General features: G+C 48.0%; 2 protein-coding genes across 3 annotated transcripts in view; one reads left to right on the top strand and one right to left on the bottom strand.

The window, feature by feature from the left end:
* RPL3L (ribosomal protein L3 like) overlaps positions 1–31,773 on the bottom strand; it is a 46,852-nt gene extending 15,079 nt beyond the window's left edge. Inside the window, exons 1-8 of one of the 2 annotated variants that reach the window (XM_063934931.1) lie at positions 31,714–31,773; positions 23,181–23,373; positions 10,736–10,904; positions 10,264–10,399; positions 9,974–10,160; positions 7,522–7,682; positions 5,641–5,742; positions 5,093–5,188 (exon numbers count right to left, since the gene is read on the bottom strand). In XM_063934931.1, the coding sequence (XP_063791001.1) occupies positions 5,093–5,188; positions 5,641–5,742; positions 7,522–7,682; positions 9,974–10,160; positions 10,264–10,399; positions 10,736–10,904; positions 23,181–23,373; positions 31,714–31,716 (1,047 nt within the window). In that variant the 5' untranslated portion in view covers positions 31,717–31,773. Of the gene's footprint in view, positions 1–5,092; positions 5,189–5,640; positions 5,743–7,521; positions 7,683–9,973; positions 10,161–10,263; positions 10,400–10,735; positions 10,905–23,180; positions 23,374–29,994; positions 30,082–31,713 lie in introns of those variants that run through there. The other variant, XM_063934932.1, reaches the window with a different exon arrangement.
* Positions 31,774–40,735: 8,962 nt separating this feature from the next.
* On the top strand, positions 40,736–57,953 carry NDUFB10 (NADH:ubiquinone oxidoreductase subunit B10). The gene is made up of 4 exons (XM_063934927.1): positions 40,736–41,023; positions 42,581–42,719; positions 43,010–43,149; positions 57,746–57,953. Exons 1-4 carry the CDS (start codon positions 40,885–40,887, stop codon positions 57,844–57,846), a joined length of 519 nt encoding a protein of 172 aa, XP_063790997.1. The 5' UTR covers positions 40,736–40,884; the 3' UTR covers positions 57,847–57,953.
* Positions 57,954–72,089: the final 14,136 nt, after the last annotated feature.

Raw genomic sequence — 72,089 nt, 5'->3', positions numbered from 1 at the left:
CTTCAACAAGGACGGGGTTACTATTCCACAATGTTTGTGGTACCGAAACCGAACGGTTCGGTGAGACACATTTTAAATTTAAAATCCTTGAACACATATTTAAGAAAATTCAAGTTCAAGATGGAATCGCTCAGGGCGGTTATTGCAAGCCTGGAAGAGGGAGATTACATGGTATCTCTGGACATCAAGGATGCTTACCTGCATGTCCCCATTTACCATCCTCACCAGGAGTACCTCAGATTTGTGGTACAGGATTGTCATTACCAATTCCAGACGTTGCCGTTCGGCCTGTCCACGGCACCGAGGGTATTTACCAAGGTAATGGCCGAAATGATGATACTCCTTCGGAAAAAGGGAGTTTAATTATCCCATACTTGGACGATCTCCTGATAAGGGCGAGGTCCAGAGAGCAGTTGTTGGTCGGCGTAGCATTATCTCAGGAGGTGCTACACCAGCACGGTTGGATTCTGAATATTCCAAAGTCTCAGCTGGTTCCGGCGACACGTCTACTGTTCCTGGGGATGATTCTGGACACAGTCCAGAAAAAAGTGTTTCTCCCAGAGGAGAAAGCCAAGGAGCTGTCATCTCTAGTGAGAGGCCTCCTGAAACCAAAACAGGTGTCGGTGCATCATTGCACGCGAGTCCTGGGAAAGATGGTAGCTTCCTACGAAGCGATTCCATTCGGCAGGTTCCATGCAAGAACCTTTCAGTGGGACCTGTTGGACCAATGGTCCGGATCGCATCTTCAAATGCATCGGTTGATAACCCTGTCTCCAAGGACCAGGGTGTCTCTGCTGTGGTGGCTGCAGAGTGCTCATCTCAGAGAGGGCCGCAGATTCGGCATACAGGACTGGGTCCTGGTGACCACGGTTGCCAGCCTTCGGGGCTGGGGTGCAGTCACACGGGGAAGAAACTTCCAAGGACTTTGGTCAAGTCAGGAGACTTCCCTACACATAAATGTTCTGGAACTGAGGGCCATTTACAATGCCCTAAGTCAAGCAAAGCCCCTGCTTCAAAACCAGCCGGTTCTGATCCAGTCAGACAACATCACGGCAGTCGCCCATGTAAATCGACAGGGCGGCACAAGAAGCAGGACGGCGATGGCAGAAGCCACAAGGATTCTCCGATGGGCGGAAAATCACGTGTTAGCACTGTCAGCAGTGTTCATTCCGGGAGTGGACAACTGGGAAGCAGACTTCCTCAGCAGGCACGACCTCCACCCGGGAGAGTGGGGACTTCATCCAGAAGTCTTCCAACTGATTGTAAACCGTTGGGAAAAGCCACAGGTGGACATGATGGCGTCCCGCTTAAACAAAAAGCTAGAAAAATATTGCGCCAGGTCAAGAGACCCTCAGGCGATAGCTGTGGACGCTCTAGTGACACCGTGGGTGTACCGGTCGGTTTATGTGTTCCCTCCTCTTCCTCTCATACCCAAGGTACTGAGGATAATAAAGAAAAGAGGAGTAAGAACTATTCTCATTGTTCCAGATTGGCCAAGAAGGTCTTGGTACCCGGAACTTCAAGAATTAATCTCAGAGGTCCCATGGCCTCTGCCGCTCAGACAGGACCTGCTGCTGCAGGGGCCCTGTCTGTTCCAAGACTTACCGCGGCTGCGTTTAACGGCATGGCGGTTGAACACCGGATCCTAAAAGAAAAGGGTATTCCGGAGGAAGTCATTCCTACGCATATTAAAGCTAGAAAAGATGTAACCGTACAACATTATCACCGCATATGGCGAAAATATGTTGCGTGGTGTGAGGCCAGGAAGGCCCCAACGGAGGAATTCCAGCTAGGTCGATTTCTGCACTTCCTACAGTCAGGGGTGACTATGGGCCTAAAACTGGGTTCCATTAAGGTCCAGATTTCGGCTTTGTCGATTTTCTTCCAAAAAGAACTGGCTTCACTGCCTGAAGTTCAGACATTTGTCAAGGGAGTGCTGCATATTCAGCCTCCTTTTGTGCCTCCAGTGGCACCGTGGGACCTCAACGTGGTGTTGGGTTTCCTAAAGTCACATTGGTTTGAGCCACTCAAAACCGTGGATTTAAAATATCTCACGTGGAAAGTGGTCATGCTTTTGGCCTTGGCTTCGGCAAGGCGTGTGTCAGAATTGGCGGCTTTGTCATGTAAAAGCCCCTATTTGATTTTCCATATGGATAGGGCAGAATTGAGGACTCGTCCCCAGTTTCTTCCTAAGGTGGTATCAGCTTTTCACTTGAACCAACCTATCGTGGTGCCTGCGGCTACTAGGGACTTGGAGGACTCCAAGTTACTGGACGTAGTCAGGGCCTTGAAAATTTATGTTTCCAGGACGGCTGGAGTCAGGAAACTGACTCGCTATTTATCCTGTATGCACCAAACAAGATGGGTGCTCCTGCTTCAAAGCAGACTATTGCTCGCTGGATTTGTAGCACAATTCAGCTTGCGCATTCTGTGGCTGGCCTGCCGCAGCCTAAATCTGTAAAAGCCCATTCCACGAGGAAAGTGGGCTCTTCTTGGGCGGCTGCCCGAGGGGTCTCGGCTTTACAACTTTGCCGAGCTGCTACTTGGTCAGGGGCAAACACGTTTGCAAAATTCTACAAATTTGATACCCTGGCTGAGGAGGACCTTGAGTTCTCTCATTCGGTGCTGCAGAGTCATCCGCACTCTCCCGCCCGTTTGGGAGCTTTGGTATAATCCCCATGGTCCTTACGGAGTCCCCAGCATCCACTAGGACGTCAGAGAAAATAAGATTTTACTCACCGGTAAATCTATTTCTCGTAGTCCGTAGTGGATGCTGGGCGCCCGTCCCAAGTGCGGACTGTCTGCAATACTTGTATATAGTTATTGTTAACTACAAGGGTTATTGTTGAGCCATCTTTTGAGAGGCTCTGTTGTGTTCATACTGTTAACTGGGTATATTATCACGAGTTATACGGTGTGATTGGTGTGGCTGGTATGAGTCTTACCCGGGATTCAAAATCCTTCCTTATTGTGTCAGCTCTTCCGGGCACAGTATCCTTACTGAGGTCTGGAGGAGGGTCATAGTGGGAGGAGCCAGTGCACACCAGGTAGTCCTAAATCTTTCTTAGCTGTGCCCAGTCTCCTGCGGAGCCGCTATTCCCCATGGTCCTTACGGAGTCCCCAGCATCCACTACGGACTACGAGAAATAGATTTACCGGTGAGTAAAATCTTATTTTTCCCCATTACCCATCATCACATTTAGGGGGGTATTCTATTAACCACGATAACCTGTTTTCACGCAAAAAAACAGATTTTTACCTCGAATAGCAAAAAACCCCTATCCAATTAGCTGTGAAAAGTTTTCACCCAATAATTTTACTGCGAATCTCACTTTACCTTCTCTGAGCAGGTGAAAAGTTGGCGAAATCCATATTTTAAGGTAAAAATGTTTGATAAAAAAAGGGGTTTGGTTCAGAACCCTGGGACACCCTCCCTAATGAATAATTAGGCACCTAGAAGTTTTTTATTAATTTTAATTGACCAGTTTTTGGAGTGAGACAGTGCAAAGTGATGGAATTTGGGGTTCAAGGTATAGGATAGGTATATTGGGGTGCTTTATGAGTGGGACAAGTGTTTTTAGTCTAGCAGGTGGGAGTAGTCAGTCTGTTTACACTTTTTTTTAAAGTCCCATAAAATGACCCAAATATATATTTATGCCTATTTTTATGTACCCCGAATTCAATTTCAGCACTCATTTTACTGGAAAAAAAAATAGCTTTATAATATTTTTCCATTTAAAAGAAAAATACATGTAACAGCCATTTGACCCAATTTAAGTACCCCAAATGTATTTAATATGACCTATAATACACTTCTATACTGTTGTCCTATGTTAGTTTAGCATTTTTTGAGGTACAGGCTGATTTCCCCATTTTCACCCTGATTTTTCACTTATTTCCCCCCCCCCCCCCCCCCCGTTTTCGCACATTTGGAATATGACAGGGCGTAAAACTGGAGCGCACATACCCATGAAAAGCCATTTTCATGGCAATTTTCGCATGATATACGCAAAAAAGTTGCGCAAAAAAATTATGTGATTTTGCGGCTAATTGGATACCGCCCTTAGCGTTTGGATCAGCAGATCAGCAGTCCTCTGCCTGTAGCAAAACATATGTAACGAAGAGCTCTACATTTTCTATTATTACATAGTATATAGTTCTTCTTACTAACAGCCAGCAGAGTGCGTGGGAAAATCCCTTTTGTTTTTCTCTGCCTGTAGCTGGCAGATATTGGGAGCCAATTCTTTCCTTGCAGAGTACTTGCTTTATTTTTCTTAGCTCATTTAATAAAACAGGGAAATTGTAAAATGTAAGATGAAGCATATTTCTCTCAGACACACTGGCCAGTTGAGCGAAAGCCTCTCAGCCAATCGATCGTGCCATTTACATCCAGCCGTGCTTCCTACCACCGATTTAGAATGGATTGGGCTGGGCTGTTGCGGCCTGATACAATACAACCTCCTGACTTTTTTGGAGCTTACTGGATTCCACCATCTAAATAAAACATGGTCCGTTACTAAGTCAAACCCCCAACAAGATTACTGGTGTAGACTAGGGCTACCATATCTCCTCTGTCACAGGTCTAGCACAGCTACAATATGTTACAGGTGGGAGTAGCGGATAGGGCGGCCTCAGGGAGCTAAAGGTCCTGTGCCGACCAGCTCTAATGATGTATATCTGATTCTGATCTAGGTAATATCAGATTTATCAAGCCTTGGAGAGTGATAAACAGCACGGTGCTAAAGTACCAACCAACCAACTCCCATGTTACAGGCTGTGTTTGGAAAATGACAGGAGCTGATTGGTTGGTACTTTATCACCGTGCAATCTATCACTCTCCATACTTTATTGTAAACCTGTACACTGTTGTAATCATACAAAATAGAATAAAAAGGTAAAACATTGCACATCAGCAGGCCTGAGACATGAAACAGTAATAGGAAATACTGTCAAGCGCTAACAGAATGCAGGAGAAGGGGATTCACACACATACACACCAAACAGAGGGGGGAGCACAGCACTGGCAGTTTTATACGCAGCTTTGTAAACCCGCGACTGATTGGATGACTGGGATCGTCTCCATAACACTCACCTTCCTGAGAGTAAGAACCCGCTTCTTACTCCCCACAACGCAGCCTTTAAGCATGACAAAATCATTGTTCACTTGCCCGTAGTGTGGGAAACCTCCCTGGGGATAAAATGAGAAGGAGATGGAATATGATAAAAGTGTGACGTGACCTACACACAGTGGTACATTTACTAAAGCTTCTAAAACAGAGAATTGGTGATGTTGCCTATAGCAACCAATCAGATGCTGTCTATCATTTTCTAAAAAGCAATAGAGAAATGATAGACAGCATTTGATTGGTTGCTTTAGGCAACATCGCCAATTCTCTGTATTGAAAGCTATAGTTAATTTACCCCACAGTGCCTCGTGCCCTAGTTTGTAATGTCCCATCACATATTTGCACTGTATATTTATTTGCACATTAACCTTTGCGCCAGTCCTAACCCCCACTTGTTATGAATTTATTTTGTATGGAGTATTGGGGTAACTACATACGCGGTTCAGGCTGCAAAATACATCCAACAATTTGGAAAACGCTCTAAGAGGGTAGGCACGCCTCACTGTATACGCACCAAAGGTGTAATGGACTTGTCTGTGATATCGTACTGTGTTGCCGCATTGTTCTTCACAATTTTACCATCCTGCATATGTATACCTCGGCCAATACGATAAATCTGTGGGGAAAACATAAAGGTTGCATGCAGTGAGATGCGAGGTAAGTATCCTGCTGATGTGTAATAACGAGCCTGACGTGACTTAGGGAAAGTAGTCCCGGCTAATGATGCAGAGCACTTCGTGCAAATCGAGTAGTCACTCTGGTACATTTATTTTCAGGCAGCTGTGTATTGTCATGTAACTAACCACAGATGCAATGCTATGTCTTATTTTCTCCAGTATGCAATATTAATGTAGACAGTGAAGCTAACACTGATAGAGGGGCGGGTGTGGATGATCAAATCGACACTGTCTAGGTCGACAATGTTTAGGTTGACCACTATAGGTCGACAGTCACTAGGTCGACAGGGATGGACGGTCGACAGGGTTTATAGGTCGACATGTGCTAGGTCGACAGGTCATAAGGTCGACATGAGGTTTGTTTGTTTTTGTCGTTTTCTTCGTAGAGTGATCTTCGTAGAACCCCAATTAGTGCACCATGTCCCCTCACAGGGCTCGCTTCGCTCGCCATGCTTCGGGCAAGGTGCCTCGCTTCGCTCGGCACAGATTACCGTTCCAATCGTAGTCCACGTGGATCGTTAAATATGAAAAAGTTCAAAAAAAGAAAAAAAGTGAAAAACTCATGTTGACCTTTTGACCTGTATACCTAGCACATGTCGACATAGAAACCATGTCGACCTCCCATCCCTGTCGACTTAGTGACTGTCGACCTATAGTGGTCGACCTAAACATTGTCGACCTTCAGACCGGATCCCAGAGGGGCAAAGCCAAAAAAACACAGGTAACTTTTCCCTTAGACAAGCCATGTTGAAGGAAGGGGCCTCTATATATATATACTTACACTGTAATTTCAGCTTGAGTTTGGTCACACACCTCCCAAATTATAACTTTCCCCCACCTGTGACGCAACATGGTTTTACCAAGGTGCAAAGGCACTTCCTCCCCCCAATTTAGAATCAGCCCCATAGTTTGTGCCACCACCACTGCGCTCCGATATAAAAATGCGTAGGGTGTCGTCTGGTTAATTAATGTCAGGTGCTCAGACGGGGTGTTACATTTACCTCGTTGCCTGCTTTCTGGACCCTGATTTATCTCCAAGGATGTCCTATAATCACTCCCCACTCTCCAGCCACTACGTCATGCACCATATCTATTGTATTGTGCGAGCACAAGGCTCTGGCAAGAGATAAAGGGATTATGGGAAAGAGACACATAAAAGCAGTCTATTGAATGGTGAGGTGTGAAATCTGATTTCGTAGTGTTATAAGAGGAGTGCTCTACCACACAGACTCCAGTCTTCCTGTTCTACAGGGAGGCTTCAAGCCCTATCCCAAGATGGATGCCAAGATCACTACTGAGCAGGTGCGGGAGGCAGACTGTGTAGGACTGTGTTAGAGCATCACAGTGAAAGATACATCCTGGGATTACCTGCAATCCACAAGGATTCCGGTGCCCCTGCAGCACTTCCCAGTGCCTACATACACTGACTGGCTAGTGAGCTGTATGACACACTGCTCCACTGAAGCACCACCCCATGAGAACCAGTGTGTAACAGTGAGTACGGCTGCACCTGCTATCTTTCAAAAAAACAACAACACCACTGGTCTAGTAACTGGTGTTTGCCTATAAAAGGCTTTAGTATCAACATCTGCACACATAGCACTTCCAACAGATGGAAAGTCTCATAATAAGTGTATTATACATTGCTCAGGTTGTCTATAGATCACTAAGGGGCGTTGTTTTTACATCCGTCTGTTACAGGTATATCTATGAGTTACCTTCTTGTTGATCTCGGTTCGATGGTGGTAGCCCTTTTGGCCAGCCCGGGCTATGGTATAGGCAACACGAGCTGGATGCCATGCTCCGATACAAGCCACCTTGCGCAGCCCCTTGTGTGTTTTACGGGGTAACTTCTTAGTGTGCCAGCGTGAGGTTACACCTGAGTGGTAAAGAATGAGTATACTGACGGTACCATAAACCAGAACATTTCAGTAAATGGCTTTATAGAAGATGGTAAAGTATGAAAAAGTTGATAGAAATGCAAGAAAACAAACAAACTTGTATCAACCATTACATACCCTCCACCTGTACCTTTTTGGCAGGTACAGGACCTTTTTTATGGTCTGTACCGACTTTTGACTCTCCAAACTTCCATTAAAAGTATAGGAAAAGGGACGTGGCCACCCCCCCTTTACCCGTGGCCACGCCCCCTTTTCTAATTTGTACAGCTTTTTATGCGTAAAATGTTGGAGGGTATGCCATTATCATGTCGACCATTTGAACCTGTCAACCATTTGACAGTGTCGACCATATGGTGTTGACCGATTGACTCCCCTATGTGTACAACTGATAGCAATGCACTAAGGGGGTCATTCTGACCTGAACGCTCGCTGCAGTTCTTCGCAGCGTTCAGGTCAGAACTGCGCATGCGCCAGCGCCGCAGTGCACCGGCGTATGGCTGACAGCCGACGGCTGTCGTTGCCTAGCGATCGCCTCTGCCTGATTGACAGGCAGAGGTGGCCGCTGGGCGGGAGGGGACGGCACGATGGCGTTTGGCCGCCGTTTTGTGAGCGCGATCCGGCCAACGTACGCATGGCTGGACCGTGCGGGAGGCAGGCCGCAGCGGCTGCGTGACGTCACACACAGCCGCAGTGAGCCGGGCAGTGACGAGTAGCTCCCAGCCAGCCGCAGGAGCTGCGCTGGCTGGGGTATCCAGACTCCAGGTCGACAACAAAAAGCTCGACACACCTTAGGTCGACACCAATTGGTCGACACACCTTAGGTCGACGTGTGCACAATGTCGTCATGGACAAAAGGTCGACAGGAACAAGGTCGACATGGAAAAAGGTCGACATGAGTTTTTCACAATTTTTTTCTTTTTTGGAACCTTTTCATACTTAACGATCCACGTGGACTACGATTGGAACGGTAATCTGTGCCGAGCGAAGGCACCATGCCCGAAGCATGGCGAGCGAAGCGAGCCATGTGGGGGACGCGGTGCACTAACTGGGGTTCCCGGTCACTCTATGAAGAAAACGACACCAAAAAAACATAAAAAACTCATGTCGACCGTTTTCTACGTCGACCTTGTTCCTGTCGACCTTTTGTCCACGTCGACCTTTTGTCCACGTCGACCTAAGGTGTGTCGACCAATTGGTGTCGACCTAAGGTGTGTCGACCTTTTTGTTGTCGACCTGGAGTCCCAGACCCGCTGGCTGGGAGTTACTCTACAAGTACAAAAGCATCGCCGCTGTGCGATACTTTTGTACTTGTGCCTCGGGGGGCGGCCGAACATGCGGGGCGGACTGGCGCTGTGCTGGGAAGATGATCGTAGCTACGATCAGGTCAGAATGACCCCCTAAGGGCCTAATTCAGATCTGATCGCAGCAGCAAATTTGTTACCAAATGGGCAAAACCACGTGCACTGTGGTGGGGCAGATGTAACATGTGCAGAGAGAGTTAAATTTGGGAGGGTTATATTGTTTCTGTGCAGGGTAAATACTGGCTGCTTTATTTTTACACTGCAGTTTAGACATCAGTTTGAACACACCCCACCCAAATCTAACTCTCTGCAGTGCACATGGGCCCTCATTCCGAGTTGTTCGCTTGCTAGCTGCTTTTAGCAGCCGTGCAAATGCTAAGCCGCCGCCCTCTGGGAGTGTATCTTAGCTTAGCAGAAGTGCGAACGAAAGGATCGCAGTGCGGCACCAAAATATTTTTGAGCAGTTTCATAGTAGCTTCAGACCTACTCCTAGCTTGCAATCACTTCAGACTGTTCAGTTCCTGTTTTGACGTCACAAACACGCCCTGCGTTTGCCCAGCCACGCCTGCGTTTTCCCAGGCACGCCTGCGATTGTATCTGACACGTCTGCGTTTTTCAGCACACTCCCTGAAAACGGTCAGTTGACACCCAGAAACGCCCCTTTCCTGTCAATCATTCTGCGGCCAGCAGTATGACTGAAAAGCTTCGCTAGAACTTGTGTGAAAAAGCATCAGCTGTTGTAAAAGTACGTTGCGCATGCGCATTGCGCCGCATACGCATGCGCAGAAGTGCCGCTTTTTTGCCTAAACGCTGCACGGCGAACGAAAACAGCTAGCAAACAACTCGGAATGACCACCATGGTTGGCCCATTTGCTAACAAATTTGCTGCTGCGATCAGATCTGAATTAGGCCCTAGGTTTCAACGACAGATCTAGTAAGCGCTGTCGACAATCTCTATATGTAGTCACCTTTCATCCCTTTCCCCTTGGTGACTCCAATGACATCGATCATCTCATCCTTGCAGAAGACAGTGGTGACTGGGATCTGCTTCTCCAGCTTCTCGTGGGCCCAGTCTACCTTCTCGGCCATGGTTCCACCATTCAGCTGGATCTCCATCACGTGGGCCTTCTTCTGCCGCAAGGACAGCAGTTTCATCTGCATGGGGCAGATAGTCAGAACACTGACTCAAAGAGAAAACGATTCAAACTACTGAGCTCATGAGCCAGTCTCCTGCCCTTCGTCCACCAACGCTCCTCACCTGGGTGTGCACGATGACCCGGATGACCTTGCAGTACTTCTTCATGGTTGCAAAGTCCTTTTCCAGGTGCTTCTTGCCTTCCGCATCCTGCCATTTTTTACAATATTTGGTAAAGGCCTTTTTCTTGCTCTTGTACCTGCAGAATAAAGGAGATTGTAAAATAAGGCCAGATGTAAGATTGCTCTGATTGTTCTCACCCATAGGCAAATACAGGGGGGTTTCCAGTTGCCCAGAAACCCCCCTTCTCCACAGCCTGGCCAGCGGCTACTACATACAGCATAAAGGGTGGAATGGAGCTGCTGTACATCCCAAGTTGCTTACCGTGATCAGTAGGTATACATACTGTAGCTTGTTACATGCCAATTATGCATCCTTCATGAGCTGGCGACAATCACTCTAAAATCAAACATTTGGAACCCCCCCCCCCCTCCCCTCACCCCTCCAGAAATCGTGCATTTCCCCCTGCTCTCACCAGTTCCTGTAGAAGCGTCTCCTGCACTCATCGCTGATGTGCTCTGCAAATATGGTCTTCAGACTCCGCAAGCCCCGAGGGGTCTCTACGTACCCCACTATGCCCACCACAATCATTGGGGGTGTCTCTATGATCGTCACGGCTTCCACCTCCTCCCGCTTGGAAATCTCTGAGGTGATGGAAAAAAATAATAATTTCTAACAGTTGAATTTATCTGGATAATAATTTACATCAATATACACAGGGGGAGATGTCTCAAACATTGGAGAGTCATATAGTGGAGAAGTTGGCCAAAGCATCCAATCATCTTCTGTTATTTATATAGCACAGTCTTTGAAATGACAGTTATAAGATGATTGGTTGGGCAACTACTCTATTGTATTACTCTCCAATAGTACCCCCAATAGGTAATATTCTCAGGATTTCTGTCTGTGAAAACAGGTGAGATAACATTCTTGACTCGTAAAAATAGATTAACCTATCTGTGTATGAATAAATGGGTTGTGTGGGTTCCAGTGCTTAGAATACCGGCATCCCGACGGCCAGGATCCCAACACTTTTATGTTTAGTATTCTAACCTACCCCCTTCCCTCCCACTAGCCCTCCCTCCCCGCAGCTTAACCCTAACACCTACTGCAGCCTAACCCTAACCCTCCCTTCCCGCAGCCTAACCCTAGCCCTCCCTTCCTGCAGCCTAACCCTAACCCTCCCTCCCCGCAGCCTAACCCTAGCCCTCCCTTCCCGCAGCCTAACCCTAGCCCTCCCTTCCTGCAGCCTAACCCTAACCCTCCCTCCCCGCAGCCTAACCCTAGCCCTCCCTACCTGCAGCCTAACCCTCCCTTCCCACAGTATAACTCTAGCCCTAGCCCTCCCCCCCTGCAGCCTAACCCTAACCCACCATCCCGCAGCCTAACCCTAACCCTCCCTTCCCGCAGCTTAACCCTAATCCCCACTGCAGCCTAACCCTAACCCTCCCTTCCCGCAGTATAACCCTAACACCCCCTTCAACCTAACCCTCCCTTCCCGCAGCCTAACCCTAACCATCCTTTCCTGTAGCTTAACCCTAACCCCCAGTGCAGCCTAACCCTAACCCTCCCTTCCCGCAGCCTAACCCTAACTCCCCAACTGCAGCCTAACCCTAACCCTCCCTTTCCGCAGCATAACCCTAACCATTCCTTCCTACAGCCTAACCCTAGCCCTCCCTTCCCATAGCCTAACCCTAACCCTCCCTTCCCACAGTATAACCCCCCCCCCTGCAGCCTAACCCTAACCCACCATCCCGCAGCCTAACCCTAACCCTCCCTTCCCGCAGCCTAACCCTAATCCCCACTGCAGCCTAACCCTCCCTTCCAGCAGTATAACCCTAACACCCCCTGCAACCTAACCCTCCCTTCCCGCAGCCTAACCCTAACCATCCTTTCCTGTAGCTTAACCTTAACCCCCAGTGCAGCCTAACCCTAACCCTCCCTTCCCGCAGCCTAACCCTAACTCCCCAACTGCAGCCTAACCCTAACCCTCCCTTTCCACATCATAACCCTCCCTTCCCGCAGCATAACCCTAACCATCTCCCCTGCAGCCTAACCCTAACCCTCCCTTCCCGCAGCATAACCCTAACCCTCCCTTCCCACCGCCTAACCCTAGCCCTCCCTTCCCGTAGCCTTACTCTTACCCTAACCCTCCCTTCCCGCAGCTTAACCCTAATCCCCACTGCAGCCTAACCCTCCCTTCCAGCAGTATAACCCTAACACCCCCTGCAACCTAACCCTCCCTTCCCGCAGCCTAACCCTAACCATCCTTTCCTGTAGCTTAACCTTAACCCCCAGTGCAGCCTAACCCTAACCCTCCCTTCCCGCAGCCTAACCCTAACTCCCCAACTGCAGCCTAACCCTAACCCTCCCTTTCCACATCATAACCCTCCCTTCCAGCAGCATAACCCTAACCATCTCCCCTGCAGCCTAACCCTAACCCTCCCTTCCCGCAGCATAACCCTAACCCTCCCTTCCCACCGCCTAACCCTAGCCCTCCCTTCCCGTAGCCTTACTCTTACCCTAACCCTCCCTTCCCACAGTATAAACCCTACCCCCCCCCCTCCTGCAGCCTAACCCTAACCCACCATCCCGCAGCCTAACCCTAACCCTCTCTTCCCGCATCTTAACCCTAATCCCCACTGCAGCCTAACCCTAACCCTCCCTTCCAGCAGTATAACCCTAACACCCCCTGCAACCTAACCCTCCCTTCCCGCAGCCTAATCCTAACCATCCTTTCCTGTAGCTTAACCCTAATCCCCAGTGCAGGCTAACCCTAACCCTCCCTTCCCGCAGCCTAACCCTAACTCCCCAACTGCAGCCTAACCCTAACCCTCCCTTTCCACTAGAGATGAGCGGGTTCGGTTTCTCTGAATCCGAACCCGCACGAACTTCATGTTTTTTTTCACGGGTCCGAGCGACTCGGATCTTCCCGCCTTGCTCGGTTAACCCGAGCGCGCCCGAACGTCATCATGACGCTGTCGGATTCTCGCGAGACTCGGATTCTATATAAGGAGCCGCGCGTCGCCGCCATTTTCACACGTGCATTGAGATTGATAGGGAGAGGACGTGGCTGGCGTCCTCTCCATTTAGATTAGGAGAGAGAGAGAGAGATTGACCTGAGGCTGATACTGTAGAAGAGAGTGCAGAGTTTAGTGACTGACCACAGTGACCACCAGCAGTGCAGTTGTTTTATTTAATATATCCGTTCTCTGCCTGAAAAAAACGGTACACACAGTGACTCAGTCACATACCATATCTGTGTGCACTGCTCAGCCCAGTGTGCTGCATGCCTGCATCATCTATGTATATATTATATATCTGACTGTGCTCAGCTCACACAGCTTATAATTGTGGGGGAGACTGGGGAGCACTGCAGTGCCAGTTATAGGTTATAGCAGGAGCCAGGAGTACAAGACAGTCACATACCATATCTGTGTGCACTGCTCAGCCCAGTGTGCTGCATCATCTATGTATATATTATATATCTGACTGTGCTCAGCTCACACAGCTTATAATTGTGGGGGAGACTGGGGAGCACTGCAGTGCCAGTTATAGGTTATAGCAGGAGCCAGGAGTACATATTATATTAAAATTAAACAGTGCACACTTTTGCTGCAGGAGTGCCACTGCCAGTGTGACTGACCAGTGACCTGACCACACTGACCACCAGTATAGTTAGTAGTATACTATATTGTGATTGCCTGAAAAAGTTAAACACTCGTCGTGTGACTTCACTTGTGTGGTGTTTTTTTTTTTATTCTATAAAAAACTCATTCTGCTGACAGACAGTGTCCAGCAGGTCCGTCATTATATAATATATATACCTGTCCGGCTGCAGTAGTGATATATATATATTTTTTATATCATTATTTATCATCCAGTCGCAGCAGACACAGTACGGTAGTTCACGGCTGTAGCTACCTCTGTGTCGGCACTCGGCAGTCCATCCATAATTGTATACCACCTACCCGTGGTTTTTTTTTCTTTCTTCTTTATACATACATACTACTACATCTCTTTATCAACCAGTCTATATTAGCAGCAGACACAGTACAGTACGGTAGTTCACGGCTGTGGCTACCTCTGTGTCGGCACTCGGCAGTCCGTCCATAATTGTATACCACCTAACCGTGGTTTTTTTTTTCTTTCTTCTTTATACATACATACTACGACATCTCTTTATCAACCAGTCTATATTAGCAGCAGACACAGTACAGTACGGTAGTTCACGGCTGTGGCTACCTCTGTGTCGGCACTCGGCAGTCCGTCCATAATTGTATACCACCTAACCGTGGTTTTTTTTTCTTTCTTCTTCATACATACATACTACGACATCTCTTTATCAACCAGTCTATATTAGCAGCAGACACAGTACAGTACGGTAGTTCACGGCTGTGGCTACCTCTGTGTCGGCACTCGGCAGTCCGTCCATAATTGTATACCACCTAACCGTGTTTTTTTTTTCTTTCTTCTTTATACATACATACTACGACATCTCTTTATCAACCAGTCTATATTAGCAGCAGACACAGTACAGTACGGTAGTTCACGGCTGTGGCTACCTCTGTGTCGGCACTCGGCAGTCCGTCCATAATTGTATACCACCTAACCGTGGTTTTTTTTTCTTTCTTCTTCATACATACATACTACGACATCTCTTTATCAACCAGTCTATATTAGCAGCAGACACAGTACAGTACGGTAGTTCACGGCTGTGGCTACCTCTGTGTCGGCACTCGGCAGTCCGTCCATAATTGTATACCACCTACCCGTGGTTTTTTTTTCTTTCTTCTTTATACATACATACTACTACATCTCTTTATCAACCAGTCTATATTAGCAGCAGACACAGTACAGTACGGTAGTTCACGGCTGTGGCTACCTCTGTGTCGGCACTCGGCAGTCCGTCCATAATTGTATACCACCTAACCGTGGGTTTTTTTTCTTTCTTCTTCATACATACATACTACGACATCTCTTTATCAACCAGTCTATATTAGCAGCAGACACAGTACGGTAGTTCACGGCTGTAGCTACCTCTGTGTCGGCACTCGGCAGTCCGTCCATAATTGTATACTAGTATCCATCCATCTCCATTGTTTACCTGAGGTGCCTTTTAGTTGTGCCTATTAAAATATGGAGAACAAAAATGTTGAGGTTCCAAAATTAGGGAAAGATCAAGATCCACTTCCACCTCGTGCTGAAGCTGCTGCCACTAGTCATGGCCGAGACGATGAAATGCCAGCAACGTCGTCTGCCAAGGCCGATGCCCAATGTCATAGTACAGAGCATGTCAAATCCAAAACACCAAATATCAGTAAAAAAAGGACTCCAAAACCTAAAATAAAATTGTCGGAGGAGAAGCGTAAACTTGCCAATATGCCATTTACCACACGGAGTGGCAAGGAACGGCTGAGGCCCTGGCCTATGTTCATGGCTAGTGGTTCAGCTTCACATGAGGATGGAGGCACTCAGCCTCTTGCTAGAAAAATGAAAAGACTCAAGCTGGCAAAAGCAGTAGCACCGCAAAGAACTGTGCGTTCTTCGAAATCCTAAATCCACAAGGAGAGTCCAATTGTGTCGGTTGCGATGCCTGACCTTCCCAACACTGGACGTGAAGAGCATGCGCCTTCCACCATTTGCACGCCCCCTGCAAGTGCTGGAAGGAGCACCCGCAGTCCAGTTCCTGATAGTCAGATTGAAGATGTCAGTGTTGAAGTACACCAGGATGAGGAGGATATGGGTGTTGCTGGCGCTGGGGAGGAAATTGACCAGGAGGATTCTGATGGTGAGGTGGTTTGTTTAAGTCAGGCACCCGGGGAGACACCTGTTGTCCGTGGGAGGAATATGGCCGTTGACATGCCTGGTGAAAATACCAAAAAAATCAGCTCTTCGGTGTGGAACTATTTCAACAGAAATGCGGACAACAGGTGTCAAGCCGTGTGTTCCCTTTGTCAAGCTGTAATAAGTAGGGGTAAGGACGTTAACCACCTCGGAACATCCTCCCTTATACGTCACCTGCAGCGCATTCATAATAAGTCAGTGACAAGTTCAAAAACTTTGGGTGACAGCGGAAGCAGTCCACTGACCAGTAAATCCCTTCCTCTTGTAACCAAGCTCACGCAAACCACCCCACCAACTCCCTCAGTGTCAATTTCCTCCTTCCCCAGGAATGCCAATAGTCCTGCAGGCAATGTCACTGGCAATTCTGACGAGTCCTCTCCTGCCTGGGATTCCTCCGATGCATCCTTGCGTGTAACGCCTACTGCTGCTGGCGCTGCTGTTGTTGCTGCTGGGAGTCGATGGTCATCCCAGAGGGGAAGTCGTAAGCCCACTTGTACTACTTCCAGTAAGCAATTGACTGTTCAACAGTCCTTTGCGAGGAAGATGAAATATCACAGCAGTCATCCTGCTGCAAAGCGGATAACTGAGGCCTTGACAACTATGTTGGTGTTAGACGTGCGTCCGGTATCCGCCGTTAGTTCACAGTGAACTAGACAATTTATTGAGGCAGTGTGCCCCCGTTACCAAATACCATCTAGGTTCCACTTCTCTAGGCAGGCGATACCGAGAATGTACACGGACGTCAGAAAAAGACTCACCAGTGTCCTAAAAAATGCAGTTGTACCCAATGTCCACTTAACCACGGACATGTGGACAAGTGGAGCAGGGCAGGGTCAGGACTATATGACTGTGACAGCCCACTGGGTAGATGTATGGACTCCCGCCGCAAGAACAGCAGCGGCGGCACCAGTAGCAGCATCTCGCAAACGCCAACTCTTTCCTAGGCAGGCTACGCTTTGTATCACCGCTTTCCAGAATACGTACACAGCTGAAAACCTCTTACGGCAACTGAGGAAGATCATCGCGGAATGGCTTACCCCAATTGGACTCTCCTGTGGATTTGTGGCATCGGACAACGCCAGCAATATTGTGTGTGCATTAAATATGGGCAAATTCCAGCACGTCCCATGTTTTGCACATACCTTGAATTTGGTGGTGCAGAATTATTTAAAAAACGACAGGGGCGTGCAAGAGATGCTGTCGGTGGCCAGAAAAATTGCGGGACACTTTCGGCGTACAGGCACCACGTACAGAAGACTGGAGCACCACCAAAAACTACTGAACCTGCCCTGCCATCATCTGAAGCAAGAAGTGGTAACGAGGTGGAATTCAACCCTCTATATGCTTCAGAGGTTGGAGGAGCAGCAAAAGGCCATTCAAGCCTATACAATTGAGCACGATATAGGAGGTGGAATGCACCTGTCTAAAGCGCAGTGGAGAATGATTTCAACGTTGTGCAAGGTTCTGATGCCCTTTGAACTTGCCACACGTGAAGTCAGTTCAGACACTGCCAGCCTGAGTCAGGTCATTCCCCTCATCAGGCTTTTGCAGAAGAAGCTGGAGACATTGAAGGAGGAGCTAACACGGAGCGATTCCGCTAGGCATGTGGGACTTGTGGATGGAGCCCTTAATTCGCTTAACAAGGATTCACGGGTGGTCAATCTGTTGAAATCAGAGCACTACATTTTGGCCACCGTGCTCGATCCTAGATTTAAAGCCTACCTTGGATCTCTCTTTCCGGCAGACACAAGTCTGCTGGGGTTGAAAGACCTGCTGGTGAGAAAATTGTCAAGTCAAGCGGAACGCGACCTGTCAACATCTCCTCCTTCACATTCTCCCGCAACTGGGGGTGCGAGGAAAAGGCTCAGAATTCCGAGCCCACCCGCTGGCGGTGATGCAGGGCAGTCTGGAGCGACTGCTGATGCTGACATCTGGTCCGGACTGAAGGACCTGACAACGATTACGGACATGTCGTCTACTGTCACTGCATATGATTCTCTCACCATTGAAAGAATGGTGGAGGATTATATGAGTGACCGCATCCAAGTAGGCACGTCACACAGTCCATACTTATACTGGCAGGAAAAAGAGGCAATTTGGAGGCCATTGCACAAACTGGCTTTATTCTACCTAAGTTGCCCTCCCACAAGTGTGTACTCCGAAAGAGTGTTTAGTGCCGCCGCTCACCTTGTCAGCAATCGGCGTACGAGGTTACATCCAGAAAATGTGTAGAAGATGATGTTCATTAAAATGAATTATAATCAATTCCTCCGCGGAGACATTGACCAGCAGCAATTGCCTCCACAAAGTACACAGGGAGCTGAGATGGTGGATTCCAGTGGGGACGAATTGATAATCTGTGAGGAGGGGGATGTACACGGTGATATATCGGAGGGTGATGATGAGGTGGACATCTTGCCTCTGTAGAGCCAGTTTGTGCAAGGAGAGATTAATTGCTTCTTTTTTGGGGGGGGTCCAAACCAACCCGTCATATCAGTCACAGTCGTGTGGCAGACCCTGTCACTGAAATGATGGGTTGGTTAAAGTGTGCATGTCCTGTTTTGTTTATACAACATAAGGGTGGGTGGGAGGGCCCAAGGACAATTCCATCTTGCACCTCTTTTTTCTTTTCTTTTTCTTTGCGTCATGTGCTGTTTGGGGAGGGTTTTTTGGAAGGGACATCCTGCGTGACACTGCAGTGCCACTCCTAAATGGGCCCGGTGTTTGTGTCGGCCACTAGGGTCGCTAATCTTACTCACACAGTCAGCTACCTCATTGCGCCTCTTTTTTTCTTTGCGTCATGTGCTGATTGGGGAGGGTTTTTTGGAAGGGACATCCTGCGTGACACTGCAGTGCCACTCCTAAATGGGCCCGGTGTTTGTGTCGGCCACTAGGGTCGCTAATCTTACTCACACAGTCAGCTACCTCATTGCGCCTCTTTTTTTCTTTGCGTCATGTGCTGATTGGGGAGGGTTTTTTGGAAGGGACATCCTGCGTGACACTGCAGTGCCACTCCTAAATGGGCCCGGTGTTTGTGTCGGCCACTAGGGTCGCTAATCTTACTCACACAGTCAGCTACCTCATTGCGCCTCTTTTTTTCTTTGCGTCATGTGCTGATTGGGGAGGGTTTTTTGGAAGGGACATCCTGCGTGACACTGCAGTGCCACTCCTAAATGGGCCCGGTGTTTGTGTCGGCCACTAGGGTCGCTAATCTTACTCACACAGTCAGCTACCTCATTGCGCCTCTTTTTTTCTTTGCGTCATGTGCTGATTGGGGAGGGTTTTTTGGAAGGGACATCCTGCGTGACACTGCAGTGCCACTCCTAAATGGGCCCGGTGTTTGTGTCGGCCACTAGGGTCGCTAATCTTACTCACACAGTCAGCTACCTCATTGCGCCTCTTTTTTTCTTTGCGTCATGTGCTGATTGGGGAGGGTTTTTTGGAAGGGACATCCTGCGTGACACTGCAGTGCCACTCCTAAATGGGCCCGGTGTTTGTGTCGGCCACTAGGGTCGCTAATCTTACTCACACAGTCAGCTACCTCATTGCGCCTCTTTTTTTCTTTGCGTCATGTGCTGATTGGGGAGGTTTTTTTGGAAGGGACATCCTGCGTGACACTGCAGTGCCACTCCTAAATGGGCCCGGTGTTTGTGTCGGCCACTAGGGTCGCTTATCTTACTCACACAGTCAGCTACCTCATTGCGCCTCTTTTTTTCTTTGCGTCATGTGCTGATTGGGGAGGGTTTTTTGGAAGGGACATCCTGCGTGACACTGCAGTGCCACTCCTAGATGGGCCAGGTGTTTGTGTCGGCCACTAGTGTCGCTTAGCTTAGTCATCCAGCGACCTTGGTGCAAATTTTAGGACTAAAAATAATATTGTGAGGTGTGAGGTATTCAGAATAGACTGAAAATGAGTGGAAATTATGGTTTTTGAGGTTAATAATAATATGGGATCAAAATGACCCCCAAATTCTATGATTTAAGCTGTTTTTTAGTGTTTTTTTAAAAAAACACCCGAATCCAAAACACACCCGAATCCGACAAAAAAAATTCGGTGAGGTTTTGCCAAAACGCGGTCGAACCCAAAACCCAAAACCCGAAAAATTTCAGGCGCTCATCTCTACTTTCCACATCATAACCCTAACTCTCCCCTCCCGCAGCATAACCCTAACCCTCTCTTCCCGCAGCATAACCCTAACCACCCCTGCAGCCTAATCCTCCCTTCTCGCAGCCTAACCCTAACCCTCCCTTCCCGCAGCCTAACCCTCCTATCCCACAGCATAACCCTAACCCTACCTCCCCCCGCAGCGTAACCCTAACCCTCCCTTTCTGCAGCCTAAGCCTAACCCTTCTCCCACCCCCCACTGCAGCCTATCCTTACATTCTGGATGTCGGCTGTCATGATTCCGGCGTCAGCATTGTGACAGCTGTCGGGATTTCGGCGCCGGTTCTCTGACCATCAGGATCCGGATGTCGGGATGCCAACTACATCCCATATAAAGAAATCCAGAAAACATGACATGTTGTGGGTACTTGAGGATTGGAGTTGAGAACCAATGTAATAAGCAATACTAGGATGGCTAGTAAACAGCTTCATTGCATTAACGTTCAGTCATGTCCAAGGCATCCACTTTAGGGGGCATTTCCACCTTCATACAACTTTAATTTCTGTACTTTCCTTCTTGTAACTTAACAACAAATAACAACTCAATATAAATAAAAACCCTATGAAGGCTTTGCAGAGTATGAATCTCTTTGTTCCAGGAATCTTAGTGATGTGCACCGGACATTTTTCGGGTTTTGTGTTTTGGTTTTGGATTCGGTTCCGCGGCCGTGTTTTGGATTCGGATGCGTTTTGGCAAAACCTCCCTGAAATTTTTTTGTCGGATTCTGGTGTGTTTTGGATTTGGGTGTTTTTTACAAAAACCCCTCAAAAACAGCTTAAATCATAGAATTTGGGGGTCATTTTGATCCCATAGTATTATTAACCTCAATAACCATAATTTCCACTCATTTTCAGTCTATTCTGAACACCTCACACCTCACAATATTATTTTTAGTCCTAAAATTTGCACCGAGGTCGCTGGATGACTAAGCTAAGCGACCCAAGTGGCCGACACAAACACCTGGCCCATCTAGGAGTGGCACTGCAGTGTCAGGCAGGATGGCACTTCAAAAAAATAGTCCCCAAACAGCACATGATGCAAAGAAAAAAAGAGGCGCAATGAGGTGGCTGTGTGACTAAGCTAAGCAACCCAAGTGGCCGACACAAACACCTGGCCCATCTAGGAGTGGCACTGCAGTGTCAGACAGGATGGCACTTCAAAAAATAGTCCCCAAACAGCACATGATGCAACGAAAAAAAAGAGGTGCTCCAAGGTCGCTGGATGGCTAAGCTAAGCGACCCAAGTGGCCGACACAAACACCTGGCCCATCTAGGAGTGGCACTGCAGTGTCAGACAGGATGGCAGATTTAAAAAATAGTCCCCAAACAGCACATGATGCAAAGAAAAAAAGAGGTGCCTGACTTAAACAAACCACCTCACCATCAGAACCCTCCTTGTCAATTTCCTCCCCAGCGCCAGCAACACCCATATCCTCTTCCTGGTGTACTTCAACAGTGACATCTTCAATTTGACTATCAGGAACTGGACTGCAGGTGCTCCTTCCAGCACTTGCAGGGGGCGTGCAAATGGTGGAAGGCGCAACCTCTTCCCGTCCAGTGTTGGGAAGGTCAGGCATCGCAACCGACACAATTGGACTCTCCTTGGGGATTTGTGATTTAGAAGAACGCACAGTTCTTTGCTGTGCTTTTGCCATCTTAACTCTTTTAAGTTTTCTAGCAAGAGGATGAGTGCTTCCATCCTCATGTGAAGCTGAACCACTAGCCGTGAACATAGGCCAGGCCCTCAGCCGTTCCTTGCCACTCCGTGTCGTAAATGGCATATTGGCAAGTTTACGCTTCTCCTCAGACGATTCTGATTTAGATTTTTGGGTCATTTTACTGAGCTTTATTTTTTTTTATTTTACATGCTCTCTACTATGACATTGGGCATCGGCCTTGGCAGACGACGTTGATGGCATTTCATCGTCTCGGCCATGACTAGTGGCAGCAGCTTCAGCACGAGGTGGAAGTGGATCTTGATCTTTCCCTATTTTACCCTCCACATTTTTGTTCTCCATTTTTTAATGTGTGGAATTATATGCCAGTAATATATCAATAGCAATGGCCTACTACTATATATACTGCGCACAACTGAAATGCACCACAGGTATGGATGGATAGTATACTTGACGACACAGAGGTAGGTAGAGCAGTGGCCTTCTGTACCGTACTGCTATATAGTATATACTGGTGGTCAGCAAACTGTGCAAAACTGAAATACATCACAGGTATGGATGGATAGTATACTTGACGACAAAGAGGTAGGTAGAACAGTGGCCTTCTGTACCGTACTGCTATATATTATATACTGGTGGTCAGCAAAATTATGCACTGTACTCCTACTATATACTACAATGCAGCACAGATATGGAGCGTTTTTCAGGCAGAGAACGTATAATACTGGTGGTCACTGGTCAGCAAAACTCTGCACTGTACTCCTCCTATATAATACTGCTGGTCCCCAGAATAAAGATATTTGCACTGCAGCCCCCTGAAACAAAGTGAGAGGACGCCAGCCACGTCCTCTCACTATCATTTCCAATGCACGAGTGAAAAATGGCGGCGACGCGCGGCTCCTTATATAGAATCCGAATCTCACGAGAATCCGACAGCGGGATGATGACGTTCGGGCGCGCTCGGGTTAACCAAGCAAGGCGGGAGGATCCAAGTCTGCCTCGGACCCGTGTAAAAAGGGTGAAGTTCCGGGGGGTTCGGATTCCGAGGAACCGAACCCACTCATCACTATCCAGGATATGAGATTTCGCTGGGATAGCCGGTCAGGTCCGGCATTCCGGGATCCAGACCGTTCCAGTTTTTACCCAATCCCGATTTTGCTATGACAGACAGCGGTGTAGATATGGGGCTGTTATCCTGTATATCCTTTCTATGTAATCATTGCTCTACTTACTGAGGCCTGGTCTGTGGATCTCTCGCAGAGTGTGCGTCATCCCGGCCTTGTACCCCAGGAAAGCTGTGAGGTGGACCGGTTTACTAGGATCATCCTTGGGCCACGTCTTCACTTTACCGCGGTGGCGCTTGCTGCGCTTGTGGGGCAGAAACCCCAGGTGGCCATGACGAGGGGCTGAAAACTTCCGATGAGACTATAAAGGATATTGGGGAGAAGATAAAGCATTTTAGTACATGTCGGTCTCATGTGGATAACAGTTGCTTTTCAGTCTGTGCCGTACTTCTACTCTATCTGTTGCCTACATAGTGGGGCTGATGCGAGTACCTAACGAGCCTATTCCAGACAAAAGCACATACGGAAATACTTACATCCCATTTGCACTGTGTACCATGTATTTTAAATACAACAGATGCTCTTTAAATCTAAAGACGTAGTTGCACTGATCCAGGCGGCCATGTTGGTTTGTCTTAATACATGCTGTGTCGGAATAGCGCCGCTGAGTATGGACGTCTCAGTAGGCTAAAAATAGGTCACGGCATTTGTGGTGGTGTATCTACCTCTGAATCAGCCCCGAGATCTCTCACTTTGATTCAAGTGGTTTCCGCGCTCAAGCATGTTCCTGAAGAAAGTGCACCTTGATCATTAAGGGGTCTATTTACTAAGTCTTGGAGTGTGATAAAGTGCACTGAGATAAAGTACCAGCCAATCAGCTCCTAACTGTCATTTTTCAAACTCAGCCTGTGACATGACAGTTAGGAGCTGGTTGGCTGGGACTTTATCTCTGTCCACTTGATCTCCGTCCATAAATAGACCCCTAAGTCAGAGCCAATCAGGAAGCTCCTCAGTGTTCCCATGATGGCAGAGGAGGGGAGGAGGGTGGGGATTGTGCTGTGAACACGCAGGCTGTGGAGAAGGGCATCTTAAAGCCTCTCAGCCTGAAGAATAAAACTAAGGGAAAATGGACAGCGTTATAGGGCTGATTCTGGGTCACACATAAAGTGGCTGTACCTTCCACTAATGCGAGAATAGGTAGGTCTTATTCAAGGTTTTTGCATGTGCAGAAACCCAAGCCACTCGCTGATTTTCTGCTGGACACCCCAATGGTCATCATTAGAAGCAGCACTTGCTCCAGTTAGATGCAAGACATCCGTGAAAAACAGTCTTCCCTTCCCCGTACGCAGGACTTGCATGGAACTATATGGGCCCTACACACTGGCAGATTTCACTGAACGATATGAACGTTCTCGTTCATTAATGAGCGAGAACTCGTTCATATCATTCAGTGTGTAGGCACCAACGATTAACAATGTGCGGCCCCGCGCTCGTTCATCGTTGGTGCCCCGTCGCTTATGCATGCAGGCCAATATGGACGATCTCGTCCTTATTAGCATGCACTGCTATGGAGCCTCAGCCGGGTGACGGGGGAGTGAAGAAACTTCACTCCCCCCGTCACTACCCTTCCCCGCCGTCGGGTCGCCCGCCAGCCGTATCGGCCGTCGGGCACCTCGGCGGCACATCGCCATATGTGTAGGGCCCATTAGAGACACCCAAACGGCACTCCCACAAGTCAGCACAGTTCCGTGCACCTGCATTGTAGCCACATTGTTGCCGCCCTGAAACACTCAATTTCACAGAAAAACAGATTCGGACAAGTTCCGTCCAATTTGATATTTGCGTTCGTGCACAGAGATTCATCCAACTCTGAATCAGAACCTGCGTGTCTCCTGTCTGCTAACCATAGTAAACAATATTAAAAAAAACACTGATCATTGTTTCATGGATTTGCAAGTTCAGATAGTTATCATGGAGGTTTCAACTGCAATGGTGCCTTTCTCATCCCTTACCATCGGGGTCATTCGCTAGCAGTTTTTAGCAGCCGTGCAAACGCTATGCCGCCGCCCACTGGGAGTGTATTTTAGCTTAGCAGAAGTGTGTACGGTTGTATCGCAGAGCGCCTGCAAAAATGTTTTGTGCAGTTTCAGAGTAGCTCAAAACCTACTTGCGATCACTTCAGCCTATTCAGTTCCGGATTTGTTGTCACACACCCGGCCAGCATTCACCCAGCCACGCCTGCGTTTTCCCAAACACTCCCTTAAAACGGTCAGTTGCCACCCAGAAACGCCCACTTCATGTCAATCACTCTGCGGCAACCAGTGCGACTGAAATGCATCGCTACACCCTGTGCAAAACTACATCATTTGTTGTGCCCATACGTCGCGCGTGCGCATTGCTGCGCATAGCTGCGCATACGCATGTGCAGAACTGCCGATTTTTAGCCTGATCGCTGCGCTACGAACAAATGCAGCTAGCGATCAACTCGGAATGACCCCCTATATACAGTATATAATGACATTATTAAAATACATTATTGTAGGCATCATTAGATATTGGGGGTGATTCAGACCTGATTGCTGGGCTGCAAACTTTGCTGTCCTGCGTTCAGATAGTCGCTGCCCCCAGAGGGAGTGTAAATTCGCCGTGCAAGTGTACGCCGAGCTGCAAAAATCCACTGTGTGCAGTGTGTGCGCAGCCCAGGACTTACTCCTACAGTGCGATGAGAACAGGCTGATCGGGGCCGGAGCTGACCTCAGACACCCTCCCTGAAAACACTTGGGTACGCCTGCGTTTTTCCGGACACTCCCAATAAACGGTCAGTTACCACCCACAAACGGCCTCCTCCTGTCAATCACCTTGAGAACGCCTGTGCGATCGGATTTTTCGCACCATCCTGTCGCGGACCGGCGATGCCCTTTGTTGTTGTCCGACGCCTGTGCGCATTGTGGTTTATACGCATGTGCAGTGACTACCTGATCGCCCACTGTGCGAAAAACTGAATCAACCCATTATACAATATTGTAGGCATTATTACATATTAACTTCAAGAATGTTTTATTAAATATAACTTTTCTTTATTATAATAATACTAATAATAATATGCCACAAAAATTGCTGTCTGAGGCCCTTATTTAGTAAGGATCGCAATTTCTGCTAAAAAGCAGGTGCTGCGATCAAATAGTTTCCGCCCAGAAACAGAGAAAAAACGTCCATTGCAGAAATTACGAATGCATCGCAGTAAGCGGTCTGATTGCAAAACAATACGCAATTACTGGAAGCAAGGTCGCCCACAATTCTTGCGACACAAGAGGCTGGAGGGTGTCATGGCTGATGTCAGAGGCCCTCCTTAAAAACGCCTGGGCACGCCTGCATTTTTTTTTAGACACACACACACAGAAAACGGCAGGTTTCCGCCCAGAAACGCCGTCTTCCTGTCACTCAAACAGCGGCTGCATTGCGATCACAATGTGTATGCATTTTCTGTCGCAATTTTTACTCACGCGTGCGCAATGCGAACGCTGCACACGTGTAGTCGTTTGATAATCGGCCAGATTGCCAGTCACAAATTTTGCAATCCTTACTGAATGAGGTCCTAAGACAGTGACAGCCTCCTGAGAAATCACTTGCACCAAGCAGGTTCACCAATGGTCTGGATTTTGGTAACAATGTGGCTAATTCGGGTTGGATTGCAAAATTTGCGATACACAATCTTGCCGATTATTGAATGTTCAAACTGCGCACGCTCTATCAAAAATAGCGACTAAAAATGCATACACATTGTGATCGCAATGCAGCCGCTGTTTGAGTGACAGGAAGCTGGCGTTTCTGGGTGGAAACCCACCATTTTCTGGGTGTGTCTGAAAAAACGCAGGTGTGCCCAGGCGTTTTTAAGGAGGGCCTCTGACGTCAGCGATGACCACCTCCTGCCTCTTGTTTAGCAATAATTGTGGACGACCTTGCCTGGCGCAGATCGGAAAAATCTTCGATATTCCGGTAATTGCGTATGGTTTTGCGATCAGCCACATACTGCGATGCATTCACAGTTTTTACGATGGGCGGTTTTTTTTTCTATTTCTTCCAACTATTTGCTTGCAGAAACTGCTCTTTAGCAGAAACTGCAATCCTTACTGAATCGGGCCTAATATGCTGTTAAAGCAATTTGGTGCTTACGGTGTTCTCCATGTAACTAAACGGCTGATGCAGTGACTGAGAGCTTGTTAAATACAAATAAAAATAAAAGGTCAATTAAAACAACCTCTATGTACCTGTCAACTGCATCTAGGATTCTATGCAGAATTTAGAGTAAATTCACTGAGCAAGCCGCCTTTTCTTGGCGCATTTAGGCAAGAAATTTAAAGCGGCAATGAAATTTAAAGCAAACCACACCATGGGGGTAATTCCAAGTTGATCGCAGCAGGATTTTTTTTAGCAGTTGGGCAAAACCATGTGCACTGCAGGGGGGACAGATATAACATGTGCAGAGAGAGATAGATTTGAGTGGGGTGCATTCAAACTGAAATCTAAATTGCAGTGTAAAAATAAAGCAGCCAGTATTTACCCTGCACAGAAATAAAATAACCCACCCAAATCTAACTCTCTCTGCAAATGTTATATCTGCCACACCTGCAGTTCAAATGGTTTTGCCCAATTGCTATCAAAATTGCTGCTGCGATCAACTCAGAATTAGGCCCCATGTTTTGTTTGTGGATAGTATTGCCGTTAAAAACATTCTGCTTAGTAAATAAACTCTTTTGTCTCTTCTCTTTTGGCTGGAGCTCTATTTATCATATGCAACAAGTTTTATCATTCATAACAAGTTTTTGCACTTGTTGATCAATGAGCCCCTGAGTTTGAAGAATGACAGTTAGGAGCTGATTGGTTGGCACTTTATTTCTCTCCACTTTATCACTCTCCAAGTTTTGATAAATCTCCACCAGTGTTTCAAACAATTCTCAACTGGACCAGGTCCTCATAATGAAGGTCGTGTGTAAAGTGGACGGGTGTTGTCCTGCAGTAATGCTGTAAAACGATCCATCTGCTCCCCTGAGGTCACTGTCCTGTAAATATACCGGCTTATTTATATTCTCATTGCACATGAAGTCATCAGGACCACGTAAACAGCAGCCCGGGACCGTCTCATCCAAACAAGGGTGAAGCCAATCTTACTCCTTTCACATCACTCAAATAACCCGGTATCGACCCGGCAATGGTGGTCATTCCGACCTGATGGCACGCCGCACTTCTTCGCAGCGGTGCGATCGGGTCGGAACTGCGCATGCGCGGCGTTGCTTGCCGGGCAACGACGCCGGGAACCAGGAAAGCGGTCGCAGCGGCGACCGCAAGAAGATTGACAGGAGGAAGGCGTGTCGGGGCGTCAACTGACCGTTTTCCGGGAGTGGTCCAGCGAACGCAGACGTGTACAGGCGTTTTGAGGGCGGATGTCTGACGTCAAATCCGGGACCTGCATCGCTGGATCCGTCACAAATGGTAAGTGGGTCTAGGGCTGGTCTTGTTTTGCTAGAAACATTTTTAGCATAGCAGGGCTGCACTAGCGTTCGTAGCCCTGCTATGCTAAAATACACTCCCCAATAGGCGGCGTCAGGTTGATCGCACCAGCAGCAAAAAGTTGCTACGTGCGATCAACTCGGAATGACCCCCAATTTGCGGTGTCAAAGCGCCAAGTCCGAATTCCCGAGTCGCCTGACCCGGTAATCCAACCCGGGTTATAAATAGTGTTATTCCCGGGTTGAATACCGGGTCAGTGGCTTGAGTAAACGGATTCCCGGGTCGATGCGACCCAGGACCTGTTTACTAGATAGCGAGAGGCAGCGCGGAGATGAGATTATCTTCCAGCTGCTATGGCAACCCGACCCGGCATATTGCAGGGTCGGACTGCCAGCGAAAGTGGTAGGAGAGTCTCCAATGCTGGATCCCACCTGGGAAGGACTCGTTTCCAATTCCCGGGTGGGATCCGGCATTGGAGATCTGAAAGGGGTACCTGTTATGTCTATAAAAAATATTAGTCCAAATAATATCTTACATCCTAATATGGTAATTATAATATGTATACTGTATGCTGGCATAGCTGCTGATACTGAGATTCAATGACTGCATTTATTGTATGAAATGGCCATTGAAGCATGCTCTGACTATGATGGGATGGGAGTAGGGAACATCTCTGGTTCCTGCTAGGCACAGGGACACTCTCTCCTCTGTGGAAGCACCTGTGGTGAAATCTCCAAGATTCCCAGGGGAAGTAGAATGAATGGTCCTTGGGCAAGTAGTTAGTTTGTTGACGGGTAGAATGTTAACAATTAGTACACAGACTGTAATGCCAAAGGCATAGCATTGGCACAGTACTAATGCTAACTAAAGCATTAAAGCTTTGAACATGATGCTTTCCCACATTCTACAAGCCAACAAATCACAGCACTCCCAGAACTTGCATATCTTCCAACAAGTCCAGTGTCTGATCCGTGGAAACAGTGCCCAAAATTATCAGAAACCCACACCAATTATCGAAATGCCCTTTGGCGCAAAAAGCCTCAACGCTCTGCCATGTAAGTCCCACCTCTTCCATGTAAACTCTACCATTTTCCATGTAATTCCACCCTGTTTCATGTTAGCTCCACCTTTTTCCATGTAAGACACACCCTCATCCATGTAGGCCCACCCTCTTTGATATAAGCTCCACCATTTTCCATGTTATTCCACGTTCCGTGTAAGCCCAAGCTTTGTTCCATGTAAGCCTCACCCTTTCCAGAGTCCTAAACTTGGGACTGTAATGCTGAAATCAGGAAAGTTGGGATGGTCATCAAATATTGGTGGCTGCAACCTTCTTTACAATGGTATGTAACCAAATGGTGGTCTAACCATTGATGGTTAGCCAGTGTGCAGGCGCAGTGAACTTTGGGCGCTTGTGAAAATACCTCTGCTGTGGACAGTGGGGTAAGTAAGCCATTGAAAAGTGGTTACTGACCATCAATTTCTGATGGCCATCCCTGCTTCAAAGGGAATTAATGCTTGGGGACCTGGTCCCTACTTCACAGGGCCTGGTCCAGTTCCTGTGTGTCCAGCATTGAAGAAGTGCGCTGTATAAAGTAAAAGGAAGACTCAACTGTGCTGGTTGTTGCATGAAGAACTTATGGTTCATTTACAAGCCACAAATAATACGGGGCCATATTGCATTTATTTGTCCGCATAGCTCATTTCAGGGTACAAGCCCACTAGCCAATTTTTGATAATAGCCCCATCATAGCAATCTGTGCCTATATTCCATTCATTCATTCATTCAAACTTTTAAACTTTTCTCCTACAATACCAAAGATGAGGCTAGGTATTTAACAACTCTAAGCAGACTATAGACTCAAAGAAAAAGCTGAGTGACAAACACAGGGAGACCACTCCGATACTTTCCTCATAAGTGACATGCACTCAGATGGAAACCCTCAATTGCTACAGTACCAAGCTACACCTCACCAGGAGCCTCCATCTTGGCTCAGAATTCTATGTGCTTACTCACAAGAACAGCGCCTGACACCACAAAAGGGGAAGATCATATTCACATACAAAGTACTCTTAAAGGGTGCTGACCAAAGGTGTAACGCTATATCCATACATTAGGGGGAACCTGCCCATGTAGTCCATCCTCCAGTGGCCGGTTGCTGCAGAGGTGGGCAATCTAATGTCTCACCTCCCCTCCAGGCCCCTGATGAGTTCAGAGGTCCACCTTTAGATACTGTTACCTATGAGAAGCTTTTCCATCAGACTTGGTGGGTGGGAGAAGATACATCTAATCTTCTGAAGAGGATAACAAACATCTATGCAACAATTCCTATCAAAGCAAAACCCATCTGGATATTTATAAGGGGTCTATTCATGAAACAGTGAAAAGAGTGGAGAAGTGATCCAGTGGAGAAGTTGAGAAGTTGCCCATGGCAACCAATCAGCTGCTGAGTATAATTTTATAGAATGCACTTTCTAAATGTTACCTCAACACTGATTGGTTGCCATGGGTAACGTCTCCACTGGCTCACTTCTCCACTCTTTTCACTGCTTCATATATGGACCCCTGAATAACACAATCACTGAGGCTACTGTACTTTTGAGAGCCATACAAAATACAAAATTGACTCATTAGCTAACAATACATTTTTTGCCATAAAATTGTCACTAGAATAGAGCAACCAATCAGGCCCTTCTTTATACTTCAAATTGATTTCAATGGCACCTGCACACCTATATAGTCCGCCCTGTGCGCCTCAAGATCATTATCTTCAGAAGCATAGCAGCAAAGGGTCTCATTTTACCCTATCAATCCAGTGGCACTTCCCACCACTATCAGTGGGTGCTGGTACGCAGTATGGGTGAATGGGTGAAGGGTGACATTAGAAGATAGTGCCTGGTTCTGGTCAGAACTTGTCCTGGTGCTGATTTCTAGTTGAATAAAGAACAACCTGCAGTAGCCACAGCACAGAAGAATCCCACGCTGTCATTCTATACCTGCTTTCATCAGGAACTTCTATTTCTACCAAACCAATGACCTGCTTCCACAGAAAAAATAAATTTTGCACCAAGTCAAGATAAGTCCATGACTTATGAATATGAAGCAAAAGGTACAGACAGTTATTCCCATATGCAGCTGCTATGAAGACATTACTGCTAACTGCCATGCACTGCTAGAGGCACACATACAGACCATAGGACTTTTCCCGGAGCTGGCTGGCGAGGAAAGAGGCTTTGCCAAGAACTCATCCAACTCTGATACTTAAGAAGTTAGAGATACAAATTTAGCACCAGGCTTCATAACCTTCTATATTCATTTCAGAGGCACGGGGTATGCTGGGAACCTGTGATATTAATCAGAGCTTTCATGGGGAAGGTCAGTTGACTAAGTGCTTATTTAATCCCTGGGGCAAGTTAACCTAGAAAGGTGTCTCTATTCATACAGAGACTGCTACTGTGAGAGCTTACTGTGCATCGTATCGCCTGGATGATAATGAATGAATGAGGGAATGAGCCGGGTTCTCGCCCAGAGTGATTTTATAATAGTAGTCTTACAGGTGGATATTGTAAAAGGACTGCAATAGTATGGGAGGTAGACATATTCATACAGGGTTCTACAGCATTAATCAATAGACGCTGCACAGACATTTGCTGAGTATGAATATTATTAACCACCCTGTTGTGCTACCGCTAAGATTTGGTTCAAGAGCTGACACTCTAGGAAGTCTTCAGTCACTCCTTGAGTATAATGACAACAGTAATGTATCAAATATACTGTTAACTAAACAATTGCCAGTATTTATTTATGTAACATTTTTAGAGACCAAGCCTGTTTGGCACGTGAAGTCTTTAAGAACACAAACGCAGAATGATTTGGAGTTTTAATATGACAAAAAATGGAAGTTGACATATATTCATATAGGGTTCTACAACATTACACAACATTAGACACTATTGAGATAAATGCTAAGAAGGAATATTACACATTTTCAAAAAGTTGGGGCCTGTTGAGCATTTCTTCTCTAATTGGGAACTGCCCTCTGGATCACTGACAGAACAGATCTGTCTCTGACTTCTGACAACAAAAAGATTAAAGAGAAAATGAACTGCAAACAATGGCCCTCATTCCGAGTTGTTCGCTCGTTAATTTTTTTTTCGCAACGGAGCGATTAGTCGCTAATGCGCATGCGCAATGTCCGCAGTGCGACTGCGCCAAGTAAATTTGCTATGCAGTTAGGTATTTTACTCACGGCATTACAAGTTTTTTTCTTCGTTCTGGTGATCGTAATGTGATTGACAGGAAGTGGGTGTTTCTGGGCGGAAACTGGCCGTTTTATGGGAGTGTGTGAAAAAACGCTACCGTTTCTGGGAAAAACGCGGGAGTGTCTGAAGAAACGGGGGAGTGTCTGGGCGAACGCTGGGTGTGTTTGTGACGTCAAACCAGGAACTAAACTGACTGAACTGATCGCAGATGACGAGTAAGTGTGGAGCTACTCAGAAACTGCTAAGAAGTGTCTATTCGCAATTCTGCTAATCTTTCGTTCGCAATTTTGATAAGTTAAGATTCACTCCCAGTAGGCGGCGGCTTAGCGTGTGCAAAGCTGCTAAAAGCAGCTTGCGAGCGAACAACTCGGAATGAGGGCCAATGACTGTTGTTTATAAGTTATGGCACGACAACTCTCAGCAGTGCATATTTGACGTACAGTGGGCGTTTTCGCTCAGCAGGCGATCATGGATAGACTGCGCATGCACCCCAATGCGCATGCGCGTTGGCAAATAACAACAGGCATCGCCGAACAGCGACAGGCTGGTGCGAAAATTTTGAGCGCACGGGCGTTCGCAAGGTAATAGACAGGAGGATGCCGTTTGTGGGTGGTAACTGACCATTTACTGGGTGTGTCCGGAAAACGCAGGCGTTCCCAAGCGTTTTCAGGGAGGGTGTATGAGATCAGCTCCGGCCCCGATCAGCCTGTTTTAATCACACTGTAGGAGTAAGTCCTGGGCTGCGCACACACTGCACACGATAGAAAAATAATTCAATGGTGAGTGCGGTGCGAACAGATTTGCAGCTGTCTGCTGACTGAGGGATTTTTTGCAGCTCTGCGTACACACGCGATCGCACACTTGCACAGTGAATATATACTCCCCTTGGGCGGCGACTATCTGAACGCAGCACAACAAATGTAGCAGCCCAGCAATCAGGCCTGAATCACCCCCAAAGTTACTTCTGGTCAAAACTTCAATAACCATGATGTGTGCTATGCCTCTCATATAACTTTGTACTGAAGGCTATATATTATTATTATTATTATTATTATTATTATTATCCTTTATTTATATGGCGCCACAAGGGTTCCGCAGCGCCCAATTACAGAGTACATAAACAAATAATCAAACAGGAAAATAGCAACTTACAGTTGACGACAATATAGGACAAGTACAGGGTAAATAAACAAAGCTACATCAGCAGATGACACTGGAATAAGTATCAGGTGGCAGAAGACTGCTGGATTTGGTGCAGCTGAAGATTATTAAAGTAAGAAAAGGGTAAGCACATGAGGGGAAGAGGGCCCTGCTCGTGAGAGCTTACATTCTAAAGGGGAGGGGTAGACAGACAGGGGTGAGACAGATGGGGTACATAGAGAGCGTGGAACAGAGGTTTAGGATGAGATTTGGCTGGGTTTGGTGAAAAAGTGGGTCTTGAGAGCCCGTTTGAAGTTTTGTAGAGAGGTGGAGAGTCTGAGGGGGAGAGGTAGGGAATTCCAGAGAAGTGGTGCAGCGCGTGAAAAATCTTGGAGGTAGGAGTGGGAGGAAGTAATCCGTAGGCAGGAGAGTCGACGAGCATTAGCAGAGCGAAGAGGACGGGTGGGAGTGTAGAGGGAGAGGAGTGGGTGAGGGCTTTGTAAGCGAGTGTGAGAAGCTTGAAATGGATTCTGAAAGGGAAGGGGAGCCAGTGAAGGTCTAGTAAGAGAGGAGAGGTGGACGTAGTGCGTTTGGTGAGGAAAATGAGCCGGGCAGCAGCATTGAGGATAGATTGGAGTGGAGAGAGGTATTTGTCAGGAATGCCAGTCAGGAGGAGATTACAGTAGTCCAGTCTGGAGATGACCAGTGAGTGGATAAGAGTCTTAGTAGCATCCTGGGTCAGAAAGGGTCTGATCCTGGAAATATTTTTTAGATGAAAACGGCAGGTTTGTGAGAGGTGCTGAATGTGTGGTTTGAAGGAGAGGGAGAAGTCAAGGATTACTCCAAGACAGCGCACTTGGGGGGTAGAGGAGATAGTAGTGCCATCAATAGATAATGAGATTGTAGGAGGTGAGGTTATGCGGGAGGGAGGGAAGATGATCAGCTCGGTCTTAGACATGTTAAGTTTAAGAAAGCGCTGGGACATCCAGGAAGAGATAGCAGAGAGACAGTTGGAGATACGAGTGAGGAGAGTAGGTTAGAGGTCTGGAGAGGAAAGATAGATTTGAGTGTCATCAGCATAGAGATGATATTGGAAGCCAAAAGAACTAATGAGCTTACCTAGTGAGGACGTATAGAGAGAGAAGAGAAGAGGACCAAGGACAGAACCTTGGGGTACCCCTACAGTTAGTGGAAGTGAGGGGGAGCTGGAGTCATGAGAGGAGACAGAGAATGAACGGTCAGAAAGGTAGGACGACAACCAAGAGAGGGCAGTGTCACGCAGACCAATGGAGTGAAGGATTTGCAGTAGGAGAGGATGGTCCACAGTGTCAAAAGCAGCAGAGAGATCAAGTAGAATAAGTAGAGAGTAGTGTCCCTTAGATTTAGCAGCATGGAGGTCATTGCATACTTTTGTAAGGGCAGTTTCAGTGGAGTGGAGTGGACGGAAGCCAGACTGGAATGGGTCAAGCAGTGAGTGTGAGGAAAGAAAGGAAGTAAGGCGGTTGTAGACAATACGCTCAAGAAGTTTGGAGGCAAAAGGGAGGAGAGAGATGGGTCGGTAGTTGGAGAGAGTTTGGATCAAGGGTAGGTTTTTTAAGAATGGGAGAGATGAGTGTATGCTTGAAGGCAGAGGGGACAGTGCCTGATGATAGGGAGAGATTGAGAAGATTTGCAGTCAATTTTGCAGAAAATGACAAACTGATTTGATTGTTCAATACAGCTGCAGGATAGGAACAACGATGCATCACACAAGATCTCCAAAAAGACAAGAGCCATGTGACAAGATGTGGATGTCAAGACACTGACATGGGTTTAGACTGCTGGACATCCCTCCTGGAACAAACTGAGTATAATATTGCTTTTATAGCTTAATGTTAACCATATGTGTATGTATTTTACGTCTGTGATATGGTTCTTAAATGCCACCAAGTGGGTTTGCACACTCTGATGCTATTTGTGTAAACATGCCTTTTATTTGTGTAATATGCCTCATGGATATTGCCTCTATACACAAGCAGTCCCACTTTAGCAGCATGCTGGAGCCACACGCTGCAAGGTACCTGCAAGAACTGAGAATTAGGGGAGGTCAATGGACAGGCCTTGCTATGAGGCAATATGAGAGGGATTTAAAGAGATGCATATGCTGGGGAAAGGGTATTGTAAAGTCTTCATGTTGACTATTATTATTATTATTATTATTATTAATTTATATGTCATCACCAAGTGTCCATAAATCTCCACACAGTGAAGAATTACAGTGAAGCACAAAAATTTCAAAATAAATGGTAGAGACAGAGACTTAGGGGGATATTCAATTATCCGCAAATTCACGCCAATTTTGCGCCCGAAAATTGCCGCGAAAACGCTCCGTTTTTCGACCTATTCAATTCCGACCGGGTTTCACGTGAAAATTCTTGCAGTGAAAAGTGCAGGTGAAAATGGGGAAATCAGCCTGTACCCCAAAAAATGCTAAACTAACATAGGAAAACAGAAGAGAAGTGTGTTAGAGATCACATTAGAGCGTTTTTGGGGACTTAAATTATGTGAAATGGCTGTTATATGCATTTTTTTTTAAAATGCAAAAAAATGATAGAAAGCTATTTTTTTGAGCAAAATAAATACTCTCATTAAATTTGGGGTACATGAAAATGGGTATAAGTATATATTTGGGTCATTTTAGGGTACTTTAAAAAAAAGTGGAAACAGACTGATTACTCCCATCTGCAAGCCTAAAAAACACCTGTCCCACTCATAAAGCACCCCAATATACCTGTCCCATACCTTGAACCCCAATTTCCATGACTTTTTACTTTTTCACCCCAAAAATGACATGTCATTATTGGACAATTAAAAATAATTAAAAACTTCAACATGCCTAATTAGTCATTAAGGGGGGTGTCCCAGGAGTTCTGTACCATATCCAAACATTTTTACCTTAAAATAGTGACTTTTCCCAACTTTTCACCTGCTTCAGAGAAGGTGAAGTGAAATTAGTGAAAAAATTATCACCGATAAATTTTCCAGGATAATTGAATAGCCTGTAATTGCGTTTCACGTGAAAAGTCAGTTTTTTCACCCGAAAACCGGACTTTTCACGTGAAAAGTCCGTTATCACCGCTAATTGAATATACCCCATAATATGGATTTAAAATCAATCTGTGAAATATTTAGACAACAAAGTGACAGGTAATACAGCATCACTCAATGGCTCAGTGCTCTAATGAGTACTAGAAAGAGAACATTAAACTAACAAGTATAATAATTAATGTTCAACAGACTAAAGGTGGATATTCCAGCCTTAATGGGTATGGACAAGAGGACAGGCCTCAAATATAGGGCCAAATCTAACCCCAATTTGCCCCTAAATTTGCCAATATTTGTGGACTCTTCTCTGATTTTGCCACAGGATTTAAAGCAATTATTTTTTTAAAGGCACAATCAGGTTTTTTTTCTGTAAAAAAAAATATATTGCTGAAAACTCTCCACTTTTGGCACATTGGGAGCTACTGCACATTGGGGGTCATTCCGAGTTGTTCGCTCGCAAGCGGATTTTAGCAGATTTGCTCATGCTAAGCCGCCGCCTACTGGGAGTGAATCTTAGCATCTTAAAATTGCGAACGATGTATTCGCAATATTGCGATTACACACCTCGTAGCAGTTTCTGAGTAGCTTCAGACTTACTCGGCATCTGCGATCAGTTCAGTGCTTGTCGTTCCTGGTTTGACGTCACAAACACACCCAGCGTTCGCCCAGACACTCCCCCGTTTCTCCGGCCACTCCTGCATTTTTTCCGGAAACGGTAGCGTTTTTTCCCACACGCCCATAAAACGGCCTGTTTCCGCCCAGTAACACCCATTTCCTGTCAATCACATTACGATCGCCAGAACGATGAAAAAGCCGTGAGTAAAAATCCTAACTGCATAGCAAATTTACTTGGCGCAGTCGCAGTGCGGACATTGCGCATGCGCATTAAGCGGAAAATCGCTGCGATGCGAAGATTTTTACCGAGCGAACAACTCGGAATGACCCCCATGGCCCATAATCTCCAGACCACGGGTTGATATAAAGAGAAGGTCTCCTGAAGCTGTGCCTTTGTATTTTCAAGGATCTGACTGTATCCCACTGCAGTGACCTCTAAGAAGTGTAAAGTAGGTCATTTATTTGAGGAAAGGAAATTCCATTATGTGAAACGTGCAAGCATATAGGATATCCCCAGTGGTAAACATTACTGGTATGTAGTCCCCATGATCAGAGGTGTAAGAGACATGGGTAGATGATGAGGGAAAGACATGGATCTCTGAGAAACAATCTGTAATTGCTTTTGGACTGTCTCTGTTAATTAAAATCAGTTGGGTGATGAATCACATCCTATATGTGCAGCAATGTTTAGAAATTGGGTTTCCGTAAGTGTTGGGCATATTTTTTCCCATATATTTTCAACCATCTGCATCATCTTTTTATTATTATTAGTAGTAGTAATAGTCAGAGCCGTAACTAGGTGTGTGCCGATGGTGCCTTGCCCACAGCGCAAATGCACTGAGGGCGCACCATCGAGCATCACACCCGCACGGCCGCAGATTAACTGTTTTAGGCGGCACTGCCTGCGCCCCACTGATGGCGGTGCCGCCTGCATCCCGCTGAAACCGCTGCCGCCCCCACCTGACTGTGTCCTGCTGCTGAAGCCGCCGCCCGCCTGTGTCCTGCTGAAGCCGCCGCCCGCGCACCTGTTTCCCGCTGAAGCTGCCGCCACCGCCCGCCCGCCTGTGTCCAGCTTAAGCCTCCGCTGCTGCTGCTGAGGACTCGGCAGCGCTGCGGCTGAGTTCTCTGCCTGTGAAGTGGACAGTCTGTCAGGAGGAGTCAGGAGCCGGCAACAGTGCTGGAAGAACGTACACATCACGTAAGTGCCTACACAGACACTACACTACAGTACACTACACTATACTACACTACACTATACTACAGTACACTACACTATATTACACTACACTATATTACACTACACTCCACTACAGTACATTACACTACACTTCACTACAGTACACTACACTACACCACAGTACACTTCACTACACTACAGTACACTACACTACAGTACACTACACCACAGTACACTTCACTACACTACACTACACTACACTACACTACACTACACTACACTCTAAGGGTGGGGGGGGGGGATCTGCCTGTCGTACTGTGTTAAAGGGGGACTCTGCCTGCCATAATGTGTAAAAGGGGGACCTATCCTTCCGTAACGTGTAAAAGGGGGACTCTGCCTGCCGTAACGTGTAAAAGGTGGACACTGTCTGCCGTAATGTGTAAAAAGAGGACGCTGTCTGCCATATTGTGTAAAAAGGGGACTCTGTCTGCCGTATTGTGTAAAAAGGGAACTCTGTCTGCCGTAATGTGTAAAAAAGGGGGACGCTGTCTGCCGTAATGTGTAAAAAGGAGACGCTGTCTGCCGTAACGTGTAAAAGGTGGACACTGTCTGCCGTAATGTGTAAAAAGGGGATGCTGTCTACCGTAATGTGTAAAAAGGGGACTCTGTCTGCCGTAATGTGTGAAAAAGGGGGACGCTGTCTGCCGTAATGTGTTAAAAGGGGACGCTGTCTGCCATAATGTGTAAAAAGGGGACACTGTCTGCCGTAATGTGTAAAAAGGGGGCGCTGTCAGTAGCGGATCTTGCCACGGGCAAGCAGGACTTTTGCCCGGGGCGCCGCCTTCCGGAGGGCGCCGGCGCCATCCGGAGGGCGCCGCACCATGGCAAGATCCGCTGCTGCTGTGGTGCCCCCCCGCTGCCGCGGCCCGCTGTCCGCTGTGAAGGGAAACTAGACGCTATGCGTCTAGTTTCCCTTCGTGGGCTGCCTGCTGTGAAGGGAAACTAGACGCTACGCGTCTAGTTTCCCTTCCTGGAGAGGACTTTCACTGTAATGATGTGCGGTGCGCGTTGACGTCATCGCGCACCGCACAGCAAAGGTCCTCTCCACGAAGGGAACTAGACGCTTAGCGTCTAGTTTACCTTCGTGGAGAGGACCTTTGCTGTGCGGTGCGCGATGACGTCATCGCGCACCGCACATCCTACAACAGTACAGGGGGCGTAACTGACCACGCCCCCTGTATGAAGCCACGCCCCCTAATGCCGCCCGGGGCGCCAGAAGCCCCGGAACCGGCCCTGGGCGCTGTCTGCCATAATGTGTAAAGAGGGGACGCTGTCTGCTGTAATGTGTAAAAAGGGGACGCTGTCTGCCGTAATATGTAAAAAGGGGCTCTACCTGGTGTAGTGGCGCTACTGTGCGGCGTAATTTGAATAATGGAGACTACTGTGCACCATTATATGAATTGGTATTGTTTCGTGGCCACACCCCTTTCCCGTAAAGCCACGCCCCTATTTTTTGCGCGCACTGCCTCTGGTTTACATTAAGTGGGGGGGCGCCGATGCCGATTCTTGCACACAGCGCTAAAATGTCTAGTTATGGCATGGTAGTAGTAGTAGTAGTAGTAATAATAATTATTATTAATAATAATAATAAAAATAATAATAATAATAATAATAATAATAATAATAATATTATTATTATTATTTGTAATTTATGATTATATATTATAATTTCCACTATAAACTGCAACCAAAGTAATACTGGAAAGGATGGATTTGGGGCTCCCCCTGCTGGCAGATCACTCTCATTACACCACCACTAAGCTACATCCTCCGCCGGAACAGAGGCGTGGAACGCAACCCACGTGATTAGATTAGCTGCCCGCGGCGCCTGTCTCCTATCACAGTGTCACGCGTCCCTTACTGGTGCGCGTCCCTTACTGGTGCGCGAGTGGGTGTCCGTGGGGGAACCCGTGAAGCAGGAATGTTTTGTGGTGTGTGTGCGCGCGTGCACATATTCGGCAGCCGCGGGGTCCTGCGCAGTGCGCCGCCATCTTCCCTGTCACCGGGGTCGGGGTGACCTAAGCGATGCCGGACAAGGATGTGTACCCGGAGCCCCCGAGCCGCACCCCGGCTCATAATAGTCAGAGCAACCCCCTGGATCCCGTCCCGATATTGATCAGCGTCTTCAACTATGTGGTGGACAGCCCGGTCACAGCCTTCCATGGTGAGTGCTGGTGCATGCTGAGACCTGTAGTTCCCCTGCTGCCCTGGGACATTAATAGGATCAGTACTGCAGCATCATAACACAATGTGTGTGTGTTTTTATATATATATATATATATATATATATATATATATATATATATATATAGTCCATACGGACCGGCACTCCCACTATCCTCTGTATACAGGCTCCGGTGCCCTCCAGGGAAAATCCACAACCAGAAAAAAGAGGCGGCACCCGGAGACTTAAAAGTGCAAAAAAGAATTGTATTTCCACAAGAGAAAACTAACGTTTCGGGGTCACAATACCCCTTTGTCAAAGTGAACAAGTTTGACAATGGGGTATTGTGACCCCGAAACGTTAGTGAAGAGAACGAAGAGAACGAATATGGCGCCAATGGCAAAAGCAGCTACCCCTTTGCACCAATGGTATTCCCTTATACCGATGTGTAATGGTGAAAAAGATAGAGTAGGTGCAATAGGGTGCGCTAAATGCGTAAAATACACACAAAGAATAAACTTGTATCTTATGTGCTCACATAAAAAGTAATACTTCCCTTAATACTACCTATATGCATATGTTCTTGAATTCGTTTCACATGTAAAAAAAGGAATAAACAGCATATAGTGTAGTATATTTGATTAGGGCAAGATTTAATACAATGAATAATATCATAAAAATAAAACATGCAAAACACACATAAAATTGCAGATCTGGATTGATAAAGGTATTTTTCTCCCAAATGGAGGGTAATAAAGGTGGAGGATTACCAGATGAGAGTATTAAATGGGCGTATCAGATGTGACCTTAGGGTAACTGGCTCCGGAACCGGGTTCCCACGTCCACGTTACAATCGTCTGGATTAGCCTTTCACCTGTTGAGGGTTTAGTCAAGACTTCACTCTCCTGCTGCTACGCGTTTCGGGAATCTCCCTTCATCAGGCACCTAATCAAATATACTATACATTTTATGACCTGTCTGGACACACACTTTTCTGATCACTCTGCTGATGGGATTAATGGTCCTGATCAGCAGAGCAATATGTCCCCAGCCTGACCTACACACAGTGCTAGACATAGCTCACTGTGTATGGGATCGGGTGATCAGGTAGACAAATATTAAACCGTACATACAATGCGACCTCCCGACCTCGGCTGTTGCAGCAGTGTTTATCACATGGATTGTATAGATGTGTACCCAGCTGTCCCAATCTGCTCCTGTGCTGCTGGGTCTGCTATATAGATCTCTTTGGATAATCCTCTCCAGTCTGTCTACTCCGACTGCCCAGCTGTAATACCAGACCCCTACTCTCTCTGGTACCCATCATTCTGGGCCAGTGTTCAGGAAGATGTGGCCTGTCAATTCACTGGGAATTGGTGACATCACTGATGCGCGATATCCGCCCCAAACGGACACTCTGCAATAGATACTTTATTTTTAATTGTCATTTTATCCTCTTTTATTCCATAAACTTTCTCCTAGTAGTTTTTTTTTTTCTTTCATTAAATGATCTCTCTGTGATCCGATTGTCACATGACTGTAAACGTATCCTTGCAGATTGGATGGAACGCCAGCGAGCAAATAGAAAGATTTACTACTATCATCAAGAGTTCCGTCGTGTTCCCGACCTGTCCCAGTGTCTAGAAGACGACCATTTGTGCCAGTTTGAAGCAGATGCGCAGTGGAGAAGGGATTTGTAAGTGTCTTGGTTAAAGGACCATCTAGTCCTCCCTTGTTACAAGTACACTGATGATGACCGTGTGCAATAATTCCTGGATCACCTGTAGATACTAATCTTACACTCTGTGTCTTGTGGCTCCTAACCTGTCACTATATATATATATATATATATATATATATATATATATGTATATATATATATGTGTGTGTGTATATGTGTATATATATATATATATATATATATATATATATATATATATATATATATATATATATAAAAAAAAAGTATATGTATTTTTTTTTTAGCCTCGTTGATAAGGAAATAATCAATATAATTCGGGATCGATTTACAGCGTGCAGAGCTAGGGAAGGACCCAGCGCTGATCAGAACTGTGCCGAGCTGAAGGAGCAGTACGCCCAGGTCTGCAAGGGGTATCAGGCCAGATGTAAGTGATCCTGTGACTTTCCTTTTTTAAATTATCCATATTCTCTAAGTTCATAAGAAAAATGATTTGCAATGACAAATGTTATTAGATTTTGATCTGCCTCCTGGTGGACATATAAGCGTACAGTAATTCTTTGTAACCTATCTAGTTGTGAGCTGGAGATTTCATCTACTAAGTATTGAGTGAGTTTGAAACTGTAGTGTTCATTCTAGCACCCTGCACCTTTCAAAACCCAATCAGATCCTCTTTCCTACGTGGGGTGTTGCGCTCTGCTTTGGTGCTTCTAGTACAGTCTGGTCTGTATCTCAGCAGTAGCACCACAGCAGAGAGTGACACCCCAGGCAGGAAAAGAGGAACTGCCTGGGTTTTGAAAGGTGCAGGGTGCTAGAATGAACACAACATGGGCTCTCACACTACTCTTCGTTTCCTAATCTTTACTGTAAGAAAGAACCTACCGATGGTGTATAATGGGTGCTTTTACACTCTGGTTTAATACTAAAGTCTCCGGTTTTTGCAACTCTAGGGTGGTTCAGTAAATAAGGTCACATGATCTCTCATTGTATACATTTATTCAAGTCTTAAATATGTGTGTAATTAGTAGTATGGCCTTGGTACAGATAATTTGTCCACAGTCGCATACTGTACTTGCCTTGGTGTACCGTTGGAACAAATGCTTAGGCATCTATCCCAGCATCGAAGAAATGTCAAATCCCAAACCTGTTTCCATGACATGATGCTATCACCGTACACCTGGACAAGCTAGCGATGAATTTCAGCTGCTAGCTAATATGCCCTTTAGATGGAATCCGTATGCTATCCGGCTGTCAGGATCCCGGCGGTTCAGAAGACCGATGTGGGAATCCCGACAGCTGGAATACCAGTGGCGAGCGCAGGGTGTTCCCTTGTGGATTCGCTGCACTCGCCACGCATCTGGCCCAGTGGCGACCTTAGGTTGCCACACTAATCTATTCTGCCTCGGGTGGTGGCGTGAACAACCACCCAAGTGGGGATTCCCGTCGGCGGTCGGGATTTCGACCACCGGTATCTGGACAGCCGGCATATTGACCGCATACCCTTTAGATGCTGAAATCTGATTACTCTACCGCACCTCAATGTGTGAGCATGTCTCCGCCAGCCCCGCCACCTTACACCTGATGTGGGGACAGTAGGACTGATATGAGGCGCGGTCTAACTGCTCTGGCCTGGAGGAAACTTAAAATGTAATAGAGACCATTACACGCGTGACAATGAACCACCCTCGTAGTAAGTGCTAAACACGCCTGCTTTCGCAGATAATAGTGTTGCTGATTTTGAATTCTGTGGGCAAAAAGGCTGTTTAGTCATTAAGCCTCTAGGACTTATCCAGCTTCATTTTTAAAATGGTTTTATTGCACTTGGAACAGTCCAGCGCTTTGTAGTCACACAATTTCTAACGAGCGTTTAAGGACTCTGTGTGACATGTAATCTGCCTCAACCTAGTCACTTTTCTGCTTCATCCACTAGGGGCCACTGGAGTGCAGATACAGTGGGGATAATAGTAGGCAGTAACTGGGAGCTGGCACTTTAAATTTATAACCATGTGACTCGCTCCTCCCCTACAATGTCCCCCCTCTAAGCCAGTCTTATTTTCTCATACGTCCTAGAGGATGCTGGGGATGACATCAAGACCATGGGCTGTAGACAGAATCCGCAGGAGACATGGGCACTCTAAAGACTTTTCATTGGGTGTGAACTAGCTCCTCCCTCTATGCCCCTCCTCCAGACCTCAGTTTTAGAAATGTGCCCAGGCTGACTGGATGCACTCTGAGGAGCTCTACTGAGTTTCTCTGAAAAGACTTATGTTAGGTTTTTTATTTTCAGGGAGATCTGCTGGCATCAGACTCCCTGCTTCGTGGGACTGAGGGGGCAGAAGCAGAACCAACTTCCTAAAGCGTTTCATGGCTCTGCTTCTGGCTGACAGGACACCATTAGCTCCTGAAGGGTACTGAACGCTAGCCGTGTCTAGATGCGTATGAGAAGAATGATCTTCAATCAGGTAAGTGATGGCTGAGGTGAAGTGCGGCTGGCGGGAGCGCAGCGCACCATTGCTGCCCACACACACAGGCACTGTAGGTAGCGGGGGCGGGCGGCGCCCTGGGCAGCAAGAAAAATACCTCAGACTGGCTAAAGGGGGGCATAAGATGCCGCTGGCACAGCCCTACCCCCGCCAGTATAAATATTATGATGTATCCTGAGTGTAAGGACGTGCCATTGAGGGGGCGGAGCTTCTTCCTCAGGCAGCCAGCACACTGCTCAGCGCCGTTTTCTCTCTCTCCTCAGGCTGCAGAGAACACGCTGGTCCTCTCCTCCACTTCTAACAAGTACAGGGTGCTTTTAAGGGGGGGCACAAAGCGATTGTGGTGCATTTAGTAGTGTAAATTACTATTTAAAAGCGCTGTTGGGCTGTGGGCATACTATGTTCACAGGCAACACTGGCGCTGGGATTGTGAACTGGCTGCTCCTATCCTCTGTCCCTCTGACAGATTTTACTGTGGGTCTGTCCCCAAAATAAGTCCCAGTGTGTCTGTGACTGTGCTGTACACGTGTGAGGCATGTCTGAGGTAGGGAGTTCCTCCCCGGAGGAAGCCATTTTAGGGACACAGAGTTGTAATGTGGTGGCGCTACCGGCACACCAAGAGCCTGCATGGGTGAAAGAGATACGCGACAGTATGCATCTGATTAACCTAAGGTTAGATAAGTCTGAATCTAAGGCTGCATGCTGGAGAAAATCTGTGGAAGATGTGATTTTTCAGGATGCTGTTTTCTCTGACGTCCTAGTGGATGCTGGGTACTCCGTAAGGACCATGGGGAATAGACGGGCTCCGCAGGAGACTGGGCACTCTTTAAAGAAAGATTAGGTACTACATCTGGTGTGCACTGGCTCCTCCCTCTATGCCCCTCCTCCAGACCTCCGTTAGAATCTGTGCCCGGCCAGAGCTGGATGCACTTAGTGGGCTCTCCTGAGTTCACTAAAAAGAAAGTAATATTTAGGTTTTTTATTTTCAGTGAGATCTGCTGGCAACAGACTCACTGCTACGAGGGACTGAGGGGAGAGAAGCAAACCTACCTGCTTGCAGCTAGCTTGTGCTTCTAAGGCTACTGGACACCATTAGCTCCAGAGGGATCGAACACAGGGCCCGACCTCGATCGTCCGTTCCCGGAGCCGCGCCGCCGTCCCCCTTGCAGAGCCAGAAGACGGAAGATACAAGAGAAAATCGGCGGCTGAAGACTCCGGTCTTCAATAAGGTAGCGCACAGCACTGCAGCTGTGCGCCATTGCTCCCACAGCACACCACACGCTCCGGTCACTGATGGGTGCTGGGGGGGGGGGGGGGGGGGGGGGGGCGCGCCCTGGGCAGCAATTAGTATACCTTAAGTGGCAAAATGCACATAATTCAGTTCTAAACTGTATATGTGCCTAATCCCCCGCCATAATTATTATTAAAAAAGCGGGAGAAGCCCGCCGCTGAAGGGGCGGGGCTATCTTCCTCAGCACAGCCAGCGCCATTTTCTCTTCACAGCTCCGCTGGAAGGACGCTCCCCAGGCTCTCCCCTGCAGTATACACTACGGAAAGGGTAAAAAAGAGAGGGGGGGGCACATAAATTTAAGCGCAAATTGTGATATAAGCAGCTATTGGGGGAAAATTCACTTTGTATTAGTGTAAATCCCTGTGTTATATAGCGCTCTGGTGTGTGCTGGCATACTCTCTCTCTGTCTCCCCAAAGGACTTTGTGGGGTCCTGTCCTCAGTCAGAGCATTCCCTGTGTGTGTGTGCGGTGTGTCGGTACGGCTGTGTCGACATGTTTGATGAGGACGCTTACGTAGAGGCGGAGCAGGAGCCGATAAGTGTGATGTCGCCCCCTGCAGGGCCGACACCAGAGTGGATAGATATGTGGAAGGTATTAACCGACAGTGTCAACTCCTTGCATAAAAGGTTCGATGACATAACAGCTTTGGGACAGCCGGCATCTCAGCCCGCGCCTGCCCAAGCGTCTCAGAGGCCATCAGGGGCTCAAAAACGCCCGCTACCTCAGATGGCAGATACAGATGTCGACACGGAGTCTGACTCCAGTGTCGACGAGGATGAGACAAATGTACAATCCACAAGGGCCATCCGATGCATGATTACGGCAATGAAAAATGTGTTGCACATTTCTGACATTAACCCGGTTACCACAAAAAAGGGTATTATGTTTGGGGAGAAAAAGCAGCCAGTGACTTTTCCCCCATCTGATGAGTTAAATGAATTGTGTGAAGAAGCGTGGTGTTCCCCAGATAAGAAGCTAGTGATTTCTAAGCGGTTACTAATGGCGTACCCTTTCCCGCCAACGGATAGGTTACGCTGGGAGACATCCCCTAGGGTGGACAAGGCGCTCACACGCTTATCAAAAAAGGTGGCACTGCCGTCTCAGGATACGGCCGCCTTAAAGGAGCCTGCAGATAGAAAGTAGGAGGCTATCCTGAAGTCTGTGTATACACACTCAGGTACTATACTGCGACCTGCTATTGCTTCAGCATGGATGTGTAGTGCTGCAGCAGCATGGTCTGATTCCCTGTCAGATAACATTGATTCTCTTGACAGGGATACTATTTTGCTAACCATAGAGCATATTAAAGACGTAGTCTTATATATGAGGGATGCACAGAGGGACATTTGCCGGCTGGCATCTAGAATTAATGCAATGTCCATTTCTGCCAGGAGAGTATTATGGACTCGGCAGTGGACAGGTGATGCTGATTCTAAAAGGCACATGGAAGTTTTGCCTTATAAGGGTGAGGAATTGTTTGGGGACGGTCTCTCGGACCTCGTGTCTACAGCAACAGCTGGGAAGTCGACCTGTTTACCTCAGGTTCCCTCACAGCCTAAGAAAGCACAGTATTATCAAGTACAGTCCTTTCGGCCCCAGAAAGGCAAGCGGGTCAGAGGCGCATCCTTTCTGCCCAGAGGCAGGGGTAGAGGGAAAAAGCTTCACCAGTCAGCCAGTTCCCAGGAACAAAAATCCTCCCCTGCTTCCACTAAGTCCACAGCATGACGCTGGGGCTCCACAGGTGGAGCCAGGTGCGGTGGGGGCCCGTCTCCGGAACTTCAGCGACCAGTGGGTTCGCTCACAGGTGGATCTCTGGGTTCTACAAGTGCTATCTCAGGGATACAAGCTGGAGTTCGAGACGTCTCCCCCTCGCCGTTACCTTAAATCAGCCTTGCCAGCTACTCCCAAGGAAAGGGAGGTAGTACTGTCGGCAATTCACAAGCTGTACCTCCAGCAGGTGATAATCAAAGTTCCCCTCCTTCAACAGGGACGGGGTTACTATTCCACAATGTTTGTGGTACCGAAACCAGACGGTTCGGTGAGACCCATTCTAAATTTGAAATCCTTGAACACTTATATAAGGAAGTTCAAGTTCAAAATGGAATCGCTATGGGCGGTTATTGCAAGCCTGGAAGAGGGGGGATTTTATGGTATCACTGGACATCAAGGATGCTTACCTACATGTCCCCATTTACCCACCTCACCTGGAGTACCTCCGATTTGTGGTACAGGACTGCCATTACCAATTCCAGACGTTGCCGTTTGGTCTGTCCACGGCACCGAGGGTATTTACCAAGGTAATGGCCGAAATGATGATACTCCTTCGAAAGAAGGGAGTTATAATTATCCCGTACTTGGACGATCTCCTTATAAAGGCGAGGTCCATGGAGCAGTTGTTGGTCGGAGTAGCACTATCTCAGGAAGTGCTACAACAGCACGGCTGGATTCTGAATATCCCAAAGTCGCAGCTGGTTCCTACGACGCGTCTGCTGTTCTTGGGTATGATTCTGGACACAGAACAGAAAAAGGTGTTTCTCCCGGAGGAGAAGGCCAAGGAGTTGTCATCTCTGGTCAGAGACCTCCTGAAACCAAAACAGGTGTCGGTGCATCACTGCACGCGAGTCCTGGGAAAGATGGTAGCTTCTTACGAAGCGATTCCCTTCGGCAGGTTCCATGCAAGGATCTTTCAGTGGGATCTGTTAGACAAGTGGTCCGGATCGCATCTCCAGATGCATCGGTTGATCACCCTGTCCCCGAGGGCCAGGGTGTCTCTGCTGTGGTGGCTGCAGAGTGCTCATCTTCTCGAGGGCCGCAGATTCGGCATTCAGGACTGGGTCCTGGTGACCACGGATGCAAGCCTCCGAGGTTGGGGGGCAGTCACTCAGGGAAGAAACTTCCAAGGACAATGGTCGAGTCAGGAGACTTCCCTACACATAAATATTCTGGAACTAAGGGCCATTTACAATGCCCTAAGTCAAGCAAAACCCCTGCTTCAAAACCAGCCGGTGCTGATTCAGTCAGACAACATCACGGCGGTCGCCCATGTAAACAGACAGGGCGGCACAAGAAGCAGGATGGCAATGGCAGAAGCCACAAAGATTCTCCGATGGGCGGAGAATCACGTGATAGCACTGTCAGCAGTGTTCATTCCGGGAGTAGACAACTGGGAAGCAGACTTCCTCAGCAGGCACGACCTCCACCCGGGAGAGTGGGGACTTCATCCAGAAGTCTTCCAGCTGATTGTAAATCGTTGGGAAAGGCCACAGGTGGACATGATGGCGTCCCGCCTCAACAAAAAGCTAAAAAGATATTGCGCCAGGTCAAGGGACCCTCAGGCGATAGCTGTGGACGCTCTAGTGACACCGTGGGTGTACCAGTCGGTTTATGTGTTCCCTCCTCTTCCTCTCATACCAAAGGTACTGAGGATAATAAGAAAGAGAGTAAGAAATATACTCATCGTTCCGGATTGGCCAAGAAGAACGTGGTACCCGGAACTACAAGAAATGATCTCAGAGGACCCTTGGCCTCTGCCGCTCCGACAGGACCTGCTACAGCAGGGGCCCTGTCTGTTCCAAGACTTACCGCGGCTGCGTTTGACGGCATGGCGGTTGAACGCCGAATCCTGATGGAAAAGGGCATTCCGGTGGAAGTCATTCCTACGCTGATAAAAGCTAGGAAGGATGTGACAGCAAAACATTATCACCGCATATGGCGAAAATATGTTGCTTGGTGTGAGGCTATGAAGGCCCCAACAGAGGAATTTCAGCTGGGTCGATTTCTGCACTTCCTACAGTCAGGAGTGACTATGGGCCTAAAATTGGGATCCATAAAGGTCCAGATTTCGGCCCTGTCTATTTTCTTTCAAAAAGAACTGGCTTCACTGCCTGAAGTTCAAACGTTTGTTAAGGGAGTGCTGCATATTCAGCCCCCTTTTGTGCCCCCAGTGGCACCTTGGGATCTCAACGTAGTGTTGGATTTTCTAAAATCACATTGGTTTGAGCCACTTCAGACCGTGGAGTTGAAGTATCTCACGTGGAAAGTGGTCATGCTTTTGGCCTTGGCTTCGGCTAGGCGTGTGTCAGAATTGGCGGCTTTGTCATGTAAAAGCCCTTATCTGATCTTCCATATGGACAGGGCAGAATTGAGGACTCGTCCCCAATTTCTCCCTAAGGTGGTATCGGCGTTTAATTTGAACCAACCTATTGTGGTGCCTGCGGCTACTCGGGACTTGGAGGATTCCAAGTTGCTGGACGTTGTCCGGGTCCTGAAAATCTATGTTTCCAGGACGGCTAGAGTCAGAAAAACTGACTCGCTGTTTATCCTGCATGCACCCAACAAGCTGGGTGCTCCTGCTTCTAAGCAGACTATTGCTCGCTGGATCTGTAGCACGATTCAACTTGCACATTCTGCGGCTGGACTGCCGCATCCTAAATCGGTAAAAGCCCATTCCACGAGGAAGGTGGGCTCTTCTTGGGCGGTTGCCCGAGGGGTCTCGGCTTTACAACTTTGTCGAGCTGCTACCTGGTCGGGATCAAACACGTTTGCAAAATTCTACAAGTTTGATACCCTGGCTGAGGAGGACCTTGAGTTTGCTCATTCGGTGCTGCAGAGTCATCCGCACTTTCCCGCCCGTTTGGGAGCTTTGGTATAATCCCCATGGTCCTTACGGAGTACCCAGCATCCACTAGGACAGGGGTGTCAAACACAAGGCCCGCGGGCCAAATCCGGCCCGCCAGACCTCGTCTGATGGCCCGCGGACTCACATTTCAAACATGGGTGGGTCCGTGGGACGCGCTTCGCTGCAGCCAATCCCTAGCCTGCCAGATTGATTGATGGCTCTGTGGCCCGGCTGCAAACTTTAAAAATAGGAGGTGGAGCCTTGCCAGTGCGGACTTGATGGCGCAGCTCTCCTCGATTTGGTGAGTTGTGCTTCGGACAGTGGATAACCTGCGGCTGGAGGAGGGTGTTGGGGTCTGAGAGCTGCCAGTGTTCCGCAGCCGGGGATCGGGGCTGGGTACTCCGTGATACCGCAGCCAGCTCCGGGTGGTGATGCTGCTTTAGCTCTGAGCTGTTACAATCAGCGGTGACAGGGGGGCTGACTGTTCCCGCGGTGGGGGCTGGTTCAGGTCCCCGAGCTTCCGGCATTACAATGAGTCTCACTGACTCATTTAATGCCGCCACCAACGCTGCGCCTGTCTGCCCACCACCAGTGCCCCGGAGCCCTGTGCAATAAGACAGTCACTGCACAGTCAGTGACTCGGGTCCCGACTCCCGGCCGGAGGGGGAGAAGGAGATGCTCTGCTTTCAGCTCCTCCACCATAGACTCAAATGCTGCATGTGCCCGACTTGTTTAACTATTCCAAGTCCCTCTCTCTATTGCTGTTCACACGGACACCTGGCTGTTACACCCCGGTCCTGATTGTCACCAGCGCCAAAAGTTCATGGGAGGGATGCATAGAGTCACTGGCAGCCATCTCCATGCACAGTGACAGCCCCTGATTGTAAGCACTACTGATGCCAGGCAGGAAAATGCAATACTATTGTTGTACAAGTGGAAAGTGCTGCTCCTCCTCTCTCTCGCTCCTCTGCCCCCCCTCTCTCTTCATGTATCCCCCTCTATGCATCTCCTTCCTCTCTGTCTCCCCCCACTCTCCGTCTCTCCTCCTTTCTCGCTCTCTGTCTGTCTCCCCCCTTTCTCTCTCCGTCTCTCCCCCCTCTCTATCCCTATCTCCTCACTATCCATTTCCCCTCTGTCTCCCCCTCTCTCTGCTCCTCTCTCCGTCTCTCCCCCCTCTGCGTCTCCCCCCTCGCGCTCTCTCTCTGCGTCTCCCCCTTTCAGAGCTAGTTATTACTTACATTATTACAAAAAAACAGTAATAATTGAATGCAGTGACATTAATTTATGATAATAAAGAGTGGACACATAGACCTACAGATACAACCGGCCCTTTGATGGGGACCAAACTGCTGATGCGGCCCCCGATGAATTTGAGTTTGACACCCCTGCACTAGGACGTCAGAGAAAATAAGAATTTACTCACCGGTAATTCTATTTCTCGTAGTCCGTAGTGGATGCTGGGAGCCCGTCCCAAGTGCGGACTTCTGCAATACTTGTATATAGTTGTTGCTTAACTATAGGGTTTTTGTTTTGAGCCATCTGTTTAATGAGGCTCAGCTATTGTTCATACTGTTAACTGGGTATAGTTATCACAAGTTGTACAGTGTGATTGGTGTGGCTGGTATTAGTCTTACCCTGGATTCCAAATCCTTTCCTAGTAATGTCAGCTCTTCCGGGCACAGTTTACCTAACTGAGGTCTGGAGGAGGGGCATAGAGGGAGGAGCCAGTGCACACCAGATGTAGTACCTAATCTTTCTTTAAAGAGTGCCCAGTCTCCTGCGGAGCCTGTCTATTCCCCATGGTCCTAACGGAGTACCCAGCATCCACTACGGACTACGAGAAATAGAATTACCGGTGAGTAAATTCTTATTATTCCTTATGCGAGCGGCCCCTCTGGGTCACATAAGAGACCATTTGCAAATGTTGTAAACACTGATACCGACACGGACTCTGATTCTTGTGTCGACGATAGTGAATCCAGAGAGACAGATCATAAATTGGCAAAAAATATACAATATATGACTGTGGCTATAAGGGACGTGTTGGAGCTTACAGAAAGCACTCCTGTACCTCAGGAGAAGGCTTATTTATGTAAGGAAAAGAAATCCAAAGTCACGTTCCCTCCTTCACACAAACTAAATGCTCTGTTTGAAGGGATGTGGGTGAATCCGGACAAAAAATTTTGTATTTCCAAAAGGATTCACATAGCTTACCCTTTCCCAGCTGAGGACAGGAAAAAATGGGAGTCACCCCCTGTGTTAGACAGTGCACTTTCCAGGTTGACAAAGAAGGTAATTCTCCCTGCTCCTGGCACGGCTTCTCTTAAAGAGCCGGCAGACCGCAAAATGGAAACGACATTGAAATCCATTTATGTTACCAATGGTACACTGATTAGGCCCACTATTGCCTGCGCTTGGGTGAGTCGCGCTATTGAAAAATGGTCAAATTGACACGATTGATAAAGATGAGATACTCCTTAAGTTAGGGAATCTCAAAGACGCTGCCGCCTACATGCTGGAAGCAATGAAGGATATTGGACTCTTGAGTTCACAAGCTGCTACCATGGCAGTATCGGCTAGGCGGGCGTTGTAGATTCGCCAGTGGAACGCGGATGCGGATTCCAAAAGAAACATGGAGGCGCTCCCATATAAAGGTGAGGCCTTATTTGGCGATGGCTTGGATGCGTTAGTCTCGGCAGCTACCGCAGGTAAGTCGAATTTTTTGCCCTCTGCGCCTGCTCCAGCAAAAAAAACCTATCACCCGCAAATGCAGTCCTTTCGGCCCAATAAATACAAAAAGGCGAGAGATTCCCCCTTATTTGCAGGTAGGGGAAGGGGAAAAAAGCCCACAGTGGCTCCAGGTTCCCAAGAGCAGAAGTCTACCCCTACTTCTGCCAAATCCTCAGCATGACGCTGGAACTCCCTTGCGGGAGGCCGCTCGGGTAGGGGCACGTCTCAAACTCTTCAGCCAGGGTTGGATTCTGTCTGGCCTGGATCCCTGGGTGTTGCAAATAGTATCCCAGGGATACAAACTGGAGTTTCAAGATGTGCCTCCATGACGATTTTTCAAATCGACCTTGCCAGTTTCTCCGCCAGAAAGAGAAGCAGTAATAGCGGCAATCCAAAAATTATGTCAAGACCAGGTCATAGTCCTGGCACCGTTGTCACAACAAGGGGAGGGCTTTTAGTCAAGCCTCTTTGTAGTTCCAAAGCTGGACGGCTCGGTCAGACCGATCCTAAATCTAAAAGATCTGAATTGCTACCTGAGAAGGTTCAAGTTCAAGATGGAATCACTTCGGGCGGTGATTGCCAGTCTGGAGGAGGGGGACTACGTGGTGTCAGTGGACATAAAGGATGCTTACCTGCATGTTCCCATTTATCCTCCTCACCAGGCTTATCTGAGATTCGCTGTTCAGGATTGCCATTACCAATTCCAGACGTTGCCTTTCGGTCTCTCCACGGCGCCGAGTGTATTCACCAAGGTGTTGGCGGAGATGATGGTCCTCCTTCGTCAGAAAGGAGTCCATATAATTCCTTATCTGGACGATCTCCTGATGAAGGCGAGATCAAGGGAACAAAACATATCTCACTCTCTGTCAATACTCCCAACAACACGGGTGGATCATAAATTACCCAAAGTCACAGTTGGAACCGACGACAAGGTTGTCTTTCCTCGGGATGATTCTGGACACGGAAGTTCAGAGGGTATTTCTTCCACTGGAAAAGGCTCTGGAAATCCAGAAAATGGCAAAACAAATATTGAAACCATCAAGTGTGTCGATCCATCAGTGCATTCGGGTTGTTGGGGAAGATGGTGGCGGCCTACGAGGTCATACAGTTTGGCAGGTTCCATGCAACAGTATTCCAGTGGGACCTGTTGGACAAGTGGTTGGGGTTACACCTACACATGCACAGAAAGATAATCCTGTTGTCAAGAACCAGGATTTCGCTCCTGTGGTGGTTGCACAGCTCTCACCTGCTAGAGGGACGCAGGTTCGAGATTCAGGACTGGGTCCTGGTAACCACGGATGCAAGTCTCCGAGGCTGTGGAGCAGTCTCTCAAGGAGAAAACTTCCAGGGACGTTGGTCACATCAGGAAGCCTGCCTTCACATAAACATTCTGGAGCTAAGAGCCATTTACAACGGCCTTCAACAAGCGGTACATCTTATTCAAGACCGTCCCGTACAGATCCAGGCGGACAATGCAATAGCAGTCGCATACATAAACAGGCAGGGCGGAACGAAAAGCAGAGCAGCAATGGCAGAGGCGACAAAAATCCTCCGCTGGTCAGAAAAACATCTACAAGCTCTGTCGGCAATATTCATTCCGGGAGTAGACAACTGGGAAGCAGACTTCCTCAGCAGACACGATCTCCATCCAGGAGAGTGGGGCCTCCACCAAGAAGTCCTCAAACAGACATGATGGCGACTCGTCTCAACAAGAAGCTTCAGAGATACTGTTCCAGGTCGAGAGACCCTCAAGCAGTAGCAGTGGATGCACTGGTGACCCAGTGGGTTTTTACGTTGGTGTATGTCTTCCCTCCACTTCCGCTGATCCCAAAAGTACTCAGGATCATAAGAAAAACAAGTGTTCGAGCAATCTTCATTGGCCCAGACTGACCAAGGAGGGCTTGGTACCCAGATCTTCAACAGTTGCTCATAGAAGATCCTCGGCCTCTTCCTCCTCGAGAGGACCTGCTGCAGCAGGGGCCGTGCGTGTACCAAGACTTACCGCGGCTACGTTTGACGGCATGGTTGTTGAGCGCCGTATCCTAGCCAGGAAGGGTATTCCCAAGGAAGTCATCCCCACCCTTATTCAGGCCAGAAAGGGGGTAACGTCGAAACATTACCACCGTATTTGGAGAAAATATGTGTCTTGGTGTGAAAGCTCCTACGGAAGAGTTTCACTCAGGACGTTTTCTCCATTTTTTGCAGGATGGTGTGGAGGCGGGCCTCCGATTGGGATCAATCAAGGTCCAGATTTCGGCCTTGTCAGTGTTCTTCCAAAAACAATTGGCCTCTCTACCAGAGGTTCAGACCTTCGTGAAAGGGGTTCTGCACATCCAGCCTCCATTCGTGCCTCCATGGGACCTTAACGTGGTGTTGCCGTTTCTTCAATCAGATTGGTTTGAGCCTCTACAAGAGATAGAGTTGAAGTTTCTCACTTGGAAAGTGGTGATGCTTTTGGTTTTGGCATCCGCAAGGCGGTGTCTGAATTGGTGGCCTTGTCTCACAAGAGCCCTTACCTGATCTTCCATGAAGATAGGGCAGACTTGAGGACTCGTCAACATTTTCTTCCGAAGGTGGTTTCATCTTTCCACGTAAACCAACCTATTGTAGTGCCAGTAGTTACTGACACATTCACTGATTCAAAATCTTTAGATGTTGTTAGAGCTTTGAAAATTTATGTTACTAGAACGGCTCATATAGGGAAAACAGAGGCTATGTTTGTCCTGTATGCTCACAACAAAATTGGATGTCCTGCTTCCAAGCAGATTATTGCACGTTGGATTAGGAATACGATTCAGCAAGCTCATAGTACGGCTGGATTGCCGTTACCGACGTCGGTAAAGGCTCACTCCACTAGGAAGGTGGACTCATCCTGGGCGGCTGCCCGGGGGGGTCTCTGCATTACAACTTTGCCGAGCAGCTACTTGGTCAGGGTCAAACACATTTGCGAAGTTCTACAAGTTTGACACCTTAGCCGATGAAGACCTAAAGTTTGGTCAATCGGTGCTGCAGGGTCATCCGCACTCTCCCGCACGTACTGGAGCTTTGGTATAGATCCAATGGTCTAGATGTCATCCCCAGCATCCTCTAGGACGTATGAAAAAATAGGATTTGATACCTACCGGTAAATCCTTTTCTCCTAGTCCGTAGAGGATGCTGGGTGCCCGTCCCAGTGCGTATTTTACCTGCAGGTTATACACAAGTTGTGTTATCCTAGTTTCAGCATGTTGCTGCAATTGGTTCATGCCTGTTGGCGTGTGTTATGTTGAATGCCATGTGTGCGGCATGGTTGAGGGTGTGAGTTGGTAGATATCTCACCACTAGTTAAATAATTATTTTCCTCGAAATGCCAGTCTCCCTGGGCACAGTTCCTACAACTGAGGTCTGGAGGAGGGGCATAGAGGGAGCAGCCAATTCACACCCAATGAAAAGTCTTTAGGGTGCCCATGTCTCCTGCAGATCCCATCTATACCCCATGGTCTTGATGTCATCCCCAGCATCCTCTACAGACTAGGAGAAAAGGATTTACCGGTAGGTATCAAAATCCTATTTTAGTGACCGTTGTGACTACCATGGCAACCACAGTTACATGACATAACGAGGAGAGGCTATGGCATGCACTTCTGCACTGTGTCTCCTCTGTGCACTATACAATTCCCCCTCCCTCTGCCATTGCCTGACAGCTGTGTGATTGTGTGACGGGCAGCCATATTTTGTGATCACCAGAGAGATTAGACAAGTGATAATGATTTGTATGAGGGTGGCTAAGAAAAATGATTAAATGGGATGCAGGTTACTTAATATTTAAATAGAAATATGTTTATCTGCTGCATTTAAGAAATGAGAAAAGTACATGCCCCCCTGCTGCACTCATATATAAACGCTCCTATCCCTTTCTCAGATCAGGACCTCGGATATTTTGGCACCGCTAGGAAATGCCTCATGAAGCAGAAGGAAAGGCTGATGCAGGAGAGGAAAGCTGCCGCTCAGGCACAGGACTAAATGGACGGAGTATTCCCAGCCCTTATACATTCTCATGTTACGTCTCTTGTGTGTCAGGATGGAACACTTAGAACTTAACAGTGTAATAAAAATTATCTGTGTATCAATATTGTGTGTTTTATAGAGACGGCACGTAGCGAGCGTAGCAGGGCTACTGCAGTGGACTGATCATCAGACATAGAGACAGCACGTAGCGAGCGTTGCACGGCTGCTGCAGTGGACTGACCATCAGAGATATAGAGACGGCACGTAGCAGGGCTGCTGCAGTGGACTGACCATCAGACATAGAGACGGCACGTAGCGAGCGTAGCAGGGCTGCTGCAGTGGACTGACCATCAGACATATAGAGACGGCACGTAGCGAGCGTAGCAGGGCTGCTGCGGTGGACTGATCACCGTTTTGTGGGCACACTATGGGATGGTGTGGGTGACAGGTGGCTTAGCGCACACAGGGAGATGGTCCGTATTATGGGTGCACTATGCGATGTGCGGGTGATAGTGGCTGCCTGGACAGACACCTGTCCGCTCACAAAGGTCACCATACACTTATGGAGAAACTGCACCCAACATAGGACTGGTCAAGTATTGATGGTGTGGCCAATGGTGGCATCTAAGAACGCACCAATTGATATTACGGCATGCACAGCGCTGACAGTGGGCATTTCAGACGGGCGACCGCCAATAGGCACAGCTGTGGGCGCTTCTGAAATGTGTATATAGCCGGCCTGGATTCTTTGTATAAAACCATCTCTAATAATCCACAACTTTGATGACAAAAGACATTGGACCAAGGGGCAGATTCAATAATTACGGCGCGGCTGCAGCTCCTGGGTAAGATCCTGGGGTAAGTTACCAGAGCTATGGAATTACCCCATGCGGTAAGCCCGCGGCTAATGCCTTAGCTCATAGATCCTGGGGTAAGTGATCAGCCCCGATGGGTGCACTAAACGCGGATTTATCTTCCCAGCTCCTGGGGCTGCGAGGAAAAATCAAGCATTATGGGGGGCTAATTCAGGTTGGATCGCAGTGTGCAATCCAACTGGAATTTTTGCTGAAAAGATGGGGTGGCGCAGAAAATGCGATTGCCTCTGCCTGTCAATCATGCGGAGGGGGCAACGCTCTGTTTCAAGGGAGGAGATGGAGCGTTGCGTGGGCGGGGCCGGTCGAACTATGGGTGGTGTGGCACAAACGGGGGCGTGTTCACACGCAGCTGCCGCGATCAGTAAGATGGCTCCGGGTCTCCTGCAGGCGCAGCTAAGCTAAGGAGGCATCAATAGTTTTACGATGAAGCAGAAATTGCGAGGCCATCGTGCATTCTCTGTACATGCATTCTCGGCTGAAATCCCGCACATCCGGCAATCTGACCATATTACATTCAACCGCACGTCTCTGTGCAGCTCCGGGATACGGTCGTTAGGTCGACAGTCATTAGGTTGACCACTGAAGGTTGATATGCATTAGGTCGACATGGTCAATAGGTAGACATGTACTAGGTCAAAAGGTCGACATGAGTTTTTCACATTTTTTAAAAAATTTTATTTTATTTTTTCATACTTCACTATCCACGTGGACTATGATTGGAACAGTAACCTCGCCCGAAGCATGGTGAGTGAAGTGAACCATGCAAGGGTTCATGGTGCACTAATTGGGGTTCCCCGTCACTTTACGAAGAAAACAACGCCAAAAACAGTCAAAAAAACCCACGTCGACCTTTTGACCTAGTACATGTCGATCTATTTTCCCTGTTGACTTTCCATGGTTGACCCAATGACTGTCGATCCAAGTTGTATCTATCCAACGACCCATACCCGCTGCCCCCACATACTGATAACATAGTAATCATTCCCTTTCTTATACTTATCCGTTCCCTTGGGGCTGTTTGGAGCAAGTTGTGTCCTGGAAATAGTTTTCTAACTTTGTTTCCATTGGATCAGGACAGATCAAGGCAGGAATGAGGTGGCACAACCAGAGGGGCAAGTCTAGCACTGCCTAGATTGAGGAGGACGGGGGGAGAGGGGGGGCACAGCTAGAGAGGAGAGTCTAGCACCTCCTGGACTTAGGAGGGCACAGCCAGGGGGGTGAGTCTAGCACCATCTACGTTGGGGGACACATCCATAGAACCACCTAGATGCTAGATATGGGGAGGCACAACCAGAGCGGTGAGTTTAGCACTGCCTAGATGGGGAAGGGAGGGCGTGCAGCCAGTGGTGTGATTCCAGTACTGCTTTGAATGGGGACGGGGGGTCACAACCAGATGGTTGAGTCTATTACCACCTAGATTGGGGCACACAAACAGAGGTAGTACTGCTATAATGTCATCTATCCCTTCGTCAATTATATGTCCTCCAAGTGCCCCCCCCAAATATCATATCCCATCTAATGTTTACCTATCTCATTAGATCCCCCGTCAGTCCTCCCAACTCCCTCACCTAACCTATGCCCTGTCTGACCATCTCCTGCTCATGGTTCTGCTCCGGTGTCATTATCGCGCTCCAGTGGCGTGTGCAGTGCTATAGTGTCATCATAGGGCTTAGGTGGTGTGTACAGTATCATTATCGCGCTCCTGTGGCGTGTGCAGTGCTCCGGTGTCATTATAGCACTCCTGTGGCGTGTGCAGTGCTCCGGTGTCATTATAGCGCTTCTGTGGCGTGTGCAGTGCTCCGGTGTCATTATCGCGCTCCTGTGGCGTGTGCAGTGCTATAGTGTCATTATAGGGCTTAGGTGGTGTGTGCAGTGCTATAGTGTCATTATAGGGCTTAGGTGGTGTGTGCAGTATCATTATAGCGCTCCTGTGGCGTGTGCAGTGCTCCGGTGTCATTATCGCGCTCCTGTGGCGTGTGCAGTGCTCCTGTGTCATTATAGCGCTCCTGTGGCGTGTGCAGTGCTCCGGTGTCATTATAGCGCTCCTGTGGCGTGTGCAGTGCTCCGGTGTCATTATAGCGCTCCTGTGGCGTGTGCAGTGCTCCGGTGTCATTATAGCGCTCCTGTGGCGTGTGCAGTGCTCCGGTGTCATTATAGCGCTCCTGTGACGTGTGCAGTGCTCCGGTGTCATTATAGCGCTCCTGTGGCGTGTGCAGTGCTCCGGTGTCATTATAGCGCTCCTGTGGCGTGTGCAGTGCTCCGGTGTCATTATAGCACTCCTGTGGCGTGTGCAGTGCTCCGGTGTCATTATAGCACTCCTGTGGCGTGTGCAGTGCTCCGGTGTCATTATCGCGCTCCTGTGGCGTGTGCAGTGCTATAGTGTCATTATAGGGCTTAGGTGGTGTGTGCAGTATCATTATAGCACTCCTGTGGCGTGTGCAGTGCTCCGGTGTCATTATAGCGCTCCTGTGGCGTGTGCAGTGCTCCGGTGTCATTATAGCGCTCCTGTGGCGTGTGCAGTGCTCCATGTGTCATTATCGCGCGCCTGTGGGGTGTACAGTGCTAGTGTCAGTATAGCGCTCCCGAGGTGTGTACAGTGCTCTCATCATACTAGCGCTCCCGGGGTGTACAGCACTCACATAATTATAGTTGCTCGTGTGGTGTGTATAACACTCATGTCATTCTAATGCTCCTGTCTCGTCTATAGGGTGTGTGCTTACATTAAATGCTTTTCTGAATGGGGTATGGGTTGTTGGGTAGACATGCCTTAGATCAACAGGGACAATAAGTCAACATGAGGTTTTTGGTGTTGTTTTTTCCGTAAAGTGACGGGGAACCCCAGTTAGTGCACCGTGTTTCCTCGCATTGCTCACTATGCTTTGGGCAAGGTGCCTCGCTCCACTACCGCTACACAGATTACTATTCCCAATCATAGTCCACGTGGATTATTAAGTATAAAAAAAAATCCCCAAAAATGTGAAAAACTCATGTCAACCTTTTGACCTGTCAACCTAACAGCTCTCTGAATGAATTGTATGTCTGTAAACTCCTTTCCCTTTATCCCCAGCAGCTACAGAACCTGTAACATTTAACCAGACCCCACATGACGGGATAGAGAGGATCAAGGCCTCCAGAGCTGTTAGACAGGACATGACTGATCTTTGTGAGACTATAAACCAGGGGTAGCCAGACTTTTGGGACCTGGGATCTACTTTTTGTTCACTTACCAGCATCAAACACCACCAATAATAACACTCCCATTTAGAAATAGCATTAATAATGATGCTGCACCAATAATAATGCACACATTTAAAAACAACATTAAGAATGACATCAAATAAGACCCCTCTGAAGATCCTCCATCCTTTGCAGATCCCCCTTGTGTAAAATAAATTAAGATTTTACACTTACCGGTAAATCTATTTCTCATAGTCCGTAGAGGATGCTGGGACTCCGTATGGACCATGGGGAATAGACGGGCTCCGCAGGAGGCATGGGCACTTTAAGAAAGACTCTGGGTGTGCACTGGCTCCTCCCTCTATGCCCCTCCTCCAGACCCCAGTTAGAGAAACTGTGCCCAGAGGAGATGGACAGTACAAGGAAAGGATTTTTGGGAATCCCAGGGCAAGATTCATACCAGCCCACCATATAACTTGTGATAACTACCCAGTTAATACTATGAACAAACAACATAGTCTCAGTCTAAACCGATGAAACTATAACATCACCCTTATGTAAGCAATAACTATATACAAGTATTGCAGAAGAAGTCCGCACTTGGGACGGGCGCCCAGCATCCTCTACGGACTACGAGAAATAGATTTACCGGTAAGTGTAAAATCTTATTTTCTCTAAAGTCCTAGCGGATGCTGGGACTCCGTAAGGACCATGGGGATTATACCAAAGCTCCCAAACGGGCTGGAGAGTGCAGATGACTCTGCAGCACCGATTGAGCAAACAGGAAGTCCTCCTTAGCCAGGGTATCAAATTTATAAAACTTTGCAAAGGTGTTTGACCCCGACTAAGTAGCTGCTCGGCCCAACTGTAATGCCGAGACCCCTCGGGCAGCTGCCCAAGACGAGCCCCCCTTCCTGGTGGAATGGGCCTTAACCGATTTAGGCAATGGCAATCCTGCCGTAGAATGCGCCTGCTGAATCGTGTTACAGATTCAGCGAGCAATAGTCTGCTTTGAAGCAGGCACGCCAACTTTGTTAGCTGCATACAGAACAAACAGCGCTTCAGTTTTCCTAACCCTCGCTGTTCTGGCCACATAAATCTTCAAAGCCCTGACCACATCAAGGGACTCGGAGTCCTCCAAGTCCCGTGTAGCCACAGGCACAACAATAGGTTGATTCATATGAAAAGAAGAGACCACTTTAGGCAGAAATTGAAGACGAGTCCTCAATTCTGCCCTATCCACGTGGAAAACCAGATAGCGGCTTTGTCACATAAAAGCCCCTAATTCCGAAACACGCCTCGCAGAAGCCAAGGCCAACAACATGACCACTTTCCAAGTGAAATATTTCAACTCCACTGTTGTGAGTGGTTCAAACCAAGGTGACTTGAGGAAACTTAATACCACATTAAGATCCCACAGCGCCACCGGAGGTACAAAAGGAGGCTGAATATGCAGCACCCCCTTCACGAATGTCTGTACTTCAGGAAGAGAAGCCAATTCCTTTTGAAAGAAAATGGATAAGGCCGAAATTTGGACCTTTATGGACCCTAATTTTAGGCCAAAAGTCACTCCTGTTTGCAGGAAGTGAAGCAGACGACCCAAATGGAACTCCTCCGTAGGAGCAGTCCTGGTCTCACACCAAGAAACATATTTTCGCCATATACGGTGATAATGTTTCAATGTCACATCCTTCCTAGCCTTGATCAGGGTAGGAATGACCTCCTCCGGAATACCTTTTCCGCTAGGATCCAGCGTTCAACCGCCATGCCGTCAAACGCAGCCGCGGTAAGTCTTGGAACAGACAGGGCCCCTGCTGCAGCAGGTCCTGTCTTAGAGGAAGAGGCCACGGATCTTCTGTGAGCAACTCTTGCAGATCCGGATACCAAGTCCTTCGTGGCCAATCTGGAACAATGAGGATTGTTCTTACTCTTCTTAGTCTTATTATTCTCAGAGGTAGAGGAGGAAACACATAGACCGATCTGAACACCCAAGGTGTCACCAGAGCGTCTACCGCTACCGCCTGAGGGTCTCTTGACCTGGCGCAATACCGCTTTAGCTTTTTGTTGAGACGGGACGCCATCATGTCTATCTGAGGCAGTCCCCACCGACCCACGATCTGTGCGAAGACTTCTTGATGAAGTCCCCACTCTCCTGGATGCAGGTCGTGCCTGCTGAGGAAGTCCGCTTCCCAGTTGTCCACCCCCGGGATGAATACAGCTGATAGGGCGTTTACATGGCCTTCCGCCCAGCGAAGAATCCTGGTCGCTCCTGCCCTGGCCGCTCTGCTCCTTGTGCCGCCTTGGCGGTTTACATGAGCTACTGCTGTGACATTGTCTGACTGAATCAGAACCGGTTTGTCCCGAAGCAATGCCTCCGCCTGGCGTAGGGCGTTGTGTATATGGCCCTCAACTCCAGGACGTTGATGTGGAGACAAGTCTCTAGATTCGACCAGAGACCTTGGAAATTTCTTCCCAGTGTGACTGGTCCCCAACCTCGGAGGCTTGCGTCCGTGGTCACCAGGATCCAGTCCTGAATTCCAAACCTGCGGCCTTCTAGGAGGTGAGCACTGTGCAGCCACCACAGGAGAGAGACCCTGGCTCTGGGAGACAGGGTGATCCTCTGATGCATTTGTAAATGGGACCCGTACCATTTGTCCAGTAGATCCCATTGAAAGGTCCTCGCATGGAACCTTCCGAAGGAGATGGCCTCGTACGATGCCACCATCTTCCCCAGGACACGCGTGCAGTGATGCACTGAAACCTTTTTTTAGCTTTAATAGGTTCCTGACCAGGGCTATGAGCTCCTGAACCTTTTCCATCGGAAGAAAAACCTTTTTCTGGTCTGTGTCTAGAATCAGACCCAGAAAGGTCAGGCGCGTTGTAGGGACTAGCTGGGACTTCAGTAAATTGAGAATCCAGCCGTGCCCCTGCAACATCCTCACCGACAGCGACACGCTGTCCAGCAACTTCTTCCGAGATCTCGCCTTTATGAGGAGATCGTCCAAGTATGGGATAATTGTGACACCCTGCTTGCGCAGGAGCACCATCATTTCCGCCATTACCTTGGTGAAAATTCTCGGGGCTGTGAAAAGCCCAAACGGCAACGTCTGAAATTGGTAATGACAGTCCTGTACTGCAAATCTCAGGAACGCCTGGTGAGGAGGGAAAATCGGAACATGAAGGTAAGCATCCTTTATGTCCAGGGACACCATCCAATCCCCCCCCCTCCAGGCTGGCGATGACCGCTCTGAGCGATTCCATCTTGAACTTGAACTTTTTCAAGTACAAGTTCAGGGATTTTAGATTCAAAATGGGCCTGACCGAACCGTCCGGTTTCAGGACCACAAACAGGGTTGAGTAATACCCCTTTCCTTGCTGGAGAAGAGGAACCTTGACTATCACCTGTTGAAGATACAATTTTTGAATTGCAGTCAACACTAACTCCCTCTCTGACGGGGAAGCTGGCAGAGCCGATTTGAAAAACCGGCGAGGAGGCACATCTTCGAATTCCAGCCTGTTTTTCTGAGAAACAATCTCTATAGCCCAGGGATCCACCTGTGAGTGAACCCAGACCTGGCTAAAAAATCGAAGACGTGCCCCCACTTGAGCCGACTCCCCCCGGGAAGCCCCAGCATCATGCGGTGGACTTTGCAGATGTAGGGGAGGACTTCTGCTCCTGGGAACTAGCTGCATGCAGCTTTTTTCCCTTGCCTTTTCCTCTGGCAAGGAAGGACGATCCCCGTACCTTCTTGCTTTTATTGGAACGAAAGGACTGCATTTGATAATGAGGTGCCTTTTTTGTATGCTGCGGGGGGACATAAGGTAAGAAATTCGATTTACCGGCCGTAGCAGTAGACAAGGTCCGAGAGGCCTTCTCCAAACTCATCCTCCCCCTTGCAAGGCAACGACTCCATATGCCGCTTTGAGTCGGCATCCCCCGTCCACTGTCGGGTCCACAGGAGTCGCCTAGCAGAAATAGACATAGCATTTATTCTGGAGCTTAGTAAACAAATGTCTCTTTGAGCATCCCTCATATATAAAGCAGCATCTTTGATATGCTCTAGGGTCATTAGAATGGTATCCTTATCTAGGGTGTCAAGTTCCGTAGATAAGGAATCTGTCCATGTTGCGACAGCACTACACACCCAGGCCGATGCCATAGCCGGTCTAACAATAGTACCGGAATGTGTGTAAATGTGCTTCATGGTAACCTCCTGCTTACGATCAGCAGGATCCTTGATGGAAGCTGTATCCTGAGAAGGCAGTGCCACCTTCTTGGATAAGCATGTCAGCGCCTTGTCTACCTTCGGCGAAGATTCCCATCGTATCCTGTCCTTTTGTGGAAAGGGATACGCCATAAGAATCCTTTTGGGAACTTGTAGTCTCCTATCTGGACATTCCCAAGCCTTTTCGCACAAGTCGCTTAGTTCAAATGAGGACGGAAAAGTGACCTCAGGCTTTTTCCCTTTATACATGTGAACCCTCGTGTCAGGGACAGGGGGTTCCTCAGTGATATGCAAAACCTCTTTAATGGCAATAATCATGCAACGAATACCTTTCGCCACCTTTGGCTGTAATTTTGCATCCTCATAGTCGACACTAGAGTCAGTATCTGTGTCTGATCTGGGATATGGTGCGTTTTTGAGACCCCCGAAGGTCCTGGTGCCACAGGAACAGGCATGGTCCAACTACCTGACTGATTCCTAGCTTCAGCCTTGTCTAATCGTTTATGCAGTAAATTTACATTTGCATTCAAGACATTCCACATATCCACCCAGTCCGGTGTTGGCGTTGCCGACGGCGACCTGACCATCATGCACTCCCCCTCCTCCTTAGGTGAGCCTTCCTCGTCAAACATGTCGACACACACGTACCGACACACTTCACACCCACAGGGAATCTCTTTTCTGAAAACAGGTTCCCCCTGAGGCCCCTTGGAGAGACAGAGAGAGTATGCCAGCACTCACCCCAGCGCTATATAACTCTGGAGAAACACAGATTGTTTACCCAGTAGCGCTGCTTAATGTATAAACGCCAATAATGTGCCCCCCCCTCTACTTTAAAACCCTCTTTCACCATGTGTCAAGCAGGGGAGAGTCCGGGGAGCTTCCTCTCAGCGGTGCTGTGGAGAGAAAATGGCGCTGGTGAGTGCTGAGGGATAAGCCCCGCCCCCTCAGCGGCAGACTTCTGTCCCACTCAACTTACTAAAAAATGGCGGGGGCTCTTTTATATACATGTACAGTGCCCACCTGTACATGTATATAGACTTTTGCCATAGGAGAGGTGTTTTATTGCTGCCCAGGGCGCCCGCCCTGCACCCTTACAGTGACCGGAGTGTGAGGTGTATGGGAGCAATGACGCACAGCTGCGGTGCTGTGCGTTACCTCAGTGAAGCTCTGAAGGCTTCTGCCGCCTGAGACGTCTTCTGTCTTCATTTCTTCTGGCTCTGTGAGAACGGCGGCGCGGCTCTGGGGTGAACGCCCAGGACGAACCTGTGTTCACTCCCTCTGGAGCTAATGGTGTCCAGTAGCCGAGCCTATCATTTAAGTAGGTCTGCTCCTCTCTCCTCAATCCCTCGATGCAGGGAGCCTGTTGCTAGCAGTGCTCCCTGAAAAATGGTTTCTAAGCAGGAAACTCAGGAGAGCTCCCTGCAGTGCACCCATTCTCCTCTGGGCAGTCTAAAACTGGGGTCTGGAGGAGGGGCATAGAGGGAGGAGCCAGTGCACACCAAGAGTCCAAAGTCTTTCTTAAAGTGCCCATGCCTCCTGCGGAGCCCGTCTATTCCCCATGGTCCTTACGGAGTCCCAGCATCCTCTAGGACGTTAGAGAAAATAGGATTTTGGTACTTACCAGGTAAATCCTTTTCTTTGAATCCATAGGGGGCACTGGAGTACTCTTGGGATATGGACGGCTTAGCAGGAACAAAGGCACTGAATATTTAAATTTAGAACTCTCCACCCCTCCATATCCCCGAGTACCTCAGTGTACTACCTCAGTGTTTTTACTGAGCCGAACAGGAACTATAGAGAGGTTGACAATGGAGAATTCTTATAACATAACGGACAACAACAAAGTTGACACATAACGTTACTGCCAACGAAACAGTTGACACCATAACCGATAGAGCTTTATAATTTGAACCAGTCGGTGAAAATGTGTTACCATAAGATCCCCTGAGCTTAATACAACCCAGGTAAAACTGCTCTGGGTGGGCGTCCGGTGCCCCCTATGGATTCAAAGAAAAGGATTTACCTGGTAAGTACCAAAATCCTATTTTCTTTTTCATCCACTAGGGGTCACTGGAGTACTCTTGGGACGTTCTAAAGCTTCCCCCGTGGGAGGGAGAGCTGTTTGACACCTGTAACACTAGGCGGCCAAATCTAGATGCTGATGCCGCAAACGTATCAAACTTGTAAAAGCGCACAAACGTGTGCACTGAAGACCATGTAGCCGCACGGTCAAGCTGTGTTGTAGAAGCTCCACGACCAGCTGGCCATGACGTTCCCACAGAACCTGTGGGATGAGCTATTACTGATGTAGGCGACTGCAACTTAGCCTTAAGGTAAGCCTGATGTATAGTCAGTTTTATCCATCTGGATAAGGTCTGCTGAGAAGCTGGCCAACCCCACTTGGCAGCATCATAGAGAACAAACAACGTATCCGTATTACGAACTGTAGACGTTCGGGACATATAAACGCGTAATGCGCGTACCACATTCAGAATTCTAGAATGTACTGTCAACACAGGAACCACTATTGGTTGATTGATGTGAAAAGATGACACTAGCTTTGGTAAGAAATCGGAAATCGTCCGAAATTACGCTCTGTCATCAGGAAACACCAAATACGGTGGCTTGCAAGACAAGGCACCCAAATTTGAAAAACGCCTTGCCGAAGCTAAGGCTAGAAGAAAAAACGTTTTCCAAGTCAGAAACTTAATATCCACTTGCTGTAAGGGTTCAAAATATGAAGACTAAGAAATCTGAACCCAAATTCAAGTCCCATGGCGCTGTAGGTGGGATAAATGGAGGCTGTACTCTGAGGACACCCTGCAGAAAAATGTGTACCGACGGCAATGGAGCCAATCGTCTTTGAAAATAAATTGACAACACAGATACCTGCATCTTCAGTGTAGATAAGCGCAGTCCTCCATCCAACGCCGTCTGTAAAAATAACAGAATACTGGTAACTTGAAAAATGATATCGGAAACTTCCGAGCTTCACACCAACCTATATAGGCACGCCAAATTCTGTAATAATGAGCTGCCGTAACCGGCTTCCTAGCTCGTAACATGGTTGGTATAACCGATACTATAATGCCCTCTCTTTCTTCTGAAGAGGGCGGTCTCAACAACCACCTCGTCAACCGCAGCCGCGCTAAATAGGGGTAAAAGAACGGCCCCTGTTGTAACGGGTTGGACGTAGTATGAGCGGCCAAGGATCGTCTGCGAGTAGTCCTCGGAGAATCGAGAACCAAACTCTCCGAGACCCATGAGATATCACTAGTATGACTGTGACGGACTCTCTTATGATCCGTTTTAGCAACGGAGAGAACAGCGGAAAACGGTGGAAACAGATACACGAGGCTGTACGGCCACGCGATTGTGAGAGCATCCACCGACACTGCCCTTGGGAACTGTCGTTCTGGACACATAGTGGGCGTTTGTAATTGTGGCGAGATGCCATCATGTCCACCTGAGGGTAACCCCACCTGTGGACCAACCTGTGAAACACCTCTGGATTTAATGCCAAGTCTCCTGGATGAAAATCCCGACGGCTGAGATCATCTGTCTAACAGATGTCCACTCCCGGAATGAACCCAGTCTACAATATCACCTTGTGGTATTCTGGGCAATTGAGGATTCGAGCTACTTCCCGCATTGCCATGCGGCTTCTCGTTCCTCCCTGGTTGTTGTGTATACGACTGCCGTCGCGTTGTGTGACTGGCCTTGGACAGTCTGAGAGCGAAGCATGTAGTGCATAGTAAATTGCACGGAGTTCCAGGACCTTTATAGACAGCAATCTGTCGTGATCCGTTTAGAAACCCTGTCGCTGACCATTTTAAACTACAACTCCCCAACCTCTGAGACTCTCGCCCAGAGTAGAGACACCCTCGCCCCCCTGTGGGATACGCGAGTGAAAACCTCCGAACTGAAGCGCTTCGAAAGCCCATCATTGTTCCTAATAGGCGAATACACCAATGTACCGATAGTGTGCGTGGCTTGAGCACTAATTGTACCAGATGGCGTATAATCTGTTCTTTCTGGTGTAGTAGGTAAATTCTTTGATTTACCGTATCTGGAATCATACCTAGGAATTGAAGTCGTTGAGACGGAATTAGATGCGATTGTTTTTGAACTTGACACTGCAACCGTGGTGTGCAAGTAGGAGGAGCATCTGTTGAGACGGAGCTCTTATGAGCAGATCGTCTAAGTATGAAACGATTGTCACTGCCAGGGATCTGAGATGAGCTAACATCACACACATCACTTTGGTGAATACCCGAGGCGCTGACAAGAGGCCAAACGGTAGAACCTGAAACGGTTAATGGTAGTGGCGTATTGCAAAACGCAAGAACCTGTGATGAGGTGACCAAACCGGAATGGGTAAATACGCATTCTGGAGATCAAGCGCAATCATGCAATCTTGTGGCTCCAAATATGCAAATACTAACTGCAGAAAATCCATTTTCTCTAACGTCCTAAGTGGATGCTGGGGACTCCGTAAGGACCATGGGGAATAGCGGCTCCGCAGGAGACTGGGCACATCTAAAGAAAGCTTTAGGACTATCTGGTGTGCACTGGCTCCTCCCCCTATGACCCTCCTCCAAGCCTCAGTTAGATCTCTGTGCCCGAACGAGAAGGGTGCACACTAGGGGCTCTCCAGAGCTTCTTAGTGAAAGTTTTAGTTTAGGTTTTTTATTTTCAGTGAGACCTGCTGGCAACAGGCTCACTGCATCGAGGGACTAAGGGGAGAAGAAGCGAACTCACCTGCGTGCAGAGTGGATTGGGCTTCTTAGGCTACTGGACATTAGCTCCAGAGGGACGATCACAGGCCCAGCTTGGATGGGTCCCAGAGCCGCGCCGCCGGCCCCCTTACAGAGCCAGAAGGCAGAAGAGGTCCGGAAAATCGGCGGCAGAAGACGTCCTGTCTTCAACAAGGTAGCGCACAGCACTGCAGCTGTGCGCCATTGCTCTCAGCACACTAAACACTCCGGTCACTGAGGGTGCAGGGCGCTGGGGGGGGGGCGCCCTGAGACGCAATAAAAACACCTTGGATGGCAAAAAATGCATCACATATAGCTCCTGGGCTATATGGATGCATTTAACCCCTGCCAGAATCCATAAAAAAGCAGGAGAAAAGTCCGCGGAAAAAGGGGCGGGGCCTATCTCCTCAGCACACTGGCGCCATTTTCCCTCACAGCTCCGTTGGAGGGAAGCTCCCTGGCTCTCCCCTGCAGTCACTACACTACAGAAAGGGTTAAAAAAGAGAGGGGGGCACTAATTAGGCGCAGTATTAACTATACAGCAGCTATAAGGGGAAAAACACTTATATAAGGTTAACCCAGTATATATATAGCGCTCTGGTGTGTGCTGGCAAACTCTCCCTCTGTCTCCCCAAAGGGCTAGTGGGGTCCTGTCCTCTATCAGAGCATTCCCTGTGTGTGTGCTGTATGTCGGTACTTTTGTGTCGACATGTATGAGGAGAAAAATGATGTGGAGACGGAGCAGATTGCCTGTAATAGTGATGTCACCCCCTAGGGGGTCGACACCTGAGTGGATGAACTGTTGGAAATTACGTGACAGTGTCAGCTCTGTATAAAAGACAGTGGTTGACATGAGACAGCCGGCTACTCAGCTTGTGCCTGTCCAGACGTCTCATAGGCCGTCAGGGGCTCTAAAGCGCCCGTTACCTCAGATGGCAGATATAGACGCCGACACAGATACTGACTCCAGTGTCGACGGTGAAGAGACAAATGTGACTTCCAGTAGGGCCACACGTTACATGATTGAGGCAATGAAAAATGTTTTACACATTTCTGATAATACGAGTACCACCAAAAAGGGGTATTATGTTCGGTGAGGAAAAACTACCTGTAGTTTTCCTGAATCTGAGAAATTAAATGAGGTGTGTGATGATGCGTGGGTTTCCCCCCGATAACAACTGATAATTTCTATAATGTTATTGGCATTATATCCTTTCCCG

Source organism: Pseudophryne corroboree, chromosome 7 (genome assembly GCF_028390025.1).
Source record: "Pseudophryne corroboree isolate aPseCor3 chromosome 7, aPseCor3.hap2, whole genome shotgun sequence".
NCBI lineage: Eukaryota > Metazoa > Chordata > Amphibia > Anura > Myobatrachidae > Pseudophryne > Pseudophryne corroboree.
This window is presented reverse-complemented; position numbering and strand designations above follow the sequence as displayed.

Bases quoted from the DNA above. Each gene is read 5' to 3' on its own strand.
- NDUFB10 (XM_063934927.1), top strand. From the start codon at position 40,885: ATGCCGGACAAGGATGTGTACCCGGAGCCCCCGAGCCGCACCCCGGCT. The intron at 41,024-42,580 runs GTGAGTGCTGGT...GTATCCTTGCAG, and splicing joins CCCGGTCACAGCCTTCCATG to ATTGGATGGAACGCCAGCGA. The intron at 42,720-43,009 runs GTAAGTGTCTTG...TTTTTTTTTTAG, and splicing joins GCGCAGTGGAGAAGGGATTT to CCTCGTTGATAAGGAAATAA.